At 44.4% G+C, this 72,089-nt stretch overlaps 3 protein-coding genes and 1 long non-coding RNA gene across 6 annotated transcripts; 2 read left to right on the top strand and 2 right to left on the bottom strand.

Annotated features, from left to right (window-relative positions):
• The first annotated feature begins 23,467 nt into the window (after positions 1–23,467).
• On the top strand, positions 23,468–25,917 carry LOC127349323 (uncharacterized). The gene is made up of 3 exons (XM_071818352.1): positions 23,468–24,468; positions 24,547–25,057; positions 25,684–25,917. Exon 1 carries the CDS (start codon positions 23,627–23,629, stop codon positions 24,008–24,010), a length of 384 nt encoding a protein of 127 aa, XP_071674453.1. The 5' UTR covers positions 23,468–23,626; the 3' UTR covers positions 24,011–24,468; positions 24,547–25,057; positions 25,684–25,917.
• Positions 25,918–37,315: 11,398 nt separating this feature from the next.
• Positions 37,316–40,343, bottom strand: LOC127297609 (uncharacterized). 3 transcript variants are annotated; one of them, XR_011744213.1, is made up of 6 exons: positions 39,866–40,343; positions 39,616–39,673; positions 39,420–39,483; positions 38,750–39,306; positions 38,493–38,672; positions 37,316–37,549 (listed from the first exon to the last, which is right to left on the bottom strand). It is a non-coding gene; the product is annotated as an uncharacterized lncRNA (long non-coding RNA). The 3 variants fall into 3 exon arrangements; XR_007849277.2 differs by lacking the exon at positions 37,316–37,549 and adding an exon at positions 37,554–37,643 and having other exon boundaries at positions 37,725–38,672; XR_007849276.2 differs by lacking the exon at positions 37,316–37,549 and adding an exon at positions 37,652–37,901.
• Positions 40,344–41,965: 1,622 nt separating this feature from the next.
• LOC127348245 (uncharacterized) lies at positions 41,966–45,862 on the top strand. The gene is made up of 4 exons (XM_051374329.1): positions 41,966–42,146; positions 42,251–42,468; positions 44,154–44,615; positions 45,827–45,862. Exons 1-4 carry the CDS (start codon positions 41,966–41,968, stop codon positions 45,860–45,862), a joined length of 897 nt encoding a protein of 298 aa, XP_051230289.1.
• A 2,706-nt stretch (positions 45,863–48,568) lies between these two features.
• LOC139830395 (uncharacterized) lies at positions 48,569–49,892 on the bottom strand. The gene is made up of 3 exons (XM_071818395.1): positions 49,625–49,892; positions 49,296–49,519; positions 48,569–49,219 (listed from the first exon to the last, which is right to left on the bottom strand). Exons 1-3 carry the CDS (start codon positions 49,890–49,892, stop codon positions 48,569–48,571), a joined length of 1,143 nt encoding a protein of 380 aa, XP_071674496.1.
• Between the last annotated feature and the right edge of the window lie 22,197 nt (positions 49,893–72,089).

Below are 72,089 nucleotides of genomic sequence, written 5' to 3'. Positions count from 1 at the left end.
GATTCTTCACAATCCAATCTCTTTACTTTGTTTTTGTCTTGCTTTATTTTATTTACTACTTTGTTTGCTGCACTTATATCAAAACACAAAAAAATTAGTTGCTAGTTTTCCTTTATTTACTATCTTGTTTGCTATATAAAAACACAAAAAAATTAGTTACTTGCACTTACTTTACTTATTTCATCATGTTTCCTCCTAAGTTCACTTTAAAAGACATACCGGTAGGACAAGGGTCTATCATTGGAAGAGATAATTTAGAAGCATTTTTCACCCATGTTAGCATGGAAGAAGATTTTGAAGATAGGCACTTGGTAGAACTTGCTCCTACTTATGAAATTGCTGCTGCTTCTTTAGTACACATGATAGAAGCTAAATTTGTTAATCTCAATCCTATAATACAACATATGTTTCTTACACTAGGAGATATGGAAGAAGGAGAAAAGAAAGATTTTGTTTTATAAACCTTTCTCAAAGAATTTGGAGGTATAGCAAGAGAAGCTAGAAAAGTTTTTACTAAATATAATATGCTTGGCTCTTATACCAACTTTGCTAGTATCCTTGAAAAAATGGATATGGATAGAATAAGGTACACTAATAATGTTAATGATAGTGGAGAGATTAAAGTACCGATACCTATTAAGCTCCTAGGCATGCATGAAGCACTAGAAAAGAATTTTGATTGGATTGTTCCTGAAAATTTGTTTGATGAGAATAGCAAGCCTAAAAGTAATGTAAAAGGAGCCTCTGAAACTTACATAGATAAGATACAATGTGTTGATGCTTCATCTCTTTATAATACTTGATACACACTTTCTGCGCCTAGCTGAAAGGCGTTAAAGAAAAGCGCTTATGGGAGACAACCCATGTTTTTGTTTTTACTATAGTACTTTTATTTTATATTTGAGTCTTGGAAGTTGTTACTACTGTAGCAACCTCTCCTTATCTTAGTTTTATTGCATTGTTGTGCCAAGTAAAGTTTCTAATAGAAGGATGATACTAGATTTGGATTACTGCGGAGAAACAGATTTCTTTGCTGTCATGAATCTGTGTCTAATTCTCTGTAGGCAACTCAGAAAATTATGCCAATTTACGTGAGTGATCCTCAGATATGTACGCAACTTTCATTAGTTTTAAGTTTTCTCATATGAGCAAGTCCGGTGCCTCTTAAAAATACGTCTTTACGAACTTTTCTGTTTTGACAGATTCTGCCTTTTATTTCACATTGCCTGTTTTGCTATGTTAGATGGATTTCTTTGTTCCATTTACTTTCAGTAGCTTTATGCAATATCCAGAAGTATAAAGAATGATTGTGTCACCTCTGAATATGTGAATTTTGATTATGCACTAACCCTCTAATGAGTTTGTTTCGAGTTTGGTGTGGAGGAAGTTTTCAAGGATCAAGAGAGGAGGATGATACAACATGATCAAGGAGAGTAAAAGCTCTAAGCTTGGGGATGCCCCGGTGGTTCACCCCTGCATATATCAATAAGACTCAAGCGTCTAAGCTTGGGGATGCCCAAGGCATCCCCTTCTTCATCGACAATATTATCAGGTTCCTCCCCTGAAACTATATTTTTATTCCGTCACATCTTATGTACTTTACTTGGAGCGTCCGTATGTTTTTGTTTTTTGTTTTGTTTGAATAAAATGGATCCTAGCATTCATTGTGTGGGAGAGAGACACGCTCCACTGTTGCATATGGACAAATATGTCCTTAGCTTTACTCATAGTATTCATGGCGAAAGTTTCTTCTTCGTTAAATTGTTATATGGTTGGAATTGGAAAATGATATATGTGGTAATTGGTATAATATCTTGAATAATGTGATACTTGGCAATTGTTGTGCTCATGTTTAAGCTCTTGCATCATATAATTTGCACCTATTAATGAAGAAATACATAGAGCTTGCTAAAATCTGATTTGCATGTTTGGTTTCTCTAAGGTCTAGATAATTTCTAGTATTGAGTTTGAACAACAAGGAAGACGGTGTAGAGTCTTATAATGTTTACAATATGTCTTTTATGTGAGTTTTGCTGCACCGCTTCATCCTTGTGTTTGTTTCAAATAAACCTTGCTAGCCTAAACCTTGTATCGAGAGGGAATACTTCTCATGCATCCAAAATCCTTGAGCCAACCACTATGCCATTTGTGTCCACCATACCTACCTACCACATGGTATTTCTCCGCCATTCCAAAGTAAATTGCTTGAGTGCTACCTTTAAAATTTCCATTCTTCACCTTTGCAATATATAGCTCATGGGACAAATAGCTTAAAAAACTATTGTGGTACTGAATATGTACTTATGCACTTTATCTCTTATTAAGTTGCTTGTTGTGCGATAACCATGTTCTTGGGGACGCCATCAACTACTCTTTGTTGAATATCATGTGAGTTGCTATGCATGTTCATCTTGTCTGAAGTAAGAGTGATTTATCATGATCAAATGGTTTGAGTATGCATATTGTTAGAGAAGAACATTGGGCCGCTAACTAAAGCCATGATCCATGGTGGAAGTTTCAGTTTGGACAACAAACCTCAATCTCTTATGAGAATATTATCTGTTGTTGAATGCTTATGCATTAAAGAGGAGTCCATTATCTGTTGTCTATGTTGTCCCGGTATGGATGTCTAAGTTGAGAATAACCAAAAGCGAGAAATCCAATGCGAGCTTTCTCCTTAGATCTTTGTACAAAGTGCATAGAGGTACCCCTTTGTGACACTTGGTTGAAACATGTGCTATGCTATGATAATCCATGTAAATCCAAGCTAATTAGGACAAGGTGCGGGCACTATTGGTATACTATGCATGAGGCTTGCAACTTGTAGGATATAATTTACATAACTCATATGCTTATTAACTACCGTTGACAAAATTGTTTCTTGTTTTCAAAACCAAAGCTCTAGCACAAATATAGCAATCGATGCTTTCCTCTTTGAAGGACCTTTCTTTTACTTTTATGTTGAGTCAGTTCACCTATCTCTCTCCACCTCAAGAAGCAAACACTTGTGTGAACTGTGCATTGATTCCTACATACTTGCATATTGCACTTGTTATATTACTTTACATTGAAAATATCCATGAGATACACATGTTACAAGTTGAAAGCAACCGCTGAAACTTAATCTTCCTTTGTGTTGCTTCAATACCTCTACTTTCATTTATTGCTTGATGAGTTAACTCTTATGCAAGACTTATTGATGCTTGTCTTGAAGTACTATTCATGCAAAGTCTTTGCTTTATGATTCAATTGTTTACTCATGTCATTTACCATTGTTTTGATCGCTGCATTCATTACATGTGCTTACAATAGTATTGATCAAGATTATGTTGGTAGCATTGTCACTAAGAAATTATCTTTGTTATCGTTTACCTACTCGGGACGAGTAGGAACTAAGCTTGGGGATGCTTGATACGTCTCAAACGTATCTATAATTTCTTATGTTCCATGCTACTTTTATGATGATACTCACATGTTTTATACACATTATATGTCATATTTATGCATTTTCCGGCACTAACCTATTAACGAGATGCCGAAGAGCCAGTTGCTGTTTTCTGCTGTTTTTGGTTTCAGAAATCCTACAAAGGAAATATTCTCGGAATTAGACGAAATCAACGCCCAGAGTCCTATTTTTGCACGAAGCTTCCAGAAGACCGAGGGGGAAAGGAAGTGGGGCCACGAGGCGCCGCCACAATAGGGCGGCGCGGCCCAGGTCTTGGCCGCGCGGCCCTGGTGTGTGGGGCCCTCGTGTGGCCCCCCGCGTTGCCCTTCCGCCTACTTAAAGCATTCGTCGCGAAACCCCCAGTACCGAGAGCCACGATACGGAAAACCTTACTGAGACGCCGCCGCTGCCAATCCCATCTCGGGGGATTCAGGAGATCGCCTCCGGCACCCTATCGGAGAGGGGAATCATCTCCCGGAGGACTCTACACCGCCATGGTCGCCTCCGGATTGATGTGTGAGTAGTTCACCCCTGGACTATGGGTTCATAGCAGTAGCTAGATGGTTGTCTTCTCCTCATTGTGCTATCATTGTCTGATCTTGTGAGCTGCCTATCATGATCAAGATCATCTATCTGTAAAGCTACATGTGCGTTTGTTGGGATCCGATGGATAGAGAATACTATGTTATGTTGATTATCAATCTATTATCTATGTGTTGTTTATGATCTTGCATGCTCTCCGTTGCTAGTAGAGGCTCTGGCCAAGTCATTGCTTTTAACTCCAAGAGGGAGTACTTATGCTCGATAGTGGGTTCATGCCTCCATTAAATCTGGGACAACGACATAAGGTTCTAAGGTTGTGGATGCGCTGTTGCCACTAGGGATAAAACATTGATGCTATGTCCGAGGATGTAGTTATTGATTACATTACGCACCATACTTAATGCAATTGTCTGTTGTTTGCAACTTAATACTGGAAGGGGTTCGGATGATAACCTGAAAGTGGACTTTTTAGGCATAGATGCATGCTGGATAGTGGTCTATGTACTTTGTCGTAATGCCCAATTAAATCTCACAATACTCATCATGTCATGTATGTGCATTGTCATGCCCTCTCTATTTGTCAATTGCCCAACTGTAATTTGTTTACCCAATATGCTATTTCTTATGGGAGAGACACCTCTAGTGAATTGTGGACCCCGGTCCATTCTTTTAATCGAATACAATCTACTGCAATACTTGTTCTACTGTTCTCTGCAAACAATCATCATCCACACTATACATCTAATCCTTTGTTACAGCAAGCCGGTGAGATTGACAACCTCACTGTTTCGTTGGGGCAAAGTACTTTGGTTGTGTTGTGCAGGTTCCACGTTGGCGCCGGAATCCCTGGTGTTGCGCCGCACTACATTTCGCCGCCATCAACCTTCAACGTGCTTCTTGGCTCCTACTGGTTCGATAAACCTTGGTTTCTTACTGAGGGAAACTTGCTGCTGTACGCATCACACCTTCCACTTGGGGTTCCCAACGGACGCGTGTTGTACGCGTATCAGTATCCGACATGCATGTTGGTACAATTATGGAGTCGAATGATGCGACTTTCTTTGAGGACATCTTTCCTATGAAAGAAACGTCTAGCTCATCAATTCAGGAGATGCCCAGTTCATCTACTCAGGAATTATTTCCTGAACCTACCATGGCTATAGAACACTTTGATAATCCTGTGGAGGATGATAATGAAGCTCCTAAAAGGAGCAAGTGACAGAGGACTGCAAAGTCCTTTGGACCTGATTTCATTGTGTACCTCGTGGATGACACTCCCACTTCTATTTCAGAAACCTATGCATCTCTGGATGCTGACTATTGGAAGGAAGCTGTTCGTAGCGAGATGGATTCCATCTTAGCTAATGGAACTTGGGAGGTTACTGATCGTCCTTATGGGTGCAAACCTGTAGGATGCAAGTGGGTGTTCAAGAAAAAGCTTAGGCCCGATGGTACTATTGAAAAGTACAAGGTTTTAACAAAGTCACATTGAGGTTTATAGAACTTGACTTGATGATCTACTTCAATTCCATCAAGGTCAAGTGAAACTTCAGTTACTATGACTGTTTTACTTTAAAGCGCGAAAATTCCCCGGATTTTCTGTGCATGAATGCAATGCATACATCTATTTCCTCTATTTTTGTAACCCCAATACCTGGGATATTACAGTCTCTACCCCTTAAACTAAACTTCATCCTCGAAGTTTGAACTCTCTCACGTTTTGGAGTGTGGATCTGACTTGTACAGACTACATCTTCTCTCAAACTCCGTGGTAATATTATTGGATATAATTGAATATATCCCTTGTCCAGATTCTTTCTGGAATCCATTAGTGTCTGTCTCTGATCACAGTGGCTTCTTACTTCAATTCAATGATTTCTTTCAATATCATAATCTTGTTTCCTTTCTCCTTGAGGATTCAATGCTTGGGACTTCTTCTGGTGCTACTAATCTTAACTGAAGACTAGTTTGATGACATACTCCTTATTGGTAAATAGGTCTTTGTTTTCCCTTACTACCAAAACTGCAATAATGGTTCTTAGTAAGGTACTAACTATGGAATTGGTCGTGATGGTTTATTTTCCTAATAATGGATTAGACTCATTTAGTCCATCCAATCATGGTTTATCGTTGATACCTATAACTATTTTGGGGTTCTTTAGGTTCCATGAAAGGAATCTTTCAATTAGTATTTAGTTTTGGTATGGTTAATCTCGTTCGGTCTTTGGCCTTCTTGAGCTGTATTTGGTCTACGGTATTTTCTTCGTCCAACTTCTTTATGCTTGACTTACTTGAGCTTTCGTCTCTGAGTAAATACTACTCACTTTCTCAAGTTATAGTCCACTTCTTACTTCCTCGAGGTATAAACCTCGGCTTTTGGTCTGACATCCTTCTGAAAGTAGTGTCAAACAATCTTATGAAAATAAGATCGAACTTCCTCTCAGTTCAGACCTTCATCAACTTTCTTGTTCAGAATATTTAGTTATTGAACATCTAACTCCATCTTTACTCTACCCCTTGGAGTTTTCTTATGGTCTCCAACTCCTTTTCTTCCAACCATTGGACTTATAGTTAGAATATTGGTCTGGTTTTAGCTTATGGTTTGTACTTCTTCTAAGGTCTCGCGAAGAATGTTTGTGCTATATCCACCCAATTGTGGACATCCAATGTGAATCCTTCGACTAAATGATTATAGGTCATTGTTATTTGGCTAACAAACTTTTATTTGTTCACAACTTCTTGGTACAAATAACCCAATGGTGGACTACTTGATACCAAGTGTGGCTATTTGTTATCTAAAAATGGATTCTAATATAGATTCTGATCAACTGGACGAGACATCCTCTACTTTATCTCGCAGTATTGATCCTATACCAATTGTGGTCTTCTGATATCAACTATGGTCTTCTTATATCTGCTATGGTTTCATAGGCCATCTTCCTTTCTTCAGGGTTTACTTTGCAAGAAAACCACTATGAATATAATATCCAAAGTGATTTCTCATGCATTCCCTCTTCTATATTTATTATGGATCTGCTTGAGCTTCACCATAATCACCAGATTTCTCACCTTTATGCTTCTCATGTACTAAAGTACTCCTCTGTTGAGGCTAAGCATGAGTTTTGGTTGGTACTTCCTTCAGAGTTTTGTGGTTGCTTCCCACAACTTTTACTCCTTTCTTCTGATGGACCTTCCTCATGTCTTCAAGATCTTCAGAATTCGTCACTTCCTCACACGGGTACTATGTCTCTCTAGATCTTTAACATCAAGTAGTAACTTGATATTGCAACATGCATTTGCATATCAAAGTAAAACTTCATGTATGGATCTAGTCAAACAATGAAAATCCAATAAAATCCAAGAAGATTCAGCTTTGTGCTTATAATACACATCATCATAAGCCTGAATAATATAATTGAGTAACATCTCTAAACATCGGGCTGAGATGTGTAGTATATAACACCACCTAAGATAGGTTTATATCGTGATACTTAGTACAAATCTGCGGACTTCTACTATTTGTCTCAACATTTACCTTAATTGCACATTTGCAATGAGATAAACTTGAAACAAAGTGATTTGGGATAGTTAAGGTTAACCCAGTTTTCTTTGTAAGTACTAACTTAACTTCTATTTTGTTGAGGACTACCTCACATGGTATCACTAGATCCTAAAATGGCTACTCTAAACACATAACTATTGGAATATAGCTCCAATACTTCCAAGTGTTACTACCATAAACATATGGTCATGATGTGCTTGGCACACTTCCCATGGTTTTGGAACGTAGTTCTTGCATTATTGTTGAACATCTGACTTATTGTACTCCTCCTAATTGTTTATGATGTTCTATTCCATCACATAATGATTCTCAAGTGAGTCTTATATGATTACTATCTCTACCATGGAAATAGACATATGTTATTCCTATCACTCTTCCTTTTCTCCCATGATTGACTCATCATGGTTTATACTAACTTATATATCTTATATTTATCACTTACTATCAAAGGTTTCACAAGTTGGGATATTTTTACTTACCCATTACTTGTCTTGGTACACACCTTAATAGGATATTTTCCTCATACAACTATCTTCATCACTTGATATTACTCCTATTACAGGTCTGAATACTTTTATTTAATCATAATAGGTGTTGGTACACATCTTCCAATAGGATATCTTCCTTATGGTTGTATCCTCTCTTTGAACTACCATGTATTGTATACCAACTGTGATCTACTCATCTATTATTTTAAGAATGTAATGGTGTACTACATGTCTGGGATTAGCTAACTAATCTTAACTTTAGGAAAGATAGGTAAGAAAGGTTGACTCAAGTGTGTCAGGATTACTCTCAAGTGAATATCCATCTCAAGTCATAAGAATATTTGGTTTAACTAAGACAACTTCCTATAGACACTACCAATCCTATAGGTCTCCTTTAGAGGGTTTTAATCCTAGGGTCAAAGCATTTGCTCTGATACCAACTGTGGTGACCCGGCATACCACTGCATGGTGTAGTATGCAAGTCTGATATAATACCAATGAAACACCGTTCCACTAGTATTATATCGCTCAGAGTGGTAGAACAGAAACATATGTGGGTCCAAGGCATGTCTATAGAATTACAACACAGACTCTTTACAAAAGATCCACACAGCCTCCTACTTTACAATGAGGTAAAACTGCAAATAAACTCCAGAAGAACGACTCAAAGTCTAATCTTATCACGAACTCTATTCGTAGAGTATTTAACTAACTCTAGAGGCTATGAATATATTCTAGCTAAATAGGTGCTAAGTTTAGGAAGCCAGTTCCTTTCTACTTCTTAATCTAGGTTTTATCCTTGTTGGATGAGGTGTTCGACTCTTCTGTGAGATTCCTGTCCCTTGAAGTAATTGTTGATTCCTCGGTCTTCGAGTTGTACTGTAGATCCTCATTCGATGCCTCCATATCTAAGCAGGGGATTTAAGAGTGGGATGAGTACGAGCATACTCAACAAGTTCATTATAGGAAAGAGGTGTTTAATGCACTAGCTACAGCATTAGACCAGAAAGTCTAATACCAATGCAAGTTTTCATAACCATTTCTTCAAAAGGTTGCTTTTATTCAGAAGAACTATGTCCGTCAGCCTTCACCGGTTTACTAGAACTTCATGAAGTTCCTTTCCGGCAGTGTTCGCAGTTCCATATCCCGGAACAGGGAGTGACAGGTCACGGTTCTTTACACTCTGCAGAGGTGTGTTCCTTTACCCATAAGAGATCTTAACCTTGGTGCCAACCGAGTCTAGTTCTCGTCCACACTTCCTTTGGTGCGAGGCCCGGTATAAGATCATAGCCAATCATATTCCTCCGCTACCTCGCACACCCACCCTTTGTTGCATATCCCGACCCTGGGTCCTCGCCGGTCCTCTTACACCAATTAAGGATGGACCCCGACCACGACAACAGTTTGGGACTCGTTAACCAAACTCCTTCGCCGGTAGCTGCAACCCATCATAGACCACTTACCGTGGGGAATTAGAATGGGATCCCCACCCCACCGCTTGCCCAACCTGGGTCAAGTGTCTACGGTAAGGGCATCCGTTGATGTACAAGAGGTGGAAATACGATTGACTATTCCGTCCCACTCCAGATCTTATGGTTAACACGGGTATTACGGCACAAGAATCACTGGATGACATTTGTTGTTTAATCCTAGATGGATATAAACCCTTGCAATGGAACCTCCACCATGTCCACACAATCCATGGTTCCATTGCCCACCACATAGTCATATTCATAGTTATGAAAATAGTGATTTTGCTTTTTTATGCAATAGTGATAAACATAGTACTTTGCAAGTAATTTGGTAAAAATACTCAAATGACATGAGCAAGTGATGAACTTGCCTTTCTTGACTGCAAGATTATGCAGGTAAGGTCTTCGATACGTGATACGTCTCAAACGTATCTATAATTTCTTATGTTCCATGCTACTTTTATGATGATACTCACATGTTTTATACACATTATATGTCATTATTATGCATTTTCCGGCACTAACTTATTAACGAGATGCCGAAGAGCCAGTTGCTGTTTCCTGCTGTTTTTGGTTTCAGAAATCCTAGTAAGGAAATATTCTCGGAATTGGACGAAATCAAAGCCCAGGTTCCTATTTTTCCACGAAGCTTCCGGAAGACCGGAGGGAAGACGAAGTGGGGCCACAGGGCGCCGACACGCTAAGGCGGCGTGGCCAAGGGGGGCCCGCGCCGCCCTAGTGTGTGGGCCCCCTGTCAGGCCCCTTGACCTATCTCCTCCGCCTACTTAAAGCCCTCGTCGAGAAACCCCCAGTACCGAGAGCCACGATACGAGAAAACATACTGAGACGCCGCCGCCGCCAATCCCATCTCGGGGGATTCTGGAGATCACCTGCGGCACCCTGCCGGAGAGGGGATTCATCTCCCGGAGGACTCTACACCGCCATGGTCGCCTCCGGATTGATGAGTGAGTAGTTCACCCCTGGACTATGGGTCCATAGCAGTAGCTAGATGGTTGTCTTCTCCTCATGTGCTTCATTGTCTGATCTTGTGAGCTGCCTATCATGATCAAGATCATCTATCTGTAATGCTACATGTGTGTTTGTTGGGATCCGATGAATAGAGAATACTATGTTATGTTGATTATCAATCTATTATCTATGTGTTGTTTATGATCTTGCATGCTCTCTGTTACTAGTAGATGATTTGGCCAAGTTGATGCTTGTAACTCCAAGAGGGAGTACTTATGCTCGATAGTGGGTTCATGTCTCCGTGAATCTGGGGGAGTGACAAGAACCCCTAAGGTTATGGATGTGCTGTTGCCACTAGGGATAAAACATTGATGCTATGTTCGAGGATATAGTTATTGATTACATTACGCACCATACTTAATGCAATTGTCTGTTGCTTGCAACTTAATACCGGAAGGGGTTCGGATGATAACCTGAAAGTGGACTTTTTAGGCATAGATGCATGCTGGATAGCGGTCTATGTACTTTGTCGTAATGCCCAATTAAATCTCACAATACTCATCATGTCATGTATGTGCATTGTCATGCCCTCTCTATTTGTCAAATGCCCAACTGTAATTTGTTTACCCAATATGCTATTTCTTATGGGAGAGACACCTCTAGTGAACTGTGGACCCCAGTCCATTCTTTTACATCGAATACAATCTACTGCAATACTGTTTCTACTGTTTTCTGCAAACAATCATCATCCACACTATACATCTAATCCTTTGTTACAGCAAGCCGGTGAGATTGACAACCTCACTGTTTCGTTGGGGCAAAGTACTTTGGTTGTGTTGTGCAGGTTCCGCGTTGGCGCCGGAATCCCTGGTGTTGCGCCGCACTACATCTCGCCGCCATCAACCTTCAACGTGCTTCTTGGCTCCTACTGGTTCGATAAACCTTGGTTTCTTACTGAGGGAAAAACTTGCTGCTGTACGCATCACACCTTCCACTTGGGGTTCCCAACGGACGCGTGCTGTGCGCGTATCAAGCTCTTTTTCTGGCGCCGTTGCCGGGGAGATCAAGACACGCTGCAAGGGGAGTCTTCACAATCCCATCTCTTTACTTTGTTTTTGTCTTGCTTTATTTTTATTTACTACTTTGTTTGCTGCACTAAAACAAAACACAAAAAAATTAGTTACTTGTTTTACTTTACTTAATTCGATGCATGTTTTTATTTCACTAGTTAGGCATAATGGAAAACAACAAAAATATGAGAGATCTTTATGAACTTTATCTTGAATTAGGACATGATGTGTTTGAAGAGAGAATTAAAAAACCCATGGAACTTTATATGCATGCTAATGGGAATGTTATTAATATGAATGCTTTGAACACTATTGTTGCTAATGCTATGGAAAATTCTAAGCTTGGGGAAGCTGGTTTTGATGAGCATGACCTTTTAAGTCCCCCAAGCATTGAGGAGAAAATTTACTTTGATGATACTTTGCCTCCTATTTATGATGATTATAATGATAGTAGTCTTTTGGTGCCACCTACTATGGAGGATAAAATTGATTATGATTACAATATGCCTCCTATATTTGATAGCTACTTTGTTGAATTTGCTCCCACTACAATTAATAAGAATGACTATGCTTATGTTGGGAGTAGTAATTATTTTATGCATGAGACTCATGATAAGAATGCTATATGTGATAGTTATATTGTTGAGTTTTCTCATGACACTACTGAATATTATTATGAGAGAGGAAAATATGGTTGTAGAAATTTTCATGTTACTAAAACACCTCTCTATATGCTGAAAATCTTGAAGCTGCACTTGTTTTATCTTTCTATGCTTGTTGCATTATGCTTCATGAATTTGTTCATTTACAAGATTCCTTTTCATAGGAAGTGGGTCAGGCTTAAATGTGGTTTGAATTTGCCTCTTGTTGCTCTCTTTTGCTTCAAATACTATTTCTTGCGAGTGCATCATTAAAACTGCTGAGCCCATCTTAATGGCTATAAAGAAAGAACTTCTTGGGAGATAACCCATGTGTTTATTTTACTACAGTATTTTTATTTTATATTTGAGTCTTGGAAGTTGTTTACTACTGTAGCAACCTCTCCTTATCTTAGTTTTATTGCATTGTTGTGCCAAGTAAAGTCTCTAATAAAAGTATGATACTAGATTTGGATTGCTGCGCAGAAACAGTTTTCTTTGCTATCACGAATCTGGGTCTAATTCTCTGTAGGTAACTCAGAAAATTATGCCAATTTACGTGAGTGATCCTCAGATATGTACGCAACTTTCATTAGTTTTAAGTTTTCTCATCTGAGCAAGTCTGGTGCCTGTTAAAAATTCGTTTTTACGAACTGTTCTGTTTTGACAGATTCTGCCTTTTATTTTGCATTGCCTGTTTTGTCATGCTTGATGGATTTCTTTGTTCCATTGACTTTCAGTAGCTTTGTGCAATGTCCAGAAGTATAAATAATGATTGTGTCACCTCTGAATATGTGAATTTTAATTGTGCACTAACCCTCTAATGAGTTGCTTGGAGTTTGGTGTGGAGGAAGTTTTCAAGGATCAAGAGAGGAGGATGATATACACTATGATCAAGGAGAGTGAAAGCTCTAAGATTGGGGATGCCCCGGTGGTTCACCCCAGCATATATCAAGAAGACTCAAGCGTCTAAGCTTGGGGATGCCCAAGGCATCCCCTTCTTCATCGACAACATTATCAGGTTCCTCCCCTGAAACTATATTTTTATTCCGTCACATCTTATGTACTTTACTTGGAGCGTCTGTTTGTTTTTGTTTCTGTTTTGTTTGAATAAAGATGGATCCTAGCATTCATTGTATGGGAGAGAGACACGCTCCGCTGTTGCATATGGACAAATATGTCCTTAGCTTTACTCATAGTATTCATGGCGAAAGTTTCTTCTTCGTTAAATTGTAATATGGTTGGAATTGGAAAATGATATATGTGGTAATTGGTATAACATCTTGAATAATGTGATACTTGGCAATTGTTGTGCTCATGTTTAAGCTCTTGCATCATATACTTTGCACCTATTAATGAAGAAATACATAGAGCTTGCTAAAATCTGATTTGCATGTTTGATTTCTCTAAGGTCTAGATAATTTCTAGTATTTAGTTTGAACAACAAGGAAGACGGTATAGAGTCTTATAATGTTTACAATATGTCTTTTATGTGAGTTTTACTGTACCGGTTCATCCTTGTGTTTGTTTCAAATAACCCTGCTAGCCTAAACCTTGTATCGAGAGGGAATACTTCTCATGCATCCAAAATCCTTGAGCCAACCACTATGCCATTTGTGTCCACCACACCTACCTACCACATGGTATTTCTCCGCCATTCCAAAGTATATTGCTTGAGTGCTACCTTTAAAATTTCCATTCTTCACCTTTACAATATATAGCTCATGGGACAAATAGCTTAAAAACTATCGTGGTATTGAATATGTACTTATGCACTTTATCTCTTATTAAGTTGCTTGTTGTGCGATAACCATGTTCCTGGGGACGCCATCAACTACTCTTTGTTGAATATCATGTGAGTTGCTATGCATGTTCGTCTTGTCTGAAGTAAGGGCGATTTACCACTCATTTAATGGTTAGAGCATGCATATTGTTAGAGAAGAACATTGGGCCGCTAACTAAAGCCATGATCCATGGTGGAAGTTTCAGTTTTGGACATATATCCTCAATCTCATATGAGAACATTAATTGTTGTTACATGCTTATGCATAAAAGAGGAGTCCATTATCTGTTGTCTATGTTGTCCCGGTATGGATGTCTAAGTTGAGAATAATCAAAAGCGAGAAATCCAATGCGAGCTTTCTCCTTAGACCTTTGTACAGGCGGCATAGAGGTACCCCTTTGTGACACTTGGTTAAAACATGTGTATTGCAATGATAATCCCGATAATCCAAGCTAATTAGGACAAGGTGCGGGCACTATTAGTATACTATGCATGAGGCTTGCAACTTGTAAGATATAATTTACATAACTCATATGCTTTATTACTACCGTTGACAAAATTGTTTCTTGTTTTCAAAATAAAAGCTCTAGCACAAATATAGCAATCGATGCTTTCCTCTTTGAAGGACCTTTCTTCTACTTTTATTGTTGAGTCAGTTCACCTATTTCTTTCTACCTCAAGAAGCAAACACTTGTGTGAACTGTGCATTGATTCCTACATACTTGCATATTGCACTTGTTATATTACTTTACATTGACAATATCCATGAGATATACATGTTACAAGTTGAAAGCAATTGCTGAAACTTAATCTTCCTTTGTGTTGCTTCAATGCTTTCTACTTTGAACTTATTGCTTTATGAGTTAACTCTTATGCAAGACTTATTGATGCTTGTCTTTAAGTACTATTCATGAAAAGTCTTTGCTTCATGATTCAGTTGTTTACTCATGTCATTTACCATTGTTTTGATCGCTGCATTCATTACATGTGCTTACAATAGTATGATCAAGATTATGTTGGTAGCATTGTCACTTAAGAAATTATCTTTGTTATCGTTTACCTACTCGGGACGAGTAGGAACTAAGCTTGGGGATGCTTGATACGTCTCAAACGTATCTATAATTTCTTATGTTCCATGCTACTTTTATGATGATACTCACATGTTTTATACACATTATATGTCATTATTATGCATTTTCCGGCACTAACTTATTAACGAGATGCCGAAGAGCCAGTTGCTATTTTCTGCTGTTTTTGGTTTCAGAAATCCTAGTAAGGAAATATTCTCGGAATTGGACGAAATCAAAGCCCAGGTTCCTATTTTTCCACGAAGCTTCCAGAAGACCGGAGGGAAGACGAAGTGGGGCCACAGGGCACCCACACGCTAAGGCGGCGCGGCCAAGGGGGGGCCCGCGCCGCCCTAGTGTGTGGGCCCCCTGTCAGGCCCCTTGACCTATCTCCTCCGCCTACTTAAAGCCCTCGTCGAGAAACCCCCAGTACCGAGAGCCACGATACGAGAAAACATACTGAGACGCCGCCGCCGCCAATCCCATCTCGGGGGATTCTGGAGATCACCTGCGGCACCCTGCCGGAGAGGGGATTCATCTCCCGGAGGACTCTACACCGCCATGGTCGCCTCCGGATTGATGAGTGAGTAGTTCACCCCTGGACTATGGGTCCATAGCAGTAGCTAGATGGTTGTCTTCTCCTCATGTGCTTCATTGTCTGATCTTGTGAGCTGCCTATCATGATCAAGATCATCTATCTGTAATGCTACATGTGTGTTTGTTGGGATCCGATGAATAGAGAATACTATGTTATGTTGATTATCAATCTATTATCTATGTGTTGTTTATGATCTTGCATGCTCTCCGTTACTAGTAGATGCTTTGGCCAAGTTGATGCTTGTAACTCCAAGAGGGAGTACTTATGCTCGATAGTGGGTTCATGTCTCCGTGAATCTGGGGGAGTGACAAGAACCCCTAAGGTTATGGATGTGCTGTTGCCACTAGGGATAAAACATTGATGCTATGTTCGAGGATATAGTTATTGATTACATTACGCACCATACTTAATGCAATTGTCTGTTGCTTGCAACTTAATACCGGAAGGGGTTCGGATGATAACCTGAAAGTGGACTTTTTAGGCATAGATGCATGCTGGATAGCGGTCTATGTATTTTGTCGTAATGCCCAATGAAATCTCACAATACTCATCATGTCATGTATGTGCATTGTCATGCCCTCTCTATTTGTCAATTGCCCAACTGTAATTTGTTTACCCAATATGCTATTTCTTATGGGAGAGACACCTCTAGTGAACTGTGGACCCCGGTCCATTCTTTTACATCGAATACAATCTCTTTGCCATATCTTTGTTTCTCTTGTTTTTACGCAAACAATCATCATCCACACTATACATCTAATCCTTTGTTACAGCAAGCCGGTGAGATTGACAACCCCACTGTTTCGTTGGGGCAAAGTACTTTGGTTGTGTTGTGCAGGTTCCACGTTGGCGCCGGAATCCCTGGTGTTGCGCCGCACTACATCTCGCCACCATCAACCTTCAACGTGCTTCTTGGCTCCTACTGGTTCGATAAACCTTGGTTTCTTACTGAGGGAAAAACTTGCTGCTGTACGCATCACACCTTCCTCTTGGGGTTCCCAACGGACGCGTGCTGTACGCATATCAATACGCAATAACTCCAAGTTCTGAAATAACATCATCGTCCGGTAAGGACTATGTTTAAAAGATTGGCAAGGATGCAATAATGCATAAGTATGAGATGCAATCGTTCTAAGCCTGACCTAACCCCGATGATTTAGGATTAGTGAGTGGTAATGATTAGTGTAGGGTGTGTTACACTTTTAGAGTGATTCACAAACAAGGTTTTTATTCAGGTTTGTGTTGTTTTAGAATCATAAACAAGTGGTAGAATGCATAGTAATAATCATACACACCCAGGAATAGTAGTGGTATATTAAGTAAAGAGAAGTTGTCAATTTTAAGTCCTATAATGCATGGTTGATGATTACTTATTATATAATTCAAAAGAATAATTTTTGAAGAACATGTTCTTTAATAAAGAACAAGTATGATAAATAGGTTCGTGGGGATCTATGGTTTACTATGGTTCCAATTGGTTTTTGGAGTAAGTATTAGGTGGATCACAATATAGTTGGATTCATCAATAGCTAGAACTTGTAAGGGTTGAACTAAGCCTAAGCATCTTAAGCAATTAATTACACATGGGTGCTACCAAGGTTGGTTATATCTTACTAGTGATAGATAGTTAGGGTTTATAGGTCCTATTAGACAGGATTGATGATGATACCTTATTTTCTTCAAAAGAATAACTTTTGAAGAACATACTTCTTAAGTAATAAGAATTATTGCAATTAGGGTTGAGGTTGTCTAGGGTTTGCTATTGGATCTACTAAGTAAGGAATGGTGGTTTCCTAAATAGGATGGTTGATAAGTATCCAACACTAGTGGGGTTTAGTGGAGTATGGTTAGGTAATACAAGATAATAAGCATGGTTGTTATTTGGTTTCCTCACAATGGTGTGATGCTAATCATGGATAGTGAGGATGGTGATCTTGGAAATAGGAACTAGGGTTTTACACTTGGTTGATCCTACTAGATCAACAAGTTTTATTTAAATGAGAACATAGCATATCAATTAACTAGTGATAGGGTTCTTACATTGTATGTGAACTAGAATGGATACTCCAATGTTAATTGTGGTTTTATAAGTCCAAAGAAAGTAACATGATCACATGTTCTAACCTAGGTTTTAGGTTGGAAGCAAATTAGGGTTCATATGAAGTAATAGAGCTAGGTTCCTAATGGCATTAGGGTTTTAGAATACCTCATAAAATTATGAGGTTATAATTTTATTCATAATGGAACTAGGGTTTTCCTAATTACCATATAGTTTTTAGTTAATAACTTCATTTTGCAGTTGAAGTTTATTAGTAACTTGGAACTAAAAATAATATTGAATTTGGCATTTTATTATTTTCAAACAATTAATAATTAGGGTAATTATTAATCAGGGTTTAAATCTCTCTAATAATGATTTAACAAAATAATAAATAAGGAAAATTTAGTTTATTGTTTTCTTTATTTATGTACTGGTTTTATTTAATTTGGGAAATTTTCCTAATTATTGAATTTGATTTGCATTTAGAATTAAAGAAATAAGGCGTAAGTAATAAGTATTAAATAATTAAATTTTTATTAAAATTAAAATTTCATTTTATATTTTTGTTGGATAGACTTTGTTTTTATGAACATTTTGATATCTCATTTATATTTTTCCGAGTTAATGTGAATTTTCTAAATTAATTCAAAGTTTCTGGAATTATGAGATTTAAATTTAAAACAAGTAAATGACTAAATCTACCCGGCTGTCTTACCCACAGAGTCACAGACTCGTGGGCCAGTGACCAGGTCATCTGCCACGCAGGCTTTGACCAAGGTCAAAATCGCCACGGTGGCCTGGGGGCTCCCTGCCGGTGAAATTGGCGACGATCGCCGGCGGAATAAGGTTCCCGCGGGGGTGTATGCATACTGGATGGAAAGAGAACGCCGAGGCGAACATTATGGTGGCGGCGCCGCCCTCTGATGGTCGCCGGAGTAGCTCCGGCGAGCGCAAACAGCGGCGGTGCTCGGCGGCCGATGGTGCGAGCGCGGTACAGGGCACTAGAGAGGATGCTAGGATGCTCGGGAGGATCGTTGGCTCACCGTGAGCACGTAGGGCGTGTCGGCGAGGTGGATGAAGGCTTGTATCGCCGGATTTCATGGTTCTGGCCGTCGGAGAAACAAGCTTGATGACGGCGCTACAAGATGCTCCGGCTCGATTCCTCCTACACGGTGATGATGTCGAGCATGGCGGTGACGACAGTGGTCTCGGTGGAGCTTGGGGCTTCCCCAATCAGCGGCGATGGCCGGTATCCTGTCGGCTAGGGTTTCGGCAAGAGGGGAGAAATGGAGCAAAACGAAGGAAATTGGAGGGCTCCCGCGCTACTTATACGTCTCCAGGCGTGTGCTGGCGGTCAACAACGTCGGCGGCGACCGCGGGACGTGGAGCTCGCCGTCGTGCTGGCGTCCTCACACGCGTCGATGGTGGACAAGACGAAGACGAGGACTTCGTCTTCTGTATTATCCAACGAAGAGGTATCGTGGCTGTGTTGGGCTGCGAAGTGGCGCTGGCCATGGGCTGCTGCTGGGCTGTGCCACGGGCTCGTGCTGGGCTGCTGCGTTGCTTCATGGCCAGGTAAGGCTCTTCTCCAATTTTTTCTCTCTTTTCTTTTTCTTCTTATTTTCTGTTTTTGGATTCTGTTTTTAATTCAATTTTGAATACTTTTCTATTTGCAGGTATTTCTTATTTGAACAATACAAGGATTAGTGCAATGGTTATTACACCACTTGCTTATTGGAAGAAGGTATTTTATAGTTGATTAAATTCCACATATGTGGGCTTATTCATTATAGCAATTAGTCATGAGTTTGTATTCTCCTTTTAACTTCTTTTTCTATATGAATCAAATCTATTTGGAATTTATAGAGTTGATAATCTCAACTCAAAGTATTTCAGAGTTAGTTATTAGGAGTTGGTTTCTATTTGAAAAGTTGGTTATTCACATATGATTTTATGTGAGCGTTAATTCCATTAGGGTTTTATGATTTCCATTACAATCCCCCTTGTAAAGTTAACACTATAATAATTATTGAAAGGATCTAGAGTAGGCATTGTTCACTCATGGTTGTGCTTGGTTACCAAGATAAATAGTTGATCACTACATATAGTGTTTTAACCATATAATGTAGCACAGGGTTTTTCTTATGTTCAAGAATTGAAGCATAAGAATTGATTAATGTGCAATACTAGGGTTCTAATGTTACTTACCAAATGGCATATGGTTTGGAACTTAGTTATGGCTTAGGTTTTAGTTATGATCACCCAAGTGATACTCAAATTAGGTTTGAGATTTAATTTTAGGTTATAGAGATGGGATGCCACCATATTGCATGTGCTAGGGTTTAATCTCCCCTAACCATGATAAGGTGGTTACTTGCTTAAGATTTCATGTGCTTCCCTAATTACTAAGGATTTGAGAATTGGTTTTATTTTCTACCAATTAACTTCTATTATTACCCCCACTTATCATTAAAGTAACTACATTGATTATAGTTCTTTTTATAGTTAACTTTGGTCATTTGGATGTATGGTTTCTCACCATATGAGGTATAGTTTTTAACTCTAAAGTTTTCTTAGGTTCATTAATTTATGAAATATAGATATGGTATGATTCTACTTATGATCACCAAGTGGTTCACAAGATAGGGTTGGGATATAAGCCTAGGTTTGCTTACTAGTTACCTCCCTATGATTTCATGTAGTGAATGATATCTTCCTATCCTATTAGGATTTAACTTATCCTTACATAACTCAAGAGCATGATCATGGTTAAACATGATCAACTTGTTCTTGATATCTCTACCTCAATTTCTTAGGGTTTATGTTCATTACACAATTTATAATGATCAAGGTTTGGCTTCCTAAGTTATTACTAGAAATATTTAGATATGGTTGTACCAATTAGCCCTCTTACTCCACAAGGACTTGGATTATAATCTAAGGTTCTACTCAAGGAATGATGATGTGATAATCTAAATATGTGGTCTTCCTTATAATTTCTACCTTGCTATCTTCTGTAGCTTGTTCTTCAGGAATTCTGATAAACCTGCATCTTGTGGCATGCCTCCATCCCCTAGCTGCTTCATCTTGATCCTAACTATTTTATGGAGTGGCTCAATGTGTTGGTTTCCTTGCATCATGGTGCAAGATGAGGAAATGGATGAGGTAGAGGGTTCCTTTTATAGGCTTCGGCAAGCTCTAGTATCATGACACATAGGTAGATGACTCTTGTTTTGATTTGATGAGTAAGGTGCTTGGTTGTCATGCTCTCATCCATAGCAATCCTTTAAGCATGAGGTGGCATTGCTTAGGATGCAATCTATGTAGATATTTTCATCCTATGTGGCATGGGTATTATCCTCTCATGTGATTTGTTTTTGGATAGCCAAGTGGCTTTTGTTACTAAATATCTTTGGGAATGATTTTATGCTTGTGGTTGAGTTACTATATCATATGTGATTGTGTTTATATTGTAATTGGGATAAAAATGTCAAAGACAAGGATTATACCCCAATTTTGAATGGTGATTGTTGATTTCACCAAGGCATGATCATATGAGTTCCAAAGTACTCATAGTTTATTTTATTCAAATAGTTTGAACTATAATTCGTAGTGTAAACGAATTTAGTTTTATGATATTCCACATATTTAATAAGTTATAGCTGGAATAAGAATGTGTGGCTTTTATGCACTTAGGTCCTTGTGTTTTGCCATATTTGGTAATTAGTTTTAAAATGAATTCTATTGTACCCCAAGGTAGTTGCTCAACTTTTTAAGTGTTAATAATTTAGAGTTTGTTTCTTATCTCTTTGATGGGTATAAACCTCTCCCATCTCTAGGGTTTAATGATAAGCTTTTGTTGGTGTTAAGTTCAAGAGTTTAATTAAAGAAGTACCATGAGGTTCATGGTAGGAATATTTATTTGTTAAAGACATGGAAAAGATAAGACAAGAATGTTTTCTTCATTTTTTTTGTTAGTTGATTTCCAATTGAATAGATGTTCTTATGTTATGGCAAGGAATATCATGTTATGATCTTTTATAAGATCAATCAATTGATCCTTGATTAATATGTTATTGTGTTGGTTTTAATTCCATTTGATCTAACCCCTTAGATCAAATCATCTTTTCCCAAAACAAGGTTTTAACAAAGTCACATTGAGGTTTATAGAACTTCACTTGATGATCTACTTCAATTCCATCAAGGTCAAGTGAAACTTCAGTTACTGTGACTGTTTTACTTTAAAGCGCGAAAATTCCCCGGATTTTCTATGTATGAATGCAATGCACACATCTATTTCCTCTATTTTTGTAACCCCAATACCTGGGATTTTACAATGAAGCTCTTAATCACTTCAAAATCTTTAAAGCTGAAGTAGAAAACCAACTTGATCGAAAGATCAAGCGGCTAAGGTCTGATCGTGGTGGAGAGTATTTTTCCAACGAATTTGATTTTTTTTGCGCGGAACATGGTATTATCCATGAGAGGACGCCTCCCTACTCACCTCAGTCAAATGGGGTGGCCGAAAGAAATAACCGTACTCTAACTGATTTGGTTAACGCCATGTTAGATACATCGGGTCTATCCAAGGCTTGGTGGGGGGAGGCGATATTGACTGCATGCCATGTCCTAAATCGTGTACCCACAAAGAACAAAACCATTACCCCTTTTGAGGAATGGGAAAGGAAAAGGTTGAAACTCTCTTACCTACGAACTTGGGGCTGTATGGCGAAAGTAAATGTGCCGATACCCAAGAAGCGCAAGCTTGGACCAAAAACCGTGGATTGTGTTCTTCTGGGATATGCATTTCATAGCATTGGCTACAGATTTTTGATAGTAAAATCTGAGGTATCCGACATGCATGTTGGTACAATTATGGAGTCGAATGATGCGACTTTCTTTAAGGACATCTTTCCTATGAAAGAAACGTCTAGCTCATCAATTCAGGAGATGCCCAGTTCATCTACTCAGGAATTATTTCCTGAACCTACCATGGCTATAGAACACTTTGATAATCCTGTGGAGGATGATAATGAAGCTCCTAAAAGGAGCAAGAGATAGAGGACTGGAAAGTCCTTTGGACATGATTTCATTGTGTACCTCGTGGATGACACTCCCACTTCTATTTCAGAAACCTATGCATCTCTGGATGCTGACTATTGGAAGGAAGCTGTTCGTAGCGAGATGGATTCCATCTTAGCTAATGGAACTTGGGAGGTTACTGATCGTCCTTATGGGTGCAAACCTGTAGGATGCAAGTGGGTGTTCAAGAAAAAGCTTAGGCCCGATGGTACAATTGAAAAGTACAAGGCACGACTTGCGGCCAAAGGTTATACTCAGAAAGAAGGCGAAGACTTCTTTGATACATACTCACCTGTAGCTCGACTGATCACTCACTACTAGGAAAAGGCTTATAGCCGCACTTCTTACCGCCGGCGAGTCCAATTTAAAGATGCCGGCGGTAAATTACCACCGGCGAGTTGAAATGAGGTTGCCAGGGGTAGTGCCGTTACCGCTGGCGAATTGGAGTTGGAAATGCTAGCGGTAAGGTGGGCCGAGAGCACTCAAATGGACCTTGCTTTACCGCCGGCGAGTTTGACTCGAAAATGCCGGGGGTAAGTTCACTACCGCCGGCGAATTTGTCTCGAAAATGCTAGAGGTAAAGTATGCTGGCATGGGCCGCGAGCCCGTGAATGGTCCACACGTTATGGCCGGCGAATTTAAGCCATGTTCGCCGGGGGTATATCGCCTATCCCTTCCTCGTTCCTGCTCCTCCTCACCACTCATTCTCTCCTTATCGTTCTCCCGAGATCCGCCCGTGGCCACCCGACGACGCCCCTTTCCCCTCCCCTTTCAGCCACGTCGTCTCCTGAGCCGCCACCCGATTCAGCCATGTCGTTCGCGCCGCCACCCGGCATCTCCTCCTCGCAAATCGTCCCCCGATCCAGCCATGTCGTCCGCGCCGCCCGCCCAGCAATCGAAGCCCTCCTACCACCGCCGCCATCCCAACTCCGGGCCGAGGCAGCAGCAGCGCTACATCCCCAAATCCGCCGCCCCTCCCGCTCCTAAACCCTCGCCCCCACCATCGCTCACCACCGCCCTCCGATCGTCGGCCGCCCCGTCCGCATCTGGCGCCGGCGGCAGCAGTAGCGCCGATGGGTTCGTGGCTTACCTGCCGCACGACGAGGCAGTCGCGGCCGGGCTCGGCGGCCTCGACGCCCAGGAGTCGCAGGTCGTCGTCGACCTCCTCAAAGACGCGCTCGCGTCGCTCCTCCGTACCAAGCCTCGCGAGTTCTGGCGCCAGGGTAACCGCAGAACTCCTATTTTACATTAGTTGAAAACCAGAAACCTTAGTTCTCAGATTGGGACCCTGAGTAGATAATAACCTGGGAGCTTGACCTGTTAATTTTCGGGTTGCTTGTTTGATTTAGCAGAATTGCTCGAATACATTTATAGTGCAAATTCTTATTCATACTTTTGTTGTTTGTGTAATTTGCTAAAGCTATGCTCTAGCGGATATCGACTCGTTCAGGTGGGTTTGATCAGTAAAGATGACCAAGTGCTTCATAGTTGGGATTTAAAGACGTTTCTTATCTCATTAGTAGTGTATAGTTTACCTTCCATAACCTAGAATGTATTACGTTGTATAAGGTGTCTTAGATTGAGGATTAGTTCATGCTTGAACTCATACCTAGTTTATATACAGGCCGGATCTCCACGCCAGGGCAGTCACAGAGGCGGCGCCGGTCGGGCATTTGCCGCGATGCGGAGCCCGTCGAGCTCGTGCAGGCGGTACCAATCTAGCATCTCATTGCCAAATTTGATTGTGCTAGTTCTTATGACTTGCGATCTAATCCTCGAGCTAGTTAGGTATGACATCGTGGGGCGGCTGCACGATTTTGGGGATAACAGCAGCGTCATCCAGCAACGAGATATTCTGCATATCTTGTCCCAGATAAGTAGAGTAGTATCTTACTTGTACTATTTTTGTGTGCAATGAATTGAGCTCCTGACTTAATTATAGGATGCGGAATCTGGCTATTATGTTTCATACTACCTGTGCTTAATTTGGGCTTGTATGTTTATCTTGTCTGGTTTGGTTGCGGCAGGCCTCTTTTTTAGAAGCATGCCGTCTGATGTTTGGCAGACCGGCGGTTCTGTAGATGCTAATGGTAGAATAACAGAAAATCAGCTTATGAAGAGATGGGGCAGTGAGACTAATTAATCACTAACCATAGCATCGAGGTTTGCGGAGAGGGCGAGGGTGGCTGTGAATCCGATAGGGAGGAGGCTGTTCGAGGTTATGGAGGCCAAGCACAACAACCTGTGTGTTGCTGCGGATGTTCAGACAGCAAAACAACTGCTTGAGCTCGCCAACAAGGTACAAAAGTCATAAGCAACTTGCATTTTGTTAGTGTTCATGAGCAGATGGGTTAGTTAGACACTTGAATTAAATCACGTCAGCAAGTCACTTGTCATTTTGGATGACACTGGCTTATAAGTTATACTGCTGCTATCCATGGTGTTAATAAGCAGGAAGATTGTCCTTAAAAAGCAGCAGTGCCTGCCATTCATTGTGTTAATAAGCATGTGTTCATAAGCAGGAAGACTTTATAGCTTGTTAGTATAATATAAAAATCAAGATGCTTTTGTTTTGCATTCGTTGTTTGATTACAAGCATATTGTTGGTTATGGTAAACTGCACTAGATGCCAGAACTCATTTTTGTTTCGCTGTTCCAAATGAACTGCATGACTTATGCATTACTAGCTGATTAGTCAAGTACCAATTTTATCATTTTCCGTTTTGAGAGATGTTCACTGAATCCTAGAGTACCAAATCTATCATTTTCTTGTATTATTTTAGTCACTAAAAATTGAAATGAAATTGCCAATTTCATACTGCTCATGTTTTTCTCATTAACACTAGTTCTAACTCATGGAATTCTTTTATGTGATTTATTTCTTTGGTTGAACTAAACAAACAATAATGATACTTTCATGTGTAGGGAGCTCGGCTTCGGAGTCCGAGCACGCAGGAGGAGGAGCTGGCTGGTGGCGATTCAGCGAGTAGGCTGGCCGGCAGCGGAGAAGCGAGAAGCCTGGTGAACTTGTATCTATTTGTGTAATATTTGCTAGTTGGAGATGAAGTTTGAACCATATGGTCGACTTTCTACACTTGTGTTATTGATGCATGCATGTTATGAACATTTGGTTACTTTCTATATCTGTTGTGTTACTGATGTGTATCTTATGCTGGTATTTCTCTGTATATTTTGTGTATATACTGTGTATTATGGTGTACAGTGTAATTCGAGATTTTTTTTTTGGTTCATGTTATTATTACCCCTGGCGATTTTTTAGTATTACCCCTGGCTAGAACGTAAGTGCCAGCGATACACAAAGTTACCCCCGGCGAATAGGCTAGGTGCCGGCGGTAACAAATACCGCTGGCGAATTGGAGAAGGTGCCAGCGATAAGTAGGAGTTACCGCCGGCGAACACGAAAGCGCCGGGGATAACAACTTACCACCGGCGAGGTGATCGCCGGCGAATACAAAAACGCCGGTGGTAGGGGTTTTTGGTGCGCCGGCGGTAAGTGATTTTGTAGTAGTGACTATTCGAGTACTACTTTCCTTGGCTGCCTCCCATGGTCTTCTCGTTCATCAAATGGATGTTAAGACAGCTTTCCTAAATGGAGATCTCGATGAGGAAATTTATATGGAGCAGCCTGATGGATTTGTAGTAGATGGTCAAGAAGGAAAGGTGTGTAAGTTGTTGAAGTCTTTGTATGGGCTTAAGCAAGCACCTAAGCAGTGGCATGAGAAGTTTGAAAGAACTTTAACCGCTGAAGGCTTTGCTGTAAATGAAGCTGACAAGTGTGTATACTATCGCCATGGTGGGGGCGAGGGAGTTATTCTTTGTCTCTATGTCGATGACATATTGATATTCGGGACTAGCCTTATTGTGATTAAGGAGGTCAAGGAGTTCCTATCTCGTTGTTTTGAGATGAAGGACTTGGGAGTAGCTGATGTGATCTTAAACATCAAGCTGCTGAAGGATGACGATGGTGGGATTACATTGCTTCAGTCCCACTATGTGGAAAAGATCCTGAGTCGCTTCGGGTATAGCGACTGCAAATCTTCTCCAACGCCTTATGATCCTAGTGTGATAATTCGTAAGAATAAAAGAATCTCTAGAGATCAATTGCGATATTCGCAAATCATTGGCTCGCTTATGTATTTAGCCAGCGCCACGAGGCCTGACATCTCCTTTGCTGTAAGTAAACTCAGCCGTTTTGTGTCTAGACCTGGAGATGTTCATTGGCATGCTCTTGAGAGAGTTTTGCGCTATTTGAAAGGCACTGCGAGTTATGGCATTCACTATACTAGGTATCCAAGGGTACTTGAGGGTTATAGTGATGCAAATTGGATATCTGATGCTGATGAGACTAAGGCCACAAGTGGTTATTTGTTTACACTTGGGGGTGGCGCTGTTTCCTGGAAGTCTTGCAAGCAGACCATCGTTACAAGGTCAACTATGGAAGCAGAACTCACAGCATTAGACACAGCCACTGTTGAAGCAGAGTGGCTTCGTGAGCTCTTGATGGACTTACCTGTGGTTGAGAAACCAATACTCGCTATTTCTATGAATTGTGATAATCAAACTGTGATCGTCAAAGTAAACAGTTCTAAGGATAATATGAAGTCATCAAGGCATGTGAAGAGGAGACTGAAAACTGTCAGGAAAATGAGAAACTCTGGAGTTATAGCGTTGGATTATATCCATACGTCTAGAAACCTGGCAGACCCCTTCACAAAGGGATTATCACGAAATGTGATAGAAAATGCATCGAGGGAGATGGCTATGAGACCCACACTATGAGCTGCCCACGGTGGTAACCCACTCTATGTGATCGGAGATCCCGTGAATTAGAGCTGGGAGACAAGCTGTTGGTTAGCTGGGAGGAGAGTATATATCCCTATAGCAATTTTACCACTCCGTAAGATGCAATACTCTCCTAATCTGCATGGCAGGTTGATAATTATCTTAATGTGTTCTAAGTGGCTTATTTTAGCAGAGATGTTGTCCTGCAGAACATCTTTTGAAGAACACAGCTATATGAGTCTGATTGTTAAACGTCGCAATCTATGAGAGTTGGCTGCTCTCTAGTAAACTCATGAAAGGCCCTGGAGTATGACGTATATGCTCCAAATCGTGAGGAGGAAGCCTCGCGGCAGCCTAGTATCGGTCTAGGCTTTGTATGAAGCTAGTGCGCAGAAAACTTGTAGTTCAAGGCATAGTCCACTATCCAAGTTGCAATCTAGTGTAATATGAAGCTTTAAGTGGAAGTTCAACTTAACAGTCTCCACGACATACCGGTATATAAAACAATGTTCTGGAAACTTATTGATGAGATGTGCCAATTAGAGTTTGTGGGGGATTGCTGGAATTTGGGGCATTTGGCCTTTGGCCCATGGCCCATTATCAAATTCTGAAACTCACATGGCCCATTTCAAAAATCAGTGGCAGCACTAGTGGGGGCTAAAGTTTAGTCCCACATTGCTAGTTGGGAGAGAGTTGGAGTGGTATATAAGGTGGGCTGTTCTAGTCCTAGTAAGTGAGTGAGAAGAGAGAGAGCCCTCGCGCACTCCTCCTCCTACGCCGCCCGCCTCGCCTCGTCACGACACGCCGCGGGTTGCGGGAATCTCGCCGAGCCGAGCTTATCTTTTTGCTGTCTGGGAAATTAATTGTGTAATCAATTTTGAGTCATTAACGGACGCGTTACTCAGCCGTTTTGCCTTCCGGTTTTTCTGGATCGTGGCTGTGCCGACTCGGACATGGGCTGCGTCCAACGGCCTTCCCGAACCGCATTATATAAGACCCTATGCAACCCTAGCCGTATAGACGAGACGCATACGCGACTACCTGTTTCCAGTTCATTGCGCCGCCGCCTTCGTCTTCCTCATCCCGTCCGTCGTCGTGCACCGACTGCCGGGACAGTAGGCCTCCGGAACCCTACCTCTCGTGAACCTGTACGGGTGAGGGGCAATCGGGTTTTTGGGGAGCGCTCCGGCGCGACTACTGGCATCACGACGTCGTCATCGGACAACGAGTTCCTCCACACCGACAACTTCTTACCGGACCTCAGCGACTTCTTCGACAACCTCAACATGGGTGACAACAATGCTGCTGCGAAGTATGTGATCTTGTCGTTTCTCTTTTAGTTTCTGTTAGAGTTTCTTATTCTAGTTTCTGTGGTAGATGCAATCGGTTTGTCTTGTTTAGATGTGATCTGTTCATCTACCTTAATAGTCTGCACGATTAGTTTTTCTGTTATTTCATTAGTCATGATTTATCAATTACTTGTACGGATTATTTCATATGGATATTTGCTTATATATTCAACAATAACACGGCGTGAAAGCTGGATCTTGCGGTCACCATCCATTGGCAATTCACCATCTTCAAAGGCAAGCATCACTATGTCCATGTCGTCAATGTTGGAGGTCTTGGCAGTAAATACGCCTTGATAATCACATGGCCACCTTCCGCTAATGACTTCCACATTGACCGTGGCCTCGACGGAGTTGAGGATGTGACCAAATGTGAACTTTAGTGTACTAAGCTTGCTAGTCCCAACAAGATTGGTCACGTAGGATATACATGGGCCGTTGCAGGTGTAACAAAGTGCTAGAAAGCTTAAATCTCTGTCCTCGGACTCAACGGCACCTTTCACTTTAAGATCGACCTCAAAGTACACAGGGTGAACATTCACCACAACGGCACGGGTAGGGCCAGTTAGTGCTAAATAGGGATCCTGCATGCATTTGAATTTTGAAGTGATCAGACCCCCCAAAAAATGCATATATAATTAATACACACTCCTAATTAACCGAGACAAATTAAGTAGAAAATGGTGTACAAACTAACCTCCTCTGTAATCGATTGAAAGTTATCTCTTTGATGGTGGAAGATGATATTACGGTTATGGTCCACGATATCGCGTACTGCTACCATGCCGTAGACGTGAAGCGTTGCAAGCCTCCCATTATCTCCTCGACTTTCACCGAGAAGATCCAAGGTCGATTGCATATCTGCGAATGTGCAACGACAGTCGGTGAAGCTCATGGGATGGATAGAGGCTGCATGAGTCGACCCAATAGCACGTAAACGTGGTTAGCGCGCAATAGGAGGGGGAGCAATCAAAATTGCGGCACTAGCCTAAATTAAACTAGGACTTGAGAGGCATGCATGAAGAGATGGATCGCATCAGGGGGCAGCATGCGTGCTTAATTACATACTTGTGTCCTCGTAGGAGCCGCATTCAGCAGCGAAATTGTTGTTCCAGAACAGGCGGTAGAGACGAGCTTCGTAGGCCTTGGGATCGGTGCGGCACTCCTCGGGTTCAGATTCCCGCTCCTTTTGCCTCCTCGCCCTAAACGCTGCCAACGCCTCCTCGCCGCCCATATTCAGCGCCGGAGCTTTCTTCCCCTTCGCCTTCCTCGCCCTCCGCCTTGCCGATCTAGCTTAGCTTGCGTTGCCGCCTCTCCTCTCCTCTGACCTCTGGGTTTGGGTTGAGTCTGGACCGTACCCTGGCTGGGAGTATAATTATATAGCGATCAAGGCGGGTTCCAAGTTCGACACAGATTCGTCACGTACGGCTGCCTGTCCGAGCCTGAGCCCGGCTAGCTGCCTATATCAATCGGGTTTGGTTATTTTTTTTTCAGTCCGAGCCGAAACCCAGCGCGCGCCTCCTTGGCTCCCTCCAGCTAGCGAATAGATGCGGGCGGATGGGGCACGTACGTGAAATTGATCCATCCATCCATGGACTAATTAATTCTCACTGCTCCACTAATTTTTTCCCACCACACATATACGGAGTACTCAAACGTGTACCTACCTCGTCTAGACTATACAGTACTGTATATTCCATCAGCGCGATCTGGTGCAAACGTTTCGAATCATTAATTCCATTTATATATATGATGAAGCTAGCTAGCTAGTACGTCAAATCCATGCATCTATCCATTCGGTCAACTGCCACCAGTGTTTTCGAGTGCTAGCTACTTCTTCTCACATTTATATACATTTTGTTTCTTGTTTTGCTCAGGCAGGGCATTCGTGGCCATTTGAAAGGCTCCCGTACCCATCTCCCGTACAGAAAGGCTCCCGTACCCATCACCTCCCGCACCCGCGCGGCGGCGCCGCGCCGCGCCGGGCGGCCCCCCAGCGACTCCCCTCCTACTCCTCTCAAGCGGCTCCCCTCCTACCGCCGCCGCTGTCTGAGGCACCGCCAGGCAAAGCCCTGGAGGCGTGGCGGCGGCGGCGGACTTCTTCGGCCACGTCATCCGTGGGGGGCGTGTGTTCGCATCTCCGGCGGCGGCGATCAACATCGGGCTATCGACGACGGTGCCATGGAGCGGCGGCGACCAGAGGAGGGAGAGGATCTCCATCGTTTGGCGGGCGGCAACGGTGGTTCGGGTCCGATCTGGGTCCTGGCGGGCTCGGGTGGGCTACGATCATACAGCTGCGGTCACAACGATGCCGGCTTCATGCAGGTTTCTGGGTTCGTTCCGAGGCACAAGGACGTTATGGGCGATTGTCCTTGGCATGGTGGTGGTGGCCTCCTCCTTCCCCAGAGGTGGTCGGCTGGTTGCTGGGGTGGCGGATCACGAGATCCGTCTACTCCGGCGATGAAGATTTAGTCGACGATGAGCTAGCGGTGAAGGGGCCACCGGTGAAAACCGTGCCTTGACATCGTTCTTGGCGGATGATGGCGACGGCTATTGGCATCGTTCCCTTGCGAAGGCATCATCTTTGCTGGCCTCTATGCTGGCTCTTGCCGAGTTGGGGACTAGCGGCTGTCGGTGAAAACCGTGCCACGATTGGCGGGCAATGGCGGCGTTAAGCGTCACTTCCTTCTTGAAGGCATCGTCGTCTCAGTCTGCGGCTACTCACTCGTGCTGCTCCGGGGGGAACCCTAGATCCAGGTCTCCCAGATCGGATGATAACGGCGCTTCCTGCGTCATTCTACCTCTTGGGGCATTAGTTTTGGAGCAGCGGCTGGATGGAGGTGGATCTTTGGTGGAGTGGTGTTCATCTACCATGTTGACGTTGATGATTCTCGGCGGCGTGGAGCTGCAGGGTATCGAAGACGGGTGCGGACTGCAGGACACGTGCAGGATGGTGGAGTTGTCTGGCGTCATGGTAACATCGACGGCAGGTCTGGCAAGATCAATGCTTTGATCTCTCTTGAAGATGGGTACGAGGAAAACAGCGGTAGAAATATCTGTGGCGTGTGTGTTGACGTGCGCGGAGAGTCAGCTTGACTGAATGTGCTTCTCACCTGCTATTGGGCAGCTTGGGAAGGCATTTGGTTGTTTCGATGATGTGAGTTGGTGTATTGTCACCCCTTCATGCCTCTGTGGGCTTAGCGAGGTGGATTCGAGTTTGATCTTTTGTATTGCTCCTGTAAGATGTTGTGAATAATCTAATAAAAAATGCCATGTGAATTCCTTGGATGCAGAAGCTGGAGCGATTTTTTTCCCATTTCAAAAAAAAAAGCAATACTTCTTCTCACCTAGCACGCGCGCCGCTCGATCATTCTATATAGAGTAAAGTCTATTTTAAACCTTTAACTTGTAGACCCGGGTGAAATCAAACCCTGAAGTTTCAATCTTTGAAATCGGCACCCTGTAGTTACCGATCCCGGTCAATCTCGACCCTGTAGCAGCTTAGACTGGTTTGTCTCACCAGGAAAAAGATCCCGACCCATCTCTTTCCAATTAAATCTCACTCTGTAGTGAATCAAGTACACACGCATTGTCCAGTTAATTCAGTTGAGAAGGGAGAAGTGTATGCTAGGTTGCAAGTTCGTGCCCCCGTACGTGTGTGTGGGGCACAAGGAGAGATTTCAGAACATCTTCGGTTGTGGCCCTCAAAACGCTCTGAAACACGCTAGATTGAGTATTTGAGGGATGTTGTTGCTTGGTGCTGTGTTTGGGCGTGTCGCTCCCCAGTTACATCCCCTAAATAGAAATTTAGAATTTTTAAATTTAATTGAAAACGGGTTGAATTTCTTCAAATTTGTTATATATTATATGGATCTGAACGAAATTTGATGAAATTTAAACTTAAAACTAAACTCTGTGCAAGCGCGGCCGATTTGAACGAGATCGACGAGTGGCATGCCGAAGTCGCGGATGGACATGGTCACGTCGTCGATGTCGCCCCTCCAGGCGTCTGTGTCGTTCAACGACGCCCTGTACGCCGCATTGTACCCCGAGCAGTCCTTGGGGTTGTCGCTATTGGCGATGAGGCGTTGCCGACGGAGGCCTTCACGGCCTCCGCGGACTCCTCGTCGTCGTCCTCCTCCTTCACCTCCGGCTCCCGGGCAAGGAGGGTCCTGCCGTCGGAACCCACGCGTCTATGCTGCTACAACGACGGTTCAAGGATTGTGATTCCACCGCCGCTGCCGCACCTTCGATTTTGGGGCGGTGTCACGTACTCGACCTTCACCTCGCTCTTCGGCACGGTGTAAGGGCAGGCGGTGGGAGGACGGCGCTGACAGCACCGGTCCCGATGAAGAAGAATGGGATGAGGACAAGCTTGTTGTCCTCCTCGGCTGTCAACGCGAGGAAGGCGTAGGCGACTCTGGCATTGCTAGCCTATGGCCGCCGTTGCGAAGGTCGTCGATGATGGCGGGGAGGGTGCGCTCGGGTACTCCCCAAAAGCGGATGCGCCCCTCCCTGTTCCAGGTGTTCGACCTCCCGATGAGGCTGACGTTGAGGCTGCCACGCCTGAAGTCTTTCGCGGCGAGGATGTTCTCTGGGGTGATGACATCGGCAAGATCTAGGCCTAGTTGTAGGGGCGGTCGAGAGAGCGGAACGAGTGGTGTGTGGAAGGGACGGGAAGGAAGGAAGGAGGAGTCACCTCTTTATATATCGGTGGCAAGCAAACCGACAAGAAGCATTGGCCGTAATAACGCCGGCGCGGATAGCCACGTGGCCATACGCGATGAGACGCTTCACCGTGTCGCTAGGTAGGCGATAGGTTTAACCTTCCGTGTCAACATTTACACTGCGTCTACCTGGGTCCACCACACGTGAAGCGTTTTCACGCTTTGTCCGGTGCGCTCCCTGTGGAGCGGGGATGGTCTCTGAGCGCCGGACAATGTATTGGACCGCGACATGCGAAAAGACTATTTGAGACAAGCGATGGGACCAGCTATATGTCTGATGCACCCTAAAATAATTTGAGAACCGTTTCAAGGAACACGAGTAGAGATGCTTTTAACATACGTAAAATCAGAGCTAAGCTGCACAGGAGCATAGCAAGGCGACAATTTAAGCGATCCACCGCAGGCTGCGCAGTGAGCAGCACCATGCTCTCCTATCGCCCTGCAGTCTAGGGCAACCTTTGTCATTGAGTGCATAGGTTAATGAGTTAATCCCGGTTGGGATCTTTGAGCCAAACTCATCCAAACCGATTGAGGGTCTAAATTGACCAGGATCAATAAATCCAGGGTGCTGATTTCTGGGATTAGAAGCTCAAGGTTTGATTTAGACACCCTCTATAACTTGAAGGTTTGAAATAGACTTTACTCTTCTATATACGTGCGCTCACCAACCAGTCTCCCTACACGACTACTACTACACTACTACTCCCTAGTATCTAATACTAGCATTACACTCCCACCGTCCATAAAATAATAATGTCAGAAGATTTGTCTAAATTTAGATGTATCTACACACTAAAGAGTACGTGTTTAGGTACACTTTAATTCGGACAAACTTTTGGCATCCTTTTACATCCAATACCTTTTGATTGACTTGGATTTACTATAGAGTTATACGAAATCCGAGCCGATTAAAGAGATACCCGACGCCAAGAAAAAGAGAGCAGTTCAAATACTAGCAAGTTAACAAAAGCAGCATGTTAAAATAATAGCCTGACCCGGTGCCAAAATCGGAAAATAGTTCCATGAGACCCGGTCCACAAATTTACTCCTGCGGACCAACTTTAGCAATTGACACATGGACACGAGAGAGAAAATACAATATTTATTACAATGAAGCTACGTACGTGCATATATATATACTAGGAAGCATAGACGCGGCGGCACGCCGCGCCCGTGTTAGTTGCTTCTGAGCACGTGTTCCATGATTTGCAGAGTGGAGGGTTGGAAGGATGAATGTTGAAACGGGTAGCAAAGCAAGTTGAATTTTCTGAGACCTGTATGCACTAAAAGAAAACATCGATCTGTATATATTTGATAGAAGAAAGATAAGGTAGATAATATGAGGAAATATGTTCGTAAGAAAATTTCTCCATATCCACTACGTACATTAACTGGTAGTGGTAGTAGATACTTCGTCATCCGAATGTGGCAGCGAATGGAGGAGCACGGTTATGTCGCAGGGTAAGGTTGTTGCTGCTTGGCCTCCTATCCAGTGTCACCTATAGCATATTAGCAACCTCAACTAAGTTGAGAAGACTTCCAGCTAGCCTCTCTACGACCCTAACTCACCCTGCACAATCAGGGAGGTTTGAGGAACATCCAAACCAGCGCTTTTGTATAACAGTTCAAATGCTGGGCTGCGATGATGAGTACAAAAACAGATCCCATGCGTATATCCTGATAACTGTTTCGTTAATCCAATTGAAGTATTGGCAGCATTTTAATTAGCTTGGTCCGTACCGAGTACTACAAATGAAGCCAACAATGTTGGGATTTGCCCACGGATCAATCACATCAAACTAGACGAACACACGCAGATACAAAATTTATCGCCAAGGGTGCGTGTCGCACCCTCTAAACTACTCTTTATTGCTTTTCTTATTTTCTCGTTGTTACAATCTCACGGCCCTGCCCACGTTTATATACAGGCAGGCACAGGGACCTAGCTATGACTTAACCGACTCCAAACCACCTAAACCTAGTCGTACTAGAAACCAAAGTGGACTAATACTGCCTTTGAACCTGCAGACTAACCATACCTGGAAACCTAGTACTACACGGATAGACCAACGAAACCTATATGGACTAAAACTTACGTAGCTAGCTATCTAACTAGACTAACTACAACTCACGAACTAGACATAGTTTGGCATGTAAACCAAACCTGACAAACTCTTACTAATTTAACTCACACGCCTAACACTAGGAAAGATTATTGCTAACAATCTCTCCCTAATCTTGACTCTTGGTCTTCAGTGCTCCTCTGATCTTGACTCCTTGCATATCCGCGTCTTGTCTAGGTCTCGCTCCACGACAAGTTTAATTGGCTCTCCCCAATTTCAACTTGGCGATTTTACGGAACAACTCAAGCATGATCCGGACTACCCAGCCACGCTAGCAACCGTGGAACACACCGTCCACCCTAGCGCAATACATGCCGACTACCTCGTGGACTACACCATCCACTCCAGCCTCATGTAGAGACAGGTCCTCATTAAAGAGACTCCCCTTCACTGGTTTACCGCCCCCTTCACACTTGACATTGATCCTCTCGTCGAGACACGTAGACGACTTGGTTGAGGCACGCTGACAGCTACCCGCTATCCTCTTGTTGCGTCTTCGCCCATGGTGATATCCCTCACCGGACAGTCCCTCAACCTCCACACGCTTCAACTGCAACAGATCCTCACAGAGACAAACACTTGGACACAACGACGACTCACGGACTCGACGACGACCCGACGTGCCAACTTGCACGACCACGACTCCTTGACTCATCGGACTCCTCCGAAGACGACTTTCACGAAAAACCCGCGGACGACGATCTTGACGAGACTCCCGGTACCACACCTCGGCACCACCTCTCCCATCAACGACCATCCACCACCTCGCCTCGCCAACGACAACACACTGTCAACCCTTCCGTGTTGCTCCACCGAGCAACGATCGCCCGCCGCCTCGCTAAGAACAGCGCGACGCCTGCTCCACCCGGCCGCTTCGCCGAGCGACGGTCGCCTGCCCCGAGGCGCTAGTAGGATCGCCTCCCCGGGGCAAGCGTAGCTTCAAATCTTCGACCTCGCTCTGATACCAATTGTTGGGATTTGCCCACGGATCAATCACATCAAACTAGACGAACACACGCAGATACAAAATTTATCGCCAAGGGTGCGTGTCGCACCCTCTAAACTACTCTTTATTGCTTTTCTTATTTTCTCGTTGTTACAATCTCACGGCCCTGCCCACGTTTATATACAGGCAGGCACAGGGACCTAGCTATGACTTAACCGACTCCAAACCACCTAAACCTAGTCGTACTAGAAACCAAAGTGGACTAATACTGCCTTTGAACCTGCAGACTAACCATACCTGGAAACCTAGTACTACACGGATAGACCAACGAAACCTATATGGACTAAAACTTACGTAGCTAGCTATCTAACTAGACTAACTACAACTCACGAACTAGACATAGTTTGGCATGTAAACCAAACCTGACAAACTCTTACTAATTTAACTCACACGCCTAACACTAGGAAAGATTATTGCTAACAAACAATTGGTGCTAAATTGATATTACTTCCCACTCACCTGTAAATACTTTTTACTACACAGGACCAAAAAGATGAGATAATTCGTAATTAGAACTTCTTGTGCATGAGAGAGACACAAAGATAATCCTAACAAAAAATACAAATGCACCCAACTGTGCTTGTTTCAAGGCATCTATGGTCAATAACTGTGCTTAGGTAGTATATAAATGCAGAGATACCTTGGACCATATCTCTTTTTCAAATTTATGTAATTCAGAGAACACAATATCGAAATCCAACAATGATTGGAGGCCTTGGTGCTTCTGGTAGAATCAGTAGAGATTCAATGAGGAATCCTGAGTCCTGAGTCATGCTGTAAGACCTATCTTGATAGAGAAGATGCGTTCAGGATACAGTGGGAGAATAACCATCATGAAATTGACATGATAAAATCAAATGGTCCTTCTACCAAGCATCTGCTAGATAAAAATATGTTTTTAGAGCTGATACATATAAATTCCATAGTACTGCATAGTAGATCGGAAGGTAGTACATACATGAGAAATTGCACTCCAAATCTGGCCATCTTATTAGTACAGCCTATGTAAAAAATGGAGAAAAACTGAAATTTCCAAACCAGAAATGATGGCCAATTGCCTCAAATGAACGATATAATATCCATTGCCCATCCTCGTTTTAACATAAACCAAGAAGCTCTGAAACATAGAAGATATCTGAAAGGAAAAGCGAACACTGACATAATTAAGAAAATGATATACATCTAAGAGTGAACATGCCTATAGGTTGTTTAGAACAACAAAGTAAATACTTGTAGGAGTCTACATTGGTAATCTAACTACTTTTTCACCAACTAACATATCAGGATGTGCGTTACTGCTATAAACTCTTAACATTCCACGTTTGGCTGAATTTGCTTTGAGGGATCTACGGTCTAAGCATAGCTGCAACCCTTGCAGCTAATGAATTGCCAGGTTGAGAAAATTCAGAAACATCAAATAGATAAAATTATGAACGAACAGTTTATAATATAACGCCATCTTGGGTCAGCTCATGCGTTCGGATACACAGAGCAATTGTACACATCATACATGGGAGTAAATTGGGCTGTTGGTGGTATCACAACTCGTTGAATACCAGGTAACACCAATGTTCAGTTATCACTATGTCTATATCTCTAGCAAGTATGCACCGCAATTCTGAAACACAGGTCCTGTGACATGCCCTAAAAAGTCCAGTTGCCCAAATATCAACACCGAAACAACTGTGAAATCATGTGCAACCATGTAAAAATAAGAGCAGCTTACAATGCTCTCCTTTAATCATCAGCAGAAGAACATGGTGCTCCAGTGTTTCTCATGCAGACATGCCAGCTCCGGCAGTGGGAAGCTGCCCGAAGATGTGTGTCCTATTCCCTTGCTGAACGACATGCCCGACATGTCCTCAAACTTCATGAACGTGCCCGCCTCGGTGGCAGCGAGGTGTGCCTAGTTGATCAGATGAACTACACTCAGAACAAACCAGAATAATATGTAAGGAACAACATGGCCAATTTATTACGTACTATTAGCCAAACACAAATACAAAGGGTTGTGCCACGAATGAAATCACCATTGTGCTTCCCTGGTACATGGAAAGAACACAACAACAAAGTTCAAAACATAGGTTTGACAAAAAAATACTGGAATGATATGTGGTACTATCTGCCACCTAAATACATGTAAGAAAGCAAATGCATAAATTCCTGAAGCACATCGGCACTGAAGCCGATCTCTTCATGCATAACATGGTGACAACAAACAGAAAACAATTAGCCCCATGTAAACGAATGGTAACCAAAGACACCTGCAAACCACCACAACCACTTTGCTACTTGATAAACAGAAAACAGAGGAAATCACAGAGAGTACTTACAATCATGTGGACACATGTAGAAAGTCAAAATTATTGGGATGATTCACTCCATAAAAAAACTAATGCGACTTCTCCATAAGTAAAAATAAAGTTCAGTGAGAGGAACATTATTTGAAGATCGGGCCTAGAGGAATTTGGCATGATGGGTTTTTGGGCAACAATGAGTGTTAGCTTAGACTCCCACTTCCCGTCGAAGAATTGCCATTCCTGCATAGATTAAAAGTAGATGGAATAACAGTGCCACAATGGTGGAAACTTACTGTATAGGTACCTCTGTTTGATATGTAATAGCACTTGTTAAAATCAAACAAATACACTACCTCAATGATCTGCTCAAGCCTGATTGTTTATGCCCTTAGTGAACTTTATTCCCTAACTCCATCGCTGCAATTTGCACGAGTTATGAGATGGAGGATATGACATCATCAAATATCCATTTTCAGTTGGAAAACAACATTTTCATAGTTTTGCTGCACAATTCACTGATATTTGCATAAAGTAGTTTCAGAGCCGCACATATCTGTCGATCTAAAACGGCGAGCCCACAACAGCAAAATACGATCTGCATCAGAACCTGCAAGAAGAACCCAAATCAGGAAAGACAAAAACAATGCACAAATAGCCAAAACGAAAGAATAAGTCACATCCAAGACAAAATAACCTGACAGCATCCCGAAAGAGCTCCCAAATAAAAAGGACACACTTGTAAGCAAACTAAAAGGAACAAACGTAAGTAGAATAATTAAGAGAAGAAGAAACTCCATACCAGTAGAATCATCAACAACCAGACGTTCACCCGGCCTAACCTCCGGGTCAAGGTGAGAGAGAGAGTTGCAGGGACAGGGCTCGCAGTGGGACTGGGAGTTGCGCAGGACTGAAGGAAGAAGAAACAACAGAGACCAGGTCCATATCCTCCTCTTCTTCCCCCTCCTCATCTTCTATCTGCATCTTCAGTTCGAGATTCTCCTTGGACCCGTTCATCGGCCCTCCATTGGGCACCTAGAACACGAGGGGATCCATGGCGGCCGCTCAAGGCGACGGCGACGGTGCGGCCGGCCCGGCTTGCCGTCGTGCTGTGCCATGGCGAGGGGATCGGATCAGACGATGGGGATCGAGCTCCAAGAGAGGGGGGCGATGCTAGGTTGGTTTCACACCCAGAAACTTCCTCATGCGGTGACCTAGCATGAAATTAGGGAATTTAGTGGAGAGGTGGAAGATACGGACAACGGGTCTTGCCAGTTGGGTCAGAACCCACCGCTGTTATTAGCGAGCATGCAATTACCGGAACCAATTCCATGGTACAAACCAAAGAAGCCGGTTGCCGGTAACCTCTCCGGCAAAAAATAAGGAAACATAAAAGAATAGATCAGCTGAATAAATTGGAAGAAAAAAAAAGAATCCACGCGTCGCACGATGGCAGGATTAGCGAGAGGATAAATAGGCCATCAAGAGTGCTCAGGTCGCTAATAGGTCCGTGAAAGTGTTTAACTTTTATATAGGGTATAATAAGCTGGCTCAAAGTGCACCTGCACGTCAAAGCTAGTTCCGCTTTACAACCTCCGTCCACAAATAAGATGAGTGTGAGGATGAGTGTCTCCAGACTTGCTTGGAGAAGGGGGAACAGGAAGCACGATACGTGCAGAGCATGTACCTGTTTTTTTCTTCTCCGAGGGTTTCGAGTTTCGATCGACTCGATTGACCCTGAAGACGTGCATGATCACGATCGTGATCGGTGTCCTAGCTTGTTGGTCTGGAAGGCCGCGTGCTCTGTGCCGTCTCCGAACGCCGCACCGTTCTGCGCACCAGCTAGCCACACAAGCGCATGATCGGCAGCCTGCAAGGCCGGCGTGATCTCCTCTCCTGTCTCATGTCCTCTCCGAGTTCGGGGACCACTCTGACGAGTTCCTCACCAACTTCGGCATCAGCAGTTTCATCCTCGTTGTCGGCGACACGGCCTCGCCGGTCGCTAGGGACCAGGGCCGGTCCATACGTATTCAGGGCCCTGGGGCGAGACAACCAAAAAGGCCCTTTCTAACATTTTTTTAGAATGCATTGTATGTCGAAATCAATGCAATACATAGTATATACCAATGTTTATTTGAATTATAAAACTTTATAAGCTATTAATATATTTTAAAAATGTTCTATATCTCTAACAAACTCAAAAAGTTCTATAGAAGCACATCAGATTCTAGTATAGTCATCTAATTCAACATCAGTTCGAGAAATTTCTACATCATAATGATCATCTAAATTCTCGGTTTATTGCTCGTCAATGTTTACTTGAGCCAACTCCAAGCAGTACCTGAAAGAACTCCTTCTAAAAGATTTGTCAATTGAACCTCTCTAAGTACCGGTTCATCTAGCTATCTGTCTATTCTCTTTCTCTCGTTCATTTCTAGCTAGCAGAAAGACCTTTTTAGTGTGCCACCGAAATAATTTGCAGAAACAGTCAATATATTGAACGAAAGTACCTTTGGCAACTATAAGCATAGACTAAGACGGAGAAAGAAGGAAACTTATCAATCAATCAGATTTTGAGCACATCGATCTGTGAGTGCTAGCCATGTACGTGGTGGGCTTGGAGTATTTTTTTCTCTTGTTTTCCAAAACGTAATAATACTGTAAAACTACCTGGGCCAGGGCCCCTGCTTTCCAAGGGCCCAGGGCGGTCGCCCCTTTGCCCCCCCTTATGGGCCGGCCCTGCTAGGGACTCCGGCTCTGATAGGGACGAAGTCTAGCGTAGTACGTATATACCGTGTGGAATCCGTGGTGGGCTAGGAGGCCGCCCCCGTCGCTATTTATACCATCATGGTCTAGTGTCTAATTAAGCTAGATCGGCAAGGAAGGCATTACTGTAGCGAATATGGACGTTGAGGGGGATGTGCTTGACGCCAAGATAGCAGCATATTGGGCGAGGAGGGAAAAGGAGAAGGAAGATGAACCCGAGGAGTCCCACACCGACAACAATGCCTACGAGGCTTGTCTCTACCGCGGCACCTGGAACCGGAAGCTCGCCGGCGAACGCGGCTCCTACGAGGACGCAAGTAAGTACTAGCAGGCGTCCAACACATTCATTACGTAGATATACATGTTACCTTTGTTCCTTCTGATAATATCACTAACTATATTATATATTGAAAAACCACAGCGTCTATCCCGGCAATGCGTTTCACCGACCATCGTTCCACATTCGCCAGCACGCAGCCGACCTTGCAGATCTTCTCGGTTAAAGTCGAGGAGATAATGGGAGGCTTACTATGGCCGATTGACGTCTACGGTATGGTTGCCGTACGCGACGTCGTGGATCATAAGCGTAACATTATCTTCAACCGTCAACGAGATAACTCTCAAACACTCACCGAGGAGGTTCATACATTCTCTCCTACTTTGTCTCATTTACTAGTGCCTAGTGTTAGGAAAATAAAACCATGTAGTGTGTGAGTCAGTGTGTCCCGGCCGGTGGCGCGTGAGGCCATGCTCACGTTCGTGTCCACCATGTAGGCCAGTCGTGTTGTGCGCGTTGGAGCGCGTCGTGCGGGCGGCCGGAGAAGGAGCACTGCAGCAGCTGAAGACTCGATCAAACTGCATGCATGGCCTGCGGCAGTTGCAGCTCTGTTCGTGCGGAGAGGCAGCAGTGGCATCCGGGTCATGTGGATCATGGATCGGGTCATGTGTTAGTGGTGTGAGTGCATGCGTGCATGTAGCTAGTGGCCAAGGTGTGGTGCGTAGAGGAGCGCTGAGCCTACCTAAGCCATTGTAATCAGTCTGATCATTTGAGCTGAAGAGAAATAAGAGTAGGGTGTATGTGCGCCCACGGCGGCGTTCGTGCGCCGGCCGGGAAACTCTGTGTCTCCACTCCATCGTCTCTTTCTTCCACCTCCGTCTGTGCGAGAGAGAGAGAGCACCGGCGTTTGTCGCCGAAGGGGCTGGTTCGGCGTGTGTCGCCGAGGCCAGCCCCAACATGTGGTATCAGAGCCTCAAGGCGATGGCGGCCATGGCGCGAGGCGAGTCCACGGCGAGCGCGGTGGATGCGGCCGTGGCGAGCGCGGAGGCCGTGGAAGCGTGGTGCAGCGTGCACACGGTTGCATGGCGGCGTGGAGGCGCTGCAATGCGATGTGGAGGCTGTGGCAGCCATGGAGGCGAGGGAGCGGCGACCGTGGAGGTGCAGCTGCGCGTAGAGGCACGCGATTGACGTCGGGCGGAGGCGTTCGTCGTCGAGGCGTATGTCGGCCGTTGTGCTCGAGTTCGTGCTCGAGTTCGGCTACATCATTTGGCGTTTGTCGCTGGAGGCTGTCCGGCGTGTGTCGCCGGCGGAGTGCGACGTGTGGCGCTGAAGATGAAGATGAAGAAGGTGTGTTCCCCGCCGACGCCGATGATGATCCGGCGCTCCTGTATGTCAGGATGGGCGGCGACGTCATGGTTTAGGGGGAGAATGTTAGGAAAATAAAACCATGTAGTGTGTGAGTCAGTGTGTCCCGGCCGGTGGCGCGTGAGGCCATGCTCACGTTCGTGTCCACCATGTAGGCCAGTCGTGTTGTGCGCGTTGGAGCGCGTCGTGCGGGCGGCCGGAGAAGGAGCACTGCAGCAGCTGAAGACTCGATCAAACTGCATGCATGGCCTGCGGCAGTTGCAGCTCTGTTCGTGCGGAGAGGCAGCAGTGGCATCCGGGTCATGTGGATCATGGATCGGGTCATGTGTTAGTGGTGTGAGTGCATGCGTGCATGTAGCTAGTGGCCAAGGTGTGGTGCGTAGAGGAGCGCTGAGCCTACCTAAGCCATTGTAATCAGTCTGATCATTTGAGCTGAAGAGAAATAAGAGTAGGGTGTATGTGCGCCCACGGCGGCGTTCGTGCGCCGGCCGGGAAACTCTGTGTCTCCACTCCATCGTCTCTTTCTTCCACCTCCGTCTGTGCGAGAGAGAGAGAGCACCGGCGTTTGTCGCCGAAGGGGCTGGTTCGGCGTGTGTCGCCGAGGCCAGCCCCAACACCTAGTATATATGCATAATATCTTTGGTCGGATCATTGGCTAACTTGAAAATGTGTTTGCATGAAGGATTCCTATCTGGCACTTACCGGCCCTACACGAGCCGTTGTGGTGAATGTGCATCCGGTCTACTTTGAGGTCAATCTCAAAGTGAAAGGCGCTACTATGTCCGAGGACAAAGATTTAAGCCTTCTAGCAGCATGTTACACTAGTAACAGCCCATCTAGATCATGTGTGATCCATCGTGTTTGGACTAGCAAGCTCAGTACGCTCAAGTTAACATTTGGTCACATCCTTTACTCTGTCGAGGCCACGATCAAGGTGGAAGTCATCGATGGGAGGTGGCCATGTGGTTATCAAGGCGTATTTACCGCCAAGACATCCAGCATTAATCGCATGGAAGTCCCGCTGCTCGCTTTTGAAGACGGTGAATTGCCTATGGCTGATGGCTGCATGGTCAAGCTTTCGCGCCGTGTTGTTTCTGTCGAACTTGTTCGGCCCAAGGAAAACCTTAGGAATCCAAAGTTGATCGTTTGTCTCAAGGCACAATGTATCAATGAAAAAAATGGTAAGGTGGAACATCATATCTATTTCAAGCCCAAAGAGAATGGTAGAAGCCAACATACAATTAAGGTCAACACATGTAAGATGCAAGTGACCGTGGCATGGTCTCTCCTCACAACCTAAACGGTTGCCATTTGTTAGAAGTTGAATGAAAGTTATACGATGGTGGTGTAATTACTAATTTGTAACAGTTTTGTTGTTCCCTTTTTCGTAAGACAATTTAATGGTGCAAGGCACATTAACGTTTCTTCCGGTTAGGGCATCCCATAAGCGACGTTGTTGCAATTTGCGCGGGAGTGCATGCACACCGAGTCGTCCAATCTCGCCCTATGCCTTCGCCGGTGATGAAGCCCCCCACGGCACGCCTAGGCCCTACCCCGACAGAAGCTATGTGTATGTGTAGAGCATTGACGAGTTTCGGTGGGTGAACAGTGCTGCGGGTTGGTGCTCGATCTTTGGACGCGTCAGGAAGGTCAACCCGGCTACACACCAACAGCACTGTCCTCTCCGTTTTTGGACGATGCCCGCACGCTGTCCATGCCACCATGGTAATCACCAATTCATTTTCTAACCAACGCTTAGTTTTATGATTAGGGCTATTTTCTTACGGATTTTAGTTTCTATCTTACTTGGTGCGGTGCCCTCATACACTTTTGAGCAATCACTTTATTAACATTAATATATTATACCAAACTATTATACTTTGTTATGCCTAACTTTTATCATACTACAGTTTTAACAAGCATAATTTTCTATATATTAGTTTGCAAAGTTAATCACATTTAAAATGATGCTAATATTATTTATGTCATTCTTAGTAATACATTTGTATTGTTTATCATTAAAACCATTGTGTTTTGATAAATGTAACACATATGTTTAAAAAAATGTTAACTTGAAATAATATTTTGAATACTGCATAAATTATATATTGTATATGCATATATTAGTATGCACATGTGTGTTAGCTTAGTGTCTATTTTAGTATCCTTAATACCCTCTCGGTTGAAAAAATAAACAACTCAACTTATATACATCCTTATCTAGACAAAACTAAGTTATTTATTCTTGAACGGATGAAGTACAATATGGTAGAGATCTCTAAATCGTAAGGTCCAACAAATATCTTAATAGTGGTTCTTGTCTATTAGTTGAACTGATTGTATTGCGTCTTGCAGGCTGAGTTGGGTAATAAGTTGACAATATATGCATGAAATGGTATTGACTGTAGTATCTGAAGAATTTCCTTCACATAAAATTTGATTATCTATTGTGTATGTCTACAATGCGCTTGGTATCATCTCGTGTATGAAATAGACCATTTCAATTTCTCAACTACAAATTCACACACAAAATTAATAATGGAAGTATCATAATATAGATTTGAGCACAACTCTTAGAACATAAACACATGAGAAAGACTAATAACCTATCTAAAATTCGTCGTCGCCAGCCGAATTGCTTTGTTTCAACATGATACATTATATTTTTCCATTTCATATGGACTTTCTTTTTCATGATTTTTGTCATATATATATTCGATATATTGTTATACATAATGGATAGTAGTACAATGGTTAAACATGTACTTAGGGTGTGTTCGGTTTGGGTATGGGGTGGAACGGAATGGAACCGTTCCGCACCCAGAGCCCGTTCCTGCGTTCGGTTGCAAACTGGAATGGAATGAAGTGGTTCCTCCAAATGAAATATTCTCCCTAGATCCAAAATGAAGTGGTTCCTCCGATTCGGCCGGACGAGGTGGAATGGGTGACTGTTACACGCTGATTAATTAAGTTTAGCATAATTAACCAAGTTTAGCAATAATTAATCAAGTTTAGCACTACTTAATCAAGTTTAGCAAATAATTAATCGAGTTTAGAATAATTGATCGGGTGACTATCTCACCCATTACATTCCATTCTCATCCCATTCCAAAACCGAAAACAGGGATGGAACCGTTCCGTGACAACAAAAAAATTCCAAACCGAACAGAGGGATGGAACGGTTCCGTGACAGTGGAATGGAATGGTTCCATTCTATTCCGTCCCATCCAAAAAACGAACACACCCTTAATATTCTCATCCCTGCCAATCTACCCATGGGGTTGTCACCCTTTTTTTTAGAAGAAATGCTGCAACTATATTAACGTAGCTGGTTCCCAATTACACTAGGTGCCTCACCACACCAGACCTTACAAATTTTATTATCGCATGGGGTTGTCACCCTGTTTTCCCGAATTCCCGTCCTATAACTTAGACTGGGTAAGAACTGCTGCCTAAGCGCCAGCTGTGGGTCCCACCATGTATGCACTTAGAGGTAAGCTCCGTGCTTTTAGAGTCATACTATATCTTATTTGTAGAGGGTTTTATTTTTGAATAAATGCAATAGTTTATATTTTACAAACCTAGGCATGTAATACAACCAATTTTGGGTCAGAAGAACAGAAGTCACTAGAAAAGATTTTTTGGATTCGTGTTTTTTTTTTTTTTGCTTTAGAAAGTATATACCATGATTTGAAGCGCAGGAAAACGGTGGCATGGTCTCTTTTATCGACCTTCAAATATGGCGCTTTATGGAATAAAAAAGGTTTTCTTTCGTTCCAATCGCTTCTTAGTTGTTCCCCGTTTTGTCCAGCTTCAAAAACGTTTGCTCACTTTTCCCCTCTCTCGTCTCAAACCTCCACAAAAGCACAAACAACACTTTGTCGTCGGATAAGAGGCGTTGACCGAGTAAGTGTGGTTTTGTAGGGCTGTGTCAACCTTTGGCAGTTACGTGCTAACGAGTGGAGCTGCCAGGAGACACTTCGTGCCAATCATCTCTTTCTCACCTGGAGCATTTGGCCATTACCCGCTGATGAGTGGCCCGGTTCATTGTGTAAGTACTTTTACATAAGATAACACTTAAAAATAAAGCTGTTAACAACGATGAATATGTCTCATAGTGTATTAGTGGCTTGAGTCTTTTCAGTACCATTGTTAAGTCAAACAATGTACCCTAATCATTGCAAACATCCTTGTTACAATAATAATGCGCATGATCAGAAAAGCTTGATCATCTTACATTATTTGAGCTATCCACATTTAGGAGCAAAGAGTAGAAACTTTCTTTCTTTTTATTATCTCTCTACTATGCTTGTGAGCTTTTCTTCGAAACTCATATTTGAGAAACACAATAGTTATAGCATAAATAATAAACTTAATAATAAATATGAAATTATATATAATAAATAACACTTATTATTATTGCCTCTACGACATAACTCCTTCAGGTGGTGCTCGGTGTGGACTGATGATGATTTATATTTTGGGAATATTTCGCAAGGTATTTGATGCACAATTTTAGCCACTAGTATATATACTAAAATACTATATGAATTGGGAATGTATACATAGTATCCTTGCACCCATCGTGCAATTCTCTTTCGTTTTTATAAGTTCACAAATTTTGTTGATATATTATAAATACAAACCATAGTCAAAGTTCTATGTCATTGACTAGCGACCGCGTCTTATATTTTGTGACGGAGGGTGTATCATTTTGGGAACCTACAACTCTGAGGCTTGTAAACTTTCATGTGCCATCTGAAATCTAGATACATGTACCCCCTGTATTCATATACCAGCATGAAAGACTGCAAAAAAGCACCAAGACGGTGTATAATTAGCAACCGAAAGCAGCTGGCACAAAGCAACCACATACAAAAATGAAGCAACCAGCAACATACATAGAAGGGTGCTTCATTAAAATCATAAGATAGCACCAAGCTCATAAGTATTATAATTCATAGAAGGTTACATCGGACCTCTGCGTATTTAGAATTTAACTGACATCCTCCACAAGCAACAAAAAGAAATTACACACGGGAACTAAAGCAATCCCAGAGGGAAAGAAAACGGCTCAAAAGCTGAGTTCAGATCAGTCTAATCGTAGCTGCATTTGAAGGTCGATAGAAGAGACCATGCCACCGTCACTTCCATCTCACATGAGCCAATCCTGAGCATCTGCTTGCTTCGGCCGTTTTTCTTAGATGTAAAAACTGCATCATCCTTCAACACGTCTCTCTCTCCTTCAATGTGTAGCGCCTGCCCATAAATCTTGAGCTTTGGTTTCTTACGGTTGGCCTTCTTGCGTCTTGCCATTGGTCGAGAGAATTCAACGGAAACAACACGGCGCGAAAGCTTGACCTCACCCTCCTCATCTACAGGCAGTTCACCGTCTCCAAAAGACAACAGCAAGACATCCAAGCCATGTATGTCGGTGGTACATGCCGTGAATACACCACGAAAACCATGTGGCCAGCTCCCACGAACGACTTGCATACTGATCGTGGCCTCCACAGAGTTGACGATGTGCCCGAATGTAAGCTCAAGTGTGCTAAGTCTGCTAGTCTCGACGCGGTCAAAGACGTAAGAACTAGATGAGCCGTCATTTTTGTATGACACTGCTAGAAAGCTCAGGTCTCTATCCTCAGATTCCGTGGTGCCTTTCACCTTCAGATCAACCTCGACAAACGCTGCTTGCACGGACAAGACAACGGCACGTGTAGGACCGGTTAGCACGAGACATGGATCCTGCATATATGTCAAAGTTAGAAACAAATACTCAGTAATTATATAGGAGTGAAGTAGCTATAAGACTATGTACAACCTCCTGCGTGATTGTTTGGCAGTTGTCTCTGTTGCGATGAAAGATGATGTTACGGTTGCGATCCACCACGTCCCGTACAACGACCATGCCGTAGACGTCGAGAGGCCACTCTAGACCCCCTGTTATGTCGGTAACTTTCACCGAAAAGATCTGTAATGTTGGCTGTTCGTGTACGTAGTCGTCCCGGGTGCTATGGTCGGTGAAAAACATGGGAGGGATGGAAGCTGCATGACAGAATTGAGATCTGAGTTGGGATGTTCGATCATGGTTGTAGGTTGCAATTCAGGTGAAAGAAGAGAAGGAAGGTAGAGATGGAGATGCTTAATTACTTAGGGTGTCGTAGGAACCGTGTTCGTCGCCGGAGAACATATCGTTCCAGAAATCACGGTAGAGGCGAGCCTCGTAGGCGGCTGGGTCGGTGAAGGACTCCTCGGGCGATTCCTCATCGCTCGATGCCACAAAAGCTTCCTCGTGCCATTCCTCGTCTCCCTCCTTGTCGCTCGCTGCTAGAGATTCTTCCTCGTCGGTAGTACACTCCAGAAACATCGCCGGGTATGCAGGGTCGGCAAGGTCAGCGAGGACCTCCTCTAGTTCCATCGATCGACCTACCTGTGGACGGGCGCCCGAAGGTCTCGATCGAGTGTCGTCGCCGCCGATCTGGATTAGCCTTCTCTCCTCGATCGATCCGCGCTGGGTACGTACTCAATGCAAATCTTCCAAGCGGCCGTGTTTGACGGACTACAGACTCTTAAAGGCTTTTTCTTGGGTTAATTAATTTTAAAGGAAACTGGAGGTTGTACGAGACGTGGAAATTTGAGGATTTCAGATAGGACTTCCGAGAACTAGGGTGGCTAGCTGATTCGTACTTTTTAACTTTTATACCATTATAAAATGTGTGTGTCTAAGTCTCAGTCAACTGAAACATAACTTATTTCTTAGTCGAATTACATGATGCGGGCCTAAACAAAGTTAAGTATAAGGAGCAGCAAACACGAATCTTCAAGCAAAAATAAAATTCAACGATAGAGCACGTGACTGAAACATAAGCTACGTCTTAGCTAGCTGAAACTTAGCAATTCCATCGTAAAATAGTTTATAGCTCTCTGTTCTCGAAACCGAATCTTAATGAGTTACTTTTTTTTTTGAAATGGAGGCTATGCTCCAGCCTTTTTATTAATTTATTCAGCAAAGATCTGACAAAAGATTATCTCTACTACTTATAAAGGCAGGAAGTGCCGTAGGAAAATTAAAACTGAACCGTCTATCTAAATGCATCAAACGGTTGAGGCTCATTTGTTCCCCCCTCCCCAGATCCCGTACCCTCCCATCTCGGCCGTATCGCACGCATCTGCCCTTCCCTTGCCTGTGAGGAAACATAATCCATTCATCAGACCCAAAAGCACCGGAGTTACCGCGATCTCCTCCTCCTCTTTCGCCTCTTCCAGTCCTCCCGCAATCTCCTCCTCGCTGGCTGCCGCCGCCGGAGTTACCGCCTCCGCCTTCAATCACCGTCCACCACACTGCCCCCCATATCTCCATCCTCCCGGCGCCTCTCCATCACTACCCCGCCAATCCCCACGCCTCGCCGGCGGGTCATCTCGCAGCTCTCCTCACCGGCTCGCCGCGCTCCAAGGCCCGTCGCGCTCCTCACCGGCTCGCCGCGCTCCAAGGCCCGTCGCGCTCCTCACCGGCCTGCCACGCTCCTCACATCACAGGCCCTCCTCACTCCCCCACCAGACCACGTTCAGTCAGGTGCCTGCATGATCTGCTACCGCGGCCCCTCCTCGCGCGGAGGCATCAGCCTGGATGCCGCTGCCAAACTCGCCTAGCTCGCTCCGCTCGCCTAGCCTGCAAGAAAGGTTGCGCCTCTCTTCTTTTCTTTTTCATGTGTTTTGCTGTTAGTTTCTAGGCGTGGATGGATGGTACCTCAAATTTAAAGCATGGAGATTCCGATGTATAGTTTGGTCTGTGCGTAAAATTCAAATGAATGTGTAGATGTTGATAATTGCATGTCATGCTACTTTGATCTACTTTCCTCGGTATTCGATGCTGGACAAATATTCATCCGGTTTTGTCTGCATGATTATCATGTACTGTATTTTTCTCCGCACAGGTTCAGACGCATCCTCTTCACATCCCTCAAGCTGAACTCAAGATATGGTAAAACGTTTTATAGTCAGCTTAAGAATGTTTATGCTGAATATGAGCTTCCAATTTTCGTTTAAAAATAAAACGAACCAATTTGCTGACTTTTGATTTAGTTATTCACAAGAAAAACATTGTAACAAGGGTTAGTTAACTTGATTCAGTGGCATGATTGCATCAGGCTGAGAGGCACTAGCTTATAATTACTATTCTCTTTCTCACTCAGATTATTGGGAAATTAGGGTTCATATTGTCAGTTCACTATTTTGATTTGTATAAAATAACTTACACGTAAGGTAGCTTAGCCAAGCTCATAGCATATGATATGGTAAGGATCCTTTGGTTAATTGTTGAAGCAAATTTGTTCATTCAAGTTTAAGTCTGTTATACTTTTGATAATCATGTCAGCAACACAAGGTACAATGAACAAAATGATTATTCATGCCATCTGGTAAACATGTATACTGTGTGCTTTTCTTATGTTGGTCAATCAGTAGCCATCCACCTTTTCTGTTACGGCCTTTATGAATGAAATAATTAACCACCAATCAGAAGGATATATTGCAGTTTACAGTCCATTTTGTCCTCTTTCAGACTTACCATGAACTATTTCTCAGTCACCACACATATTCAACTACAAACATCCACTTCCGATATTTTTCGTTAAATTATTTGATGAATAATTTGATGTGAAGAAGATATTTCATAAAAGTGTGCATTGTTCTGTTCTGATTTCAGATTGCCGTGCTAATTTATTAGGAGATGCCAATTACAGAATTTGTAGACCACTTGTGTTATTGTACTGATGAGCGGGTGATCATTGATATCTTATTATTTTTGTTCTTAATATGGTGACTCAGTTTAGAATTTGGGGCTTCCTTACATGTCCTCTTCAGCCTAAGTGATTGGGGAATGACATAATAATGAGTAATTGCAGTATTGCAATTGGCTGTGAACATCTAGAGCCGTTTTTCATTACCACTTTCGGTAGAGTCTTCTTGCTTCTTGAACGCCCGAAGTATAGAGCTCCTGATGGTCCCTATATTGTTCTTTCTTGATTTGTGTGGCAGCATACAAAGGTTAGTAATTATTGTACACAAGCCAGAGGTCTTTGATATGAACTTACCGTACTATTGGACTGCTACTACTGTTCTTGAAATGCAACAGGTTAATTTTTTATATGTTTCCCTCTATCAGATATGCAGCTCTTGCAAGATCAGAAGTCATGCAAGTTTTTAATAAATAAGTAGTTATGTTGCCTAATGTGATTTTATTGTAATATTATGAGAATTCATATTTTTTTATATAGTAGAGATGTATGTCTTTAACAATTTTTCATAGCTGAATCAACTAGGGGTAAGCAAAGAGTTAATGAGCAGGATATTTTGTAATTACTAGAGGAGTTAGAATTGCATAAAATTGTGCAGTATAAGAGGTTCTTTGTTTTATGCTCTTAACAGGATTATGTCCTTATTTGTTTAAAGGACATCGAGACCATGGTTTGATGAGGTTTTTGTGCTAACGTGGAGAACAGATTATATGGCACTTCTTCTTGTCATATAGGCAAAAATTATTGAGCCGTGCATATGGAACTATAGAATACTGCAAGAGACTTTTTTTATCTTAGTTTTATGTTATTCGCACTGAATATTTAGGAAAAAAATGTTTCTCTATTTGAATCAGATTGTACAGTGATTGATTTGACTTAAAAACTATCTGTTGGAGCACGTGCATGATTCGTTTAGAATCTGAATTTATTTTGATTATTGGAGTTACCTGATGCATTAAACAAAGCTTCATTTTATTGAGTAAATATTGGCATCTTTAGAAGGCCCAAAATTACAATTTTTTGACTTAAAATATGATACTCTACAAGAACAAACGCTGTGGAAAAACAACTCATTGAAAAAAAGGATTCAAAAATGTTGTATCACAGAGACGTGTGTGTTGCACGTGCACACTAACTAGTACATCAAAAACACCAAACCCACCACAACACCTACACGGCTACACCTGACAATGACTGAAAAATATGCCAAGGCATTGAAAACATTGCATACCTCGAGAAATCTTCTAAGTGAAACGGGAGCACACATCCGGTTTAACAGACTCTTAGCAACCGTCACCTCCATCGAATCGCCGAGCAATCTTCAGGATAAAAATCCGCACAATCTTCATCGTTCCTATTGCCGACGACGCCATGACACCAGACAGCATAATCTCTCCCTGCGCGTGTCAACCATCACACACCCGTCGCCGAGACCCCACTGCACCACGCCACCGAGACCAGTAACCTTCGACTTGTAGATGAGACACTATTCCACCAGCAGACCTCTCCAGGCATCACGAGTTCCATGACGATGCCCTAGAGGGTAAGCGGCACTAATAGCGCCACCATCATCTGATCCAGGAGACCCAGATCTAGGGTTTCCACTGAAACATGTGGAAAGAGGCGATAGATATGCAGCCACGACACCTTCAACAAGGTAATGACGTCAATGACGCCACCATCATCAGCTGCGACAAGGTCGCATCCCGGCTCTCACCGGTCGCCCGCCTCACAAACCCGCACATGCAGCCCAAGGGGCCGATCCACAGGAGAGGAGGACATCTCCATGCCACCCGCCGTCGATCAGCCTGGATCCCCACCACCACCACGCCATCACCTCCATCAGAGGTAGAGATGAACGGCGGCAGCCCGTGCCGTCCACAGCCCTCGCGCCCTGAAGAAGCCGGCCAGCAGCCATCGACCCAGACGCGCATCGCCGCCTCACCGCCCGTCACGACGTCGACCAGGCAGAGCCCGAGCGCCGCAGCCATGGCCCCCGACGCAACGCCATGCCATGGCCTAGAGGCGTGCCACCGCGTCCACCCTGTCGCACAAGGGAACCAAAGATGCCTCGCCGGCGCTACTAGGGTTTTTCCCGGACGTAGCCCCGTGGCGGCGGAGAGGGAGGAGGACGGAGGAGGGGTGGGAGGGGCGGCGGAATCTAGGATCCCCCGGCCACCACGCGGGGGGCGACACGGGAGGGGTCACAACTGATATGCGCTTTAGAATTAATAGTGTATGTGAAAGACTACGAATAAGTTGCTAAATGTGGAGATCATTTCCCCCAAATCCCTTCTCCCCCGTCTCTCATTTCTCCGGCCCGCCGCTACATATCCCATCCTGCAGACTCCAACCCGAAAAACCCTCGCCGCCGCCATGCCGCCGAAGAAAAAGGCTCCGGTGAAGGCAGCGAAGGCACCGCCGAAGGCGCGCACCGTGGCGCCAAAGGTGAAGTCGGTGCATGTGTCGCAGGAGGCGTGGGACGAGGAGAGACTCCGCTGCTACACGGTGACAGCCGACCGCAAAAGGCGCCACGTTGCCGCTCTCGAAGCCACCAAAGCGGCGGCTGCCGCTGAAGTGTGCCTCATCGACATGTCGCCTGATTTGGCGCCGAGGGGCAGCGGTGCCTTTTGCTTCCCCGTCGACCTGAACTCGTTGCCTGATCTGCGCCGCCCGGGAAGCACCAACGACCACGTGACTGACGGCACCGGCCTCCCTGGCACCCTCTTCGCCGATGAGACCCAGGAGCGCTCACCAGGTGTTCGCTAGCACGTCCTCCGTGTCCATGGGCGACAACAACGCGAGTTTTCCTTCTCTTCAAGTGTAATGTGCATTTTAGACATCGCCGACGACTCAAAGTAGGTTTATTTGTTGCGTAGATAGCCAGCCGCGTCGAGATCCTCACCAGCTTCATACGCCATGGCTACAGCTACGAACCTCCCGTCGACGAGTATGAAGAAGGGGACAATGAGGATGAAGATGAGGAGGAGGAGGTGGGGGAGGAGGAGCTGATCGCTGCCGACACCGGCGTGGCACGGTGACGATGAGGAATGGTTGGACCGGTGGCACTCGTGATCCTAGGTGGAAGTCTTTGGAGGACGAATGCCTCATCGACGCGTGTGAAAGCAAGTGAGCTTTTGCCCATCACCGGTGCCAATCAATCCTCCGACAAGTACAACAAGCGCATCATTGATTCATTCAACAAGAAGAAGAAATCGGATGTAAAATTTTGTGTATATACATTTTCATATATTAAAAAATTTCATCGGAGGTCATATTCAACCAGAAAAGTTGTTTTACCGAAACATGACACCATTTTGCATAATATATTAAAATTCATGTTTGTTATTTACATAACACTAGATGGCATAAAACATGAACATCTCAAACGATTTTATTTTTTAAATTTTATATCATTTTCTATGATTTTTTTAAAAAACTGAAAAAGCGATATCGATCAGGGTGCAAATCCTGAGATTAGTAGTAGGTACCAAAAAAGTCACGCGGCTAGTAAGTTGATAGTAGCAGCGTGCCCAAAAAAGACACGCCAACTAGTATTTTGGCTGATTCACAATCGTCAGCCCAATATATTGGAAGTAGGTGAGTAAAGGCGCACGCGACTAGTATGGAGATAGCAGTTGCGTGCTCCCGTGGGCACGCGTAGTGGGTACTTTTTTTACCCGAGTACAGCTGGTCCCACATACTAGTTGCGTGCGCTACCTTGGGTACGCTGCCATTACGCGTACCAGTCGCGTGCACGTTTTTGGCATGCAGCTACTAATACCAGTGCGTTTAGACGGGTCCGCTGCAAATGAGCGCTCCCCTGTAACGTTTTCCCTACTGGTGACAACAAGCTTAGCTAGATCGGGAAGGCAGAGTCGAGGAAGGGGAAGAAAACTCCGGTGATGGAGCTAAATATGGGCGGTGAGGAGGCGTTGGTAGCATTTAGGGCGAGGAAACAAAAGGAGCGGGAAGTTAAACCCGAGGAGTCCCGCGCCGATCGGAAGGCCTACGAAGCTCGTCTCTACCGCGTGTTCTGGAACAACATGTTCGCCGGTGAATGCGGATCCTAGGAGGACACAGGTAAGATCCATCTTTTCACGCCTCTCCTAATTACTAGTCCAACTACTTTTTCTAGTGCCCCAATTTTGATTGTTCCCCTCCTATTGCTAACTAGGTTTACGTGCTTTAAAAAAAAAGGTTTACGTGCTATATATTGGATCGGTTCATGCAGCCTCCGCCTCCTTCGAGTCCGGCCCGTCGTCGTCGGACTAGTCGAAATCGTCGTCATCGTTGTCCTTCTCCTTCGCCTCCGCCTCGTCATCCTCCTCCTCCTCCTCCTCCATTTGCGCCATCACAGCCACTGCCAATGCATCCGCCTCCACTGCAGCCGCCTCCCAGAGCTGCTGCTCCAGCGCCCCGCCGCTAACGCTCCAGCGTCTCCTGCCGCCGCTGCTCTAGCGCCTCCCGCCGCTCACCGTGAAGGAGCTCCCGCTCCATGCGCAGGCGCTCCCACTCAGCACGCCACTGCTCGCCCATCTCCTCCGCCCAGCGCCGCCGCGCCTCTTCCTCTGTGGCGGCGTCGAACACCGCTATGTTGTCCGCCAGCGCCACCTCCTCCCACGCTTCATTCTCCACTGCTTCCGGGTCGACGTCGAACTCCTGCGGTGGTGGATGTGGTGGAGGGAACTGGCCGGCGCCGACGCGGTTCATCATTACGTAGGTGGTGTGTATACGACGAGGGATGTGCTTGCGGTGGAGAAAGGGGTGCCGGTGGTTGTGGTGGCTACCATTGAGCCGGGGAGGACTTTTATATACGATGGCGTCGCGAGAAGAGGCCGGAAGAAAGAGCGGGAACGCGCGGTGGCGTGCGAACACCGGAAACGCATGGAGGTTGCATATCACCGACGAGACATCTCGCATGCCCCTGCATCGCAACTCAGGCAAAGCTGCGAAGCTTCGTTCGTGTGCTGCTGACGCGTCGGGCCCGTGTCTCCTTGCCTGGTGATACGTCTCCGACGTATCGATAATTTCTTATGTTCCATGCCACATTATTGATGATATCTACATGTTTTATGCACACTTTATGTCATATTCGTGCATTTTCTGGAACTAACCTATCAACAAGATGCCGAAGTGCCAGTTGCTGTTTTCTGTTGTTTTTGGTTTCAGAAATCCTAGTAAAGAAATATTCTCGGAATTGGACGAAATCAACGCCCAGGTTCCTATTTTGCCCGGAAGCATCCAGAACACACGAGAACCGCCAGAGAGGGGGCACAGGCCCACCAAACCCTAGGCCGGCGCGGCCAAGGGGGGGCCGCGCCCCCCTATAGTGTCGTCGCCCCGTTGACCTTCTGACGCCGCCTCTTCGCCTATATAAAGCCCCTCGACCTAAAACCTCGAGACGGAAAAAGCCACGGTACGAGAAACCTTCCAGAGCCGCCGCCATCGCGAAGCCAAGATCTGGGGGACAGGAGTCTCTGTTCCGGCACGCCGCCGGGACGGGAAAGTGCCCCCGGAAGGCTCCTCCATCGACACCACCGCCATCTCCATCAACGCTGTTGTCTCCCATGAGGAGGGACTAGTTCTCCATCGAGGCTCGGGGCTGTACCGGTAGCTATGTGGTTCATCTCTCTCCTTATGTAGTTCAATACAATAATCTCATGAGCTGCCTTACATGATTGAGATTCATATGATGATGCTTGTAATCTAGATGTCGTTATGCTAGTCAAGTGAATTTTACTTATGTGATCTCCGGAGACTCCTTGTCCCACGTGTGTAAAGGTGACAGTGTGTGCACCGTGTGGGTCTCTTAGGCTATATTTCACAGAATACTTATTCACTGTTACGAATGGCATAGTGAAGTGCTTATTTATATCTCTTTATGATTGCAATGTGTTTTGTATCACAATTTATCTATGTGCTACTCTAGTGATGTTATTAAAGTAGTTTTATTCCTCCTGCACGGTGTAATGGTGACAGTGTGTGCATCCGTGTTAGTACTTGGCGTAGGCTATGATTATGATCTCTTGTAGATTATGAAGTTAACTATTGCTATGATGGTATTGATGTGATCTATTCCTCCTACATAGTGTGAAGGTGACAGTGTGCATGCTATGTTAGTACTTGGTTTAGTCGTATTGATCTTTCATGCACTCTAAGGTTATTTAAATATGAACATTGAATTGTGGAGCTTGTTAACTCCGGCATTGAGGGTTCGTGTAATCCTACGCAATGGTGTTCATCATCCAACAAGAGTGTAGAGTATGCATTTATCTATTCTGTTATGTGATCAATGTTGAGAGTGTCCACTAGTGAAAGTCTGATCCCTAGGCCTTGTTCCTAAATACTGCTATCGCTGCTTGTTTACTGTTTTACTGCGTTACTACTGCTGCGTTACTACTGCTTGTTTACTGTCCTGGGCAAAGCACTTTTCTGGTGCCGTTACCACTGCTCATATATATTCATACCACCTGTATTTCACTATCTCTTGGCCAAACTAGTGCACCTATTAGGTGTGTTGGGGACACAAGAGACTTCTTGCTTTGTGGTTGCAGGGTTGCATGAGAGGGATATCTTTGACCTCTTCCTCCCTGAGTTCGATAAACCTTGGGTGATCCACTTAAGGGAAACTTGCTGCTGTTCTACAAACCTCTGCTCTTGGAGGCCCAACACTGTCTACAGGAAAAGGAGGGGGCGTAGACATCAAGCTATTTTCTGGCGCCGTTGCCGGGGAGGAAAGGTAAAAAGGCACTCATACTTCGGTTCCAGGTAAGTACTCTTCTGGCGCCATTGATTTTGTGCTCGAAGCTATTTCCTTTAGATCCTGCAATTGCAACTTTTTGTTTCTTGTTTACACTAGTTAGGCATAATGGAAAACAACAAAAATATGAGAGATCTTTATGAACTTTATCTTGAATTAGGACATGATGTGTTTGAAGGGAGAATTAAAAAAATGATGGAACTTTATATGCATGCTAATGGGAATGTTATTAATATGAATGCTTTGAACACTATTGTTGCTAATGCTATGGAAAATTCTAAGCTTGGGGAAGCTGGTTTTGATGAGCATGATCTTTTTAGTCCACCAAGCATTGAGGAGAAAATTTTCTTTGATGATACTTTGCCTCCTATTTACGATGATTATAATGATAGTAGTCTTATGATGCCACCTGTTATGGTGGATAAATTTGATTATGATTACAATATGCCTCCTATATTTGATGATGAGAATAATAATGATAGCTACTTTGTTGAATTTGCTCCCGCTATTACTAATAAAATTGATTATGCTTATGTGGGTAGTAATAATTTTATGCATGAGACTCATGATAAGAATGCTTTATGTGATAGTTATATTGTTGAGTTTGCTCATGATACTACTGAAAGTTATTATGAGAGAGGAAAATATGGTTGTAGAAATTTTCATGTTACTAAAACACCTCTCTATATGCTTAAAATCTTGAAGTTGAGCTTGTCTGGTTTTTCTATGCTTGTTGCATTATGCTTCTTGAATTTGTTTATTTACAAGATTCCTTTGCATAGGAAGCATGTTATACTTAAATGTGTTTTGAATTTGCCTCTTGATGCTCTCTTTTGCTTCAACTACTATTTCTTGCGAGTGCATCATTAAAATTGCTGAGCCCATCTTAATGGCTATAAAGAAAGAACTTCTTGGGAGATAACCCATGTGTTATTTTGCTACAGTACTTTGTTTTATATTTGTGTCTTGGAAGTTTTTTACTACTGTAGCAACCTCTCCTTATCTTAGTTTAGTGTTTTGTTGTGCCAAGTAAAGTCGTTGATAGTAAGGTTCATACTAGATTTGGATTACTGCGCAGAAACAGATTTCTTTGCTGTCACGAATCTGGGCAAAATTATCTGTAGATAACTCAGAAAATTATGCCAATTTACGTGAGTGATCCTCAGATATGTACGCAACTTTCATTCAATTTGAGCATTTTCATTTGAGCAAGTCTGGTGCCCTTTTAAAATTCGTCTTTACGGACTGTTCTGTTTTGACAGATTCTGCCTTTTATTTCGCATTGCCTCTTTTGCTATGTGGGATGGATTTCTTTGTTCCATTAACTTCCAGTAGCTTTGGGCAATGTCCAGAAGTGTTAAGAATGATTGTGTCACCTCTGACCATGTGAGTTTTTGATTATGCACTAACCCTCTAATGAGTTTGTTTCGAGTTTGGTGTGGAGGAAGTTTTCAAGGGTCAAGAGAGGAGGATGATATATTATGATCAAGGAGAAAGAAAACTCTAAGCTTGGGGATGCCCTGGTGGTTCACCCCTGCATATATCAAGAAGATTCAAGCGTCTAAGCTTGGGATGCCCAAGGCATCCCCTTCTTCATAGACAACATTATCAGGTTCCTCCCCTGAAACTATATTTTTATTCGGTCACATCTTATGTACTTTACTTGGAGCGTCGGTTTGTTTTTGTTTTTGTTTTGTTTGAATAAAATGGATCCTAGCATTCTTTGTGTGGGAGAGAGACACGCTCCGCTGTTGCATATGGACAAGTATGTCCTTAGTTTCTACTCATAGTATTCATGGCGAAGTTTCTTCTTCGTTAAATTGTTATATGGTTGGAATTGGAAAATGATACATGTAGTAATTGCTATAAATGTCTTGGGTAATGTGATACTTGGCAATTGTTGTGCTCATGTTTAAGCTCTTGCATCATATGCTTTGCACCCATTAATGAAGAAATACATAGAGCATGCTAAAATTTGATTTGCATATTTGGTCTCTCTAGAGTCTAGATAATTTCTAGTATTGAGTTTGAACAACAAGGAAGATGGTGTAGAGTCTTATAATGTTTTCAATATGTCTTTTATATGAGTTTTGCTGCACCGCTTCATCCTTGTGTTTGTTTCAAATAGCCTTGCTAGCCTCACTACTAGGGAAAAGCCTATAGGTGGAGGCAAGTTGTGCCGGCGCACCACCTTGTGCATGCGCCGGTGGAAAGGATTGCCGGCGCACCACATTTCAGCCGCGCCGGCGATGAAGAGATACTGCCGGCGCACCTCGGGGAAAGGCTCGCCGGCGCTATTTCCTGGCATGGCCCGGGCCGATTCGGGCCAGGCCCAAGAATCATTGCCGGCGCACCGGCCCAGTGGTGCGCCGGTGGAAAGTTTGCTATTGCCGGCGCACCCCTGGGCCGGTGCGCCGGAAATGATTCTTGGGCCTGGCCCGGTTGTGATATAGCCGAAAGGGGTATATGTTGCCGGCGCACCATGGTCCAGGTGCGCCGGCAATAACCTGGCAGTTATTTCAACCACCAACCAGCTAGCCCACTCACTCACACACTCACTACACTCCACTTCTCCACACAAACCCGAGCCTTCTCCCAACCCAGCTCATTTTTGCCCATTTCTATCCCCAATTTCACCAATTTGACCAAACCAAATCAAAATTTTTGAGCAAATCTTCCCTTCCTACATGCATCTCCCACATCCCCCTATGTAGATCTAGATCTACTATCCCGCATTGACCGCTCAATCTAGATCTAGATCTAGAAAGTCGGCTTCCATACGCCATTGTCGCGGCGCGTCGTCTCGATCTTATCGACGAATATATCAAACAAATAGGTGATTAATGAACAAATTAAGGAATGAAATCGATGTATGTTGGACATTTGAAGAAAAGCTCTCGTGTGTGGCATATATATATGTTGTGCTTGTGCTTGTGTGTGTGTTGGCGTTGAAAATGAGTTGCCAACGTTGCGCCGAAATGTTGATTCTTCAAGTTTCCGTTTCGGCACATTTCCGGCGCTCCTATGTCCTACCGTGTAGGAAGGTCATGCCGAAATTTTCCGTGAAAACTACCGACGGATGCATGGTTCTAATGAATTATGTAATCTTACCATGCAGGCGATAATGGTTATCGAGATGAGTGAAAGCATCGTGATGAGATATCTGAAACACGCGATCATCGACATGTATGAAAATAACCGCACGGAGGTATTGTGTCCGTGCCGGAGATGCAAACGAGGGAAATGGTTTGACCCGTATTCAGGCAAGTTGCAGGGGCACCTGCTCACTAATGGTTTCATGCATGGACACACTCAATGGATGAGTGATGATGGCGCGGAGGTCAATGGGGCGACGGCGGCAGGTGGTAAAAATGGCCGGCAAGAAGGAGGGCATCATGATACTGATGACGATGAAGAGTTTGTCGCACATGACGATAACCTTGACGACGACAATAACCTTGACGACGACAATAACCTTGACGACGACGAAGAGGTGCCGCTAGCTTCAGTCGTGCGGGACCCTCATCTTCAAGATCTGCTTCTCGAAAGACGAAAGGCGCCAAGCGGAAATCAAAGCTTGAGCAACTCGAGATAGACTCGAATACTCCGTTGTACGACTCAGGTCGCGGGTTGGGGAGTCTCGCTTGAGAGTAGCTCTCGATGTGCTGCAGATGAAGGCGAAACACGGATGGACGGACACAAGCGTCGACGACATCCTGGAATACGTGAAAGATCTCCTTCCTGCCGGGAACACGTGTCCTGGTAGTCTAGCCGAGGCCAAGAGAATCACGTGCCCTCTCGACTTACCCCACGAAAAGTATCACGCCTGCATCAACGATTGTATCATGTATCGCAAGGAGCACATGGACAAGACCAAATGTCCTGTGTGTGAAGCTGAACGGTACAAGAAAGGGAAGAAGAAAGCTCCTCGGAAAGTTGTGTGGTACTTCCCGCTCGCCCCCCGGCTTCAACGGTTCTACGCGGACCGCAAGGAAGCAAAGCTCATGCGCTGGCACGCAGAAAGAAAGGAGGCAGTGTTGAATGATAAAGAGCGGATTGAGCACCCGGTCGACGCACCCTTCGGATGCAAGCCGGTGGAAAGCATTAGACAATGAATTCGGAAGTTTTGGGGCAGATCCCGAAACATCAGGTTGGGTGCGAGCACGGACGGATTCAATCCGTTCGAAACCAGCAGCACACATAGCACATGGCCCGTGTTTGTATGGATCTACAACCTCCCGCCCTGGCTGTGCATGAAGAGGAAGTACATACAGATGAGTATGCTAATTCAAGGGCCGACACAGCCAGGAAACGATATCAACATGTATCTCGAACTATTAAAGGAGGAGCTTGAAACGTTGTGGGCGGAGGAAGGGGTAGATACATGGGACGCCGTCGCGGAAGAATATTTCCCTTTGAGAGCCGCGTTGATCACGACGGTGCAGGACTACCTCGGATACGGTTACATTTCGTGCCGGGTGTGCCATGGACACAAGGCATGTGTCGGTGCATGGAAGAGACGATGTTTTTGCAGCTTGGTAAGGATGGCTCTTCGAAAACAGTTTACATGGGGCATCGAAGGTGGCTACGTAAAACTGACCCGTGGAGAAAGCGTGGAGATCTGCTCGATGGTACAACCGAACCCCGAGGACCTCCACGTAAGAAGAGCGGCGAAGAGATCGATACATTACTGAAAGGTTGGAAGGAGTGCCCTGCGCCGGGAAAGATTCGTCAAAAGCCTGGAGAGAAGAAGAAGAAAAAGGAAACGACGCCGCTCATTGGTGTATGGAAAAGGAGGTCCGTGTTTTGGGACTTGCCGTACTGGAAAATTCTCGATACACCTCACTGCCTTGATGTCATGCATATTACAAAGAACGAGAGCGAGAGCTTGCTTGGCACTCTTCACAACATGCCGGACCGGACCAAAGATGGGCCGAAAGCAAGACAGACCTGAAAGTTTTGGCCATCGTGGAAGAGCTTCAGATCCCGCCGGCCCAAGAGGGACAATCGGAGGAGGAGGCGGACGGCGGTCGAAGCGCAAAAGGATTAAGCAGCCGGACTATTACTGTCCCCCCTCCTGCTTCACTTTTAGTCCGGCCGAGGTCGATCAATTTTTCAATTGCCTTGTAGGAGTCAGAGTGCCCTTCGGTTACCCCGGGGTAATAAGCAGATACATGGACCCCAAGAAATGAAACTTCAGCGGCATGAAGTCTCATGACTGTCACGTGATGATGACGCAGATTCTTCCGGTTGCAATCCGAGGTATAATGGATGACCATGTCCGTGCAACGCTGATCGGCTCGTAACTTCTTCGACGTCATAACTCGGAAGTCGATAAGCGTGAAGAAACTCGCAAGGCTCCAGGAAGAGATCGTGGTGATCCTATGTGAGATGGAGATGTACTTCCCGCCTGCATTCTTTGACGTGATGGTCCATCTGTTGGTCCATATAATGGATGATATCGTCAGTCTAGGGCCGGCATTCTTACACAACATGATGCCGTTTGAAAGAATGAATGGGGTCATTAAAGGATACGTTCGTAACAGGTCACATCCAGATGGAAGCATCGTACAGGGCTGGCTCACCGAAGAGTGCATCTCTTTCTGCACGAATTATCTAGACATCGAGGACCCTGTTGGTTTGCCTCAAAACAAGTACCTCCGTAGGTTCGAGGGAGTAGGCCACAAAAATGGAAGGAAGGAACTGCACGTGCACATGTCTGGTCGGAGTTCCGACTTTGACAGGGCCAACTTAGTAGCGCTACAACACATTGACTTGATCGATCCTTGGTTGAAAGAGCACAAAACCATGATAGAGAACAGTGGCAAGCCGATGATGACGGAAGCAGAAATATACAGAGAGCACAACTCCTCTTTCGCGCGCTGGTTCAAAGACCACATTGTTGCTAATCCCCCACCAATGGATTCTGACAAGGATAAACTAGTATTGGCCTTGTCACATGGCCCCGCGCCCAACATCATGACTTACCAAGCGTACGATATCAACGGGTACACATTCTACACGGAAGAAAAAGACAAGAACAGTGTTTACCGAACTCGGGGAGTAACGATGGATTCCTGGACGGGTGACGTAAAGACTAGATACTACGGAAGAATCGAGGAAATCTGGGAGCTTAGCTACGCTGGGAGAAAGTGCCGATGTTCCGTATCAGATGGGCTAAGAGCGTCAGAAAAGAAGACCGGTATTTCACCACCATGTTTCTACCCGAAGCCAACAAATCAAAGTCCACGAACGCCACCGCGCAGAATGAGCCATGGGTACTGGCAGAACACGTGCACCAATGCTTCTTCATAACCGACCCATCCAGGCCTAGCCGTGTTATCGTGAGGAGAGGCAAGAGGACCATCGTCGGAATGGATGGAGTCGCCAACGAGGAAGAAAAGAATATCGTGTATGTATAGGATTTGTGGGAAAAGAAAATAAACATAAAAGAAAGTGAAAAGAAATAAAGAAAAGAAGAAAAATAAAATAAAATAGAAAAAGGAAATGTTTTAGAAAAGGAAAAAAATAGTATAGGATTTGTGTTGGTCAATATTTTATGCATGCATGTATATATAACTCATATCTTCATGTTCTTACATTGCTTTGTTATTATCTTAAAAAGATAAGAACATAAATATAATGCATAACTCATTTTTTGTATATGATTTGGGAGGAAAGAAAATAAACATAAAATAAAGTGAAAACAAATAAAGAAATGAAGAAAAAGTAAAAGTAAAATAGAAAAGGAAATGGCCAGGGGCTGGTGGGGGCTAAGTCCCACGTATAGCCGGGCCCATGTTATTGCCGGCGCACCACCTGTTTGGTTCGCCGGGGTAGCGTTGTCCCCGGCGAACCAAACAGGTGGTGCGCCGGCAATATCATGGGCCCGGCTATACGTGGGACTTAGCCGCACCGCGCGACACTTCTCTCCCTCCCCATTCGAATTCCCCAAGCGACGAACCCTAGCTAACCGCGCTGTTCGTCTCTGCTGCCGCCACCGTCGACCTCGAGCACCGCCGTCCTCACCCGTGCGTCGCCACACCGTCGCCTCGGAGAGGAGGATCGAGCAGGCGCCGGCCACCGTCGCGGCGGAGAGGAGGATCGAGCAGGCGCCGGCCACCGTCGCGGCGGAGGAGGAGGAGGGCGTCGCACACGCGCCGGCCATCGTGTCGCCACCGTCGGTAAGAATCCGCCAGGACCTCCTCCACCTTCCCCTCCCCCGCGTACTTCCGCTGTCCCTCCCCGATTTCCCCTCTCGTCACATTGGAATTGGATGCTCCTATTCTTGTCACATTCAAAAACCATGCCCTAATTTTAGTTCTTGCATGCGATAGTCGAATTTACCGACAACATGTACAAATTAACTCAATTTCACCGATTTACTTGATGAATTTTAGTTTTTTACTTAAAGACAGGAGCATATTTATTTTGTCAGTTCCTTGTCACCGATTGGGGTAACTACCATCTATGTCATTTGCTTGAAAATGACACAGTGCTAAGTTTAGACATGCCATGTATTGTTATTTGATTTGTCTGTTAGAACTGTCTGACTTGCATTGCATTGGTTAGATAAGGTTTAGTTGGTGTTTTGTGATGGCCTGTGTAGCTCATCTAATTGCTACATGCTACTGGTTGATTTAGTTGGTTAATCAAAATGAAAATGGAAATGGTTTTGCTAAATGGTTAAATGAAAATAAAATGCTCATGCTTATGCTACTGCAATCAAGTTGAAAATGAACTTTATATATGTTGGTTTTGCTAAATGGTTAAATGAAAATAAAATGCTCATGCTTTTGCTAAATGGTGTTGCATGCTCATGCTAATAATATGAATGAAATTCATAGGTTAATTTGTTCTCTGGTTTGAAAAAGGAAAATGAATGCTAGCGAGTATGTTAGTTCTTGATTAAATGCATTCTCTGGTTTGCTAGGTAAAGAAGCAGCAGGTTTAGCTCACCAAACCATTTATAAAAAGAAAGTGAAAATGCTAGCATCTTGACTGGTGTTCTCTAGTTTAAAAATGCTAGCATTTTGGTTATGGTACTGCCAATTCATATAAAGTTCATAGGAGAAAAGAATGCTACTGCATTTATTCTCTGGTTTCATAATGGTTCATGCTATATATATGAAATGCTCTCTGTAATTTTTCAACTAGAAATAAAATGATGCAGATAGCTTTAAATGATATAGCAATAAAGTTGAAAATGAACTTTATATATGTTGGTTTAGTTGGTTTAGATGAAATGCAAATGAAGTAGCTAGCTACTTTATGCTACTTTATGAAGTAGGTTTAGTTCATAAAAAGAACAAGTGCTGTTGAAAAAGAAAATAAAATGCATGCTACTTGAATTAAGAATGCTAGCAGTAGCAAGAAAATTCTTTAATAAAAATGCATGCTACCGTCAAATTATGTTAGCAATAAAAATAAAATGCTTTAATAAAATGCTTTATATACTAAGTGCTTGTTGAAAAAAAGAAATTGAGTTGGGGTTTTTTATTATAGTGTAAATGAAATGCTACTGCTCATGCTCATGCTCACTTGCCAAAAAAGAATGCTCTCTGGTTTTGCTCTCTGGTTTGCTAAAATGACACATGTGAGCTTCTCTCGGTTCATTTAAAAGAAAATGAAAATTGGTGCTATGTTCCTTATCTGGTTCATTTAAAACAAAATGAAAATGATAAGGTACCTAGTGTATTTTGTATAAGTGGGTACAAGCTCTGTTTGGCACTGTTTTAATTATGTAGCCAGAGAGTAGCATGGTGTTGATGTACAAGCCTGTTTGGCAATCGTTTGTTGGAGAAGACACATGTATCATATATGTGAATTTCTGTTGTAATTAAGTAATGCTGCCAGGGATGCCGGGGATGTAAAATGCTCACTATACTTTGGTTGTAGTACATGCAATGCTGCTGCTACTATTTGCTACTATTGTTGCTGCTACATTTTGAGTTATGTAACTTGAGAGTTAAGATGTTTCTGCTACTATTGTTGCTGCTACATTTTGAGTTAAGATGTTTCTGCTACTATTGTTGCTGCTACATTTATTACAGGGATTGAGTTGCTATTGAGTGCCGGAATGTCGATTCATTTCCGTTCCGGCAATTCTAGCACTCGGCATGACCAATTTTTAGCAAAGGTCATGCCGAATTTTTCCGTGAATTCTAACTCTTTTTCGTCTTCTATTAGTGCAAGCCACCATGTCGTCTCAAGAAGAGTTAGAGGAGCACTACAATAGGCACTTCTTTAGGACGGAGGAGGATGCCGAGGCCGCTGGTGTTGGCGGCGACGAGGACCATGAGATGGAGGATGCCGCTGGGGGTAGTGCCGACGAGCCGAGCGGCAACGAGGCAAGCGCCGCCGCCGGGGTAGTACCTACGAGCCTAGCGGCGATGAGGCAACCGGCGCCGCCGGGGTGGCGGCGAGACAAGCGGCGACGATCCTAGCGCCGCCGCCGGGAGTAGTGGCACCGGGACAAGTGGAGCCAAGAGGCCGCGGAAGGCAAGGCGCCAAAACACGGTCGGCACCGGCAGAGACACGATCACGAGAGGTGGACCCCGCCGGTGGTTTGCCGGTGTTGCCTAAGGATGTTGCCAAGGGTACGGCAACCAAGCGGCATGTATCCTCCGAGAGGTCGTCAATCTCAACGAGACGGACCTCCGAGCTGAGAGCAAAGCGCCTTTGCGAGCCCAGCTCATTGCGAGGTTGCACGCACGATACAAGTTCCTAGGCGACTACGCCTCCAGTCATCAAACCAACAACATTGTGAACTCACAAGCCCTCCTGAAGTTCACCAAACACCTCAGCAGCTATAAGTACATGGTGCGGAGGCTGATTGCTGAGGGCAAAGGTTTCGAAGAGGTCCACTCCGCCTTTCCGCATGTCACCCGTGCGGACTTTGATGCTTTTGTGGCCAATGAAGAGCTACAAGCAACCAAGAATCGCAAGTTGTGGGGGAAGGAAATGCGGGAGCTTAACATCGGCAACCACAACCTTGGGAGCCGTGGGTACGAGGGAAAGGAGCCCTATTGGGCGAAGGAGGACGAGGCGTATGTAAATGCCGGCATTGAGAACCCCTGGCTCAAGTACAAGGACCCGCTTGAAAGAAGATTCATCGGGTCCCGGTACCATAAGAAGAAACTAACCGGGGAACTTGTCACGGACCCGAAGGTCGTAACCGACATAATTTGGTTCACGAACGACCGTAAGGTCCTGGCGTTGGAGAAAAAACTGGTAAGCAATTTACCGGTTTTATTAGATCAAGTATCGTTCATATAATAGTAGCAACATTTCTAAATGGTTCGCGTTTCTTCCGCAGGAAGAAGAAAGACAAAGACTTTCTCAAGCCTCCCAAGGTGACGAAGGCTCCTCGTCCCAGGCCTCGACGGGCAGGGTAGCCTGGGACAAGCCTCTCGTACGGGCGCTAAACATCGTTAATGAGCATTCACCGACGAAGGCCGCATAGAGGCCGTGTGGCTGGCGCCGGTACAGGCTACAAGCATGGTCACTATGGCTTGTCGTCTGCGGCCGATAAAAATGCGCGTAATGAGAGGAAGCAGCGGGAGGCGGAGGAAATGAGGGAGTCAATCCTAGCCCAAGTCCAAGCTGGTTTGGTACCGCAACTGGTACCGCAACTCAAAGCTACACTCGTACCTGAAGTCAAAGCTGAAGTCGCCGCTGGAGTCCAAGCAGATTTCAACGCTATGCAAGCGTGGTATGAGGGTGGCAAACAAGGCCCCCCCCGAAAATGCAAGTGGTTAGCTTCAACGGCAGCAACTCGATGGTGCCGCCGTCCGCCGGCAATGACAATGTTATAATGGAGACTCCTCCGGCCGCCGGCAATGTCGCTGGTGCTAGGGATTCACCGTCCATGCCGGGTAGCAGCCCCTCCGTCACTTGCACGCCCGCCGCCGCATGTGCTGGCCCGTCGACATTAGCCGAGCTCAACGCCCTCACGGTAATTAACTAATGTGTACATCAAGTTAATATATTAGTTTCGTCATCCTTGCCCTCTCTCTAACGCCATACACATGTTCTCGCAGCGCTCTCGACGCCATGCACCTTTTTGATGAGAGTAAACGACGAAATCAAAGACGTCGCGAGGGTCCATCATTCGGCCCCTGGATAAGAAGTGGCACACACGAGATATGGCGGATGACGTTTACCGGGTTGAAGTGGATCGGGCGTTACCGGGCTATGAGGATTTGTTTCCTCCTAATCAACCGCATGGTGCCGATGACGATAGCCCGTTGAATCTGGCCTCACTGAAGGGTTGGGTACTGCTATGGCCGAAGACCCTAATTCGGATCAACACCTACTCGGGGTCGACGGCAAGCAAAGACAAGCACCTTGCGGCGCCACATGTCAGCGTCCCTCCACGACAACCAGCGGCGCCCGTGGTCATCGCCCCACCAGAACGGCCAGCTGCGCCGAGAGGTCGCCGCCCCACCACAACAGCCAGCTGCGCCGGAGGCCGAGGAATATGAACGTGACAACTTCCAATGGGATATTCCTACGTCTTCACAAGTTGTCCATGAGGATGCGCCGGCTTCAAATATGTGTGCTCCAAGAAGCTGTTCGATTCTCAAGAAACGGCTGATGAGGAGGAAAATCCTGAGGAGGTCGCCACCGCCGCCGTCAAAAATATGTTGAGCCCAAACACACTCCGTGCTACGGCCACTACGGCGATGGATGGTCCAGCACTACAACCCAAGAAGAGGAAGAGGGCAAATAAGAAGGACGCCCAAAACAAGGCGGCGGCGGCCAAATCCAAGGACAAGGTCCCACTCCTTGACAAGTTGCCAAACAATTGGCGACCTCTGCATCACTTGGGTCAACCGATGCTGCCGGAGCATGTCGTGAAGAAACTCACCCCGGATATGAGGAGCTTGCATGAGACTGTCTTGCATGTGGAGAACCTTCTTCTCAAATCAAAAGATCCTGGTTACCCTCTCTTCGTGGCGAAGGTGCCAACTGGCATGAACTTCGTCGAGAAGTACCCCGCGGACTTGTGCTTCATCCGGTTCAACGACATCTTCAGCATCTATCGCATGCAAGCGCTCCACTTTAGTGTGGTTCGCCTAGTTGCTCTTAGCATGTCTTCCCAGATTGTTAAGGAGGGGACGCCGACCATCGCGATCATGGACCCCTTCTATATGCGGGAGAGCATCATCTGCAACCACTGGGGATCGCGCGATTGCCACCCAAGAGGTCGAGGATTTCATGCTGGCGAACATTAAGAAGGGCGCCATTCTCATCCCTTACTTTCCCGAGTAAGTAATCACTCGCTAGTCCCCCATCACCATTCTATCCTATATCTCCATTTGCATTTCCAAAGGTTAATCCGTGTGTTTTCCGCAGAGACAAGTTCTGCACCCTCATCGTCGTGCACCCGCAACACTCGCATGCGCCTATCTCGACTCGGGTAGGGACCGCAAGAAAGACTACTCCCACATCAGGGCCCTTCTCAATGATGCTCTCACCGGCTTCGCCAACAAGGCAGGCCCCCTCAAAGTAGAGAGGAAATCCCGAGGAGGCTTCGTCCTAACCCACACAACCAACTTCCCCTGCCTCGGGCGATCGACGCCCGACAATGGGATGGACGCGTGAGTACGCCATCCTTCGGATGCAGGAGTACATAAAGTACGCAGATGACATGTTGCTGCCGGATAATCTCGAAACAGGTTTGCAAACATGGCGGATGTCCCCGATAGAGAGATTAGAAAGAAGCGGGGTCGCATCCAGCAGTTCATTTGCACGATAATCCTGCAGGATGTCAACAATAGGTCTGGCGAGTTCTTCTACGGCTATGGTCTACCACCTAATGACGAGATAGACCTCCGCTTGGAGATGTCGCGTGATGAGAGGCCGTTCAACTCGCTTGAGGGCTGCCGTCCATTCCCCCCTAGGCGTACAACCTGATCCTACGACGGGAACACTTGCTAAAGCTTGAACGATATGTCCTTGAACTTCCGTACTGTAATAATTGTTATATATTCCCATAGAATCGACTAGTTGCTTTTATTTAGTTGTATGAATGTGCATGTGAACATGTGTC

The sequence above is a fragment of the Lolium perenne genome, chromosome 4 (assembly GCF_019359855.2).
Source record: "Lolium perenne isolate Kyuss_39 chromosome 4, Kyuss_2.0, whole genome shotgun sequence".
Lineage (NCBI taxonomy): Eukaryota > Viridiplantae > Streptophyta > Magnoliopsida > Poales > Poaceae > Lolium > Lolium perenne.
This window is presented reverse-complemented; position numbering and strand designations above follow the sequence as displayed.

What these genes read in the sequence shown, in the direction of transcription:
- LOC127349323 (XM_071818352.1), top strand. Translation starts at nt 23,627, where the DNA reads ATGTCGTCCGCGCCGCCCGCCCAGCAATCGAAGCCCTCCTACCACCGC.
- LOC127348245 (XM_051374329.1), top strand. Translation starts at nt 41,966, where the DNA reads ATGGACGTTGAGGGGGATGTGCTTGACGCCAAGATAGCAGCATATTGG. An exon ending in CTCAAACACTCACCGAGGAG is followed by an intron (nt 42,469 to 44,153) that starts GTTCATACATTC and finishes GTTTGCATGAAG; the next exon opens with GATTCCTATCTGGCACTTAC. An exon ending in TTAGGAATCCAAAGTTGATC is followed by an intron (nt 44,616 to 45,826) that starts GTTTGTCTCAAG and finishes TGCGTCTTGCAG; the next exon opens with GCTGAGTTGGGTAATAAGTT.
- LOC139830395 (XM_071818395.1), bottom strand. Translation starts at nt 49,892, where the DNA reads ATGGAACTAGAGGAGGTCCTCGCTGACCTTGCCGACCCTGCATACCCG. An exon ending in CGGTTCCTACGACACCCTAA is followed by an intron (nt 49,520 to 49,624) that starts GTAATTAAGCAT and finishes TCTGTCATGCAG; the next exon opens with CTTCCATCCCTCCCATGTTT. An exon ending in GCCAAACAATCACGCAGGAG is followed by an intron (nt 49,220 to 49,295) that starts GTTGTACATAGT and finishes ACATATATGCAG; the next exon opens with GATCCATGTCTCGTGCTAAC.